General features: G+C 39.0%; 2 protein-coding genes across 4 annotated transcripts; one reads left to right on the forward strand and one right to left on the reverse strand.

Moving 5' to 3' along the window:
- Positions 1–277: 277 nt before the first annotated feature.
- Positions 278–20,934, reverse strand: btbd16 (BTB (POZ) domain containing 16). Of its 2 annotated transcripts, none has more exons than XM_041267407.1 (17): positions 20,071–20,934; positions 18,380–18,440; positions 17,955–18,114; positions 16,728–16,833; positions 16,064–16,146; positions 15,698–15,826; positions 15,354–15,524; positions 14,654–14,768; positions 14,216–14,285; positions 13,600–13,730; positions 12,891–13,010; positions 11,012–11,103; positions 9,355–9,437; positions 8,465–8,542; positions 5,381–5,482; positions 3,362–3,550; positions 278–2,410 (listed from the first exon to the last, which is right to left on the reverse strand). In XM_041267407.1, the coding sequence occupies exons 1-17, from the start codon at positions 20,106–20,108 to the stop codon at positions 2,342–2,344; spliced, it is 1,797 nt and encodes a 598-aa protein (XP_041123341.1). In that variant the 5' UTR covers positions 20,109–20,934; the 3' UTR covers positions 278–2,341. The 2 variants fall into 2 exon arrangements, with proteins under 2 accessions (XP_041123341.1, XP_041123340.1); XM_041267406.1 differs by lacking the exon at positions 20,071–20,934 and adding an exon at positions 19,378–20,062.
- Positions 20,935–21,172: 238 nt separating this feature from the next.
- Positions 21,173–53,254, forward strand: waplb (WAPL cohesin release factor b). Of its 2 annotated transcripts, XM_041267982.1 has the most exons (20): positions 21,173–21,466; positions 23,817–24,337; positions 33,368–34,082; positions 34,684–35,033; positions 35,329–35,450; positions 40,053–40,148; positions 40,589–40,744; positions 41,307–41,443; positions 41,879–41,990; positions 43,091–43,318; positions 44,381–44,492; positions 44,934–45,031; positions 45,591–45,667; positions 47,977–48,152; positions 48,242–48,357; positions 48,582–48,743; positions 48,970–49,189; positions 49,342–49,430; positions 49,969–50,064; positions 50,268–53,254. In XM_041267982.1, exons 2-20 carry the CDS (start codon positions 23,839–23,841, stop codon positions 50,331–50,333), a joined length of 3,627 nt encoding a protein of 1,208 aa, XP_041123916.1. In that variant the 5' UTR covers positions 21,173–21,466; positions 23,817–23,838; the 3' UTR covers positions 50,334–53,254. The 2 variants fall into 2 exon arrangements, with proteins under 2 accessions (XP_041123916.1, XP_041123917.1); XM_041267983.1 differs by lacking the exon at positions 23,817–24,337 and having other exon boundaries at positions 21,174–21,466.
- Positions 53,255–56,643: the final 3,389 nt, after the last annotated feature.

The following is a 56,643-nucleotide window of genomic DNA, read 5'->3' on the forward strand; positions in this document are numbered from 1 at the left end:
AGAGCTATGGGGACAGGTTAGAAGAATTAACTCTCTGTGGTCTAGAAACTTTGTAGACCAGAGTTCTGACGGTTTTCTCCCTGAACATTCAGCCACAGATATTTCAAATTGTGGTAATCAGTAAAGAGGTGAAGAGCAAGCATATCATATGAACTGGAACTTTTACCATTCCAGGATGTACAGATGCTCTAAAAATTAACAGAAATGAAGGGGCTCTCTAAAAGAGTGTACACTTAACCACACAACTCACACGTCAATTTCAATCATGACTGCTTGTTTTATTTATTTGTTCCCCCAAAGCAACATAACTAGTTGGGATTCAAGCTTCCTACCTGGCACTGTGCCCAGGTGAAAATACTGAAATGTGTGAGAACTTGAGATTTCACTGCTTCCTCTAACCCTAATTAGTACCCAAAAGAAAAAGAAAAAAACAAAGCAATGGAAATTAAAACATAACATGTTACATGGAATAAGTAAATCCAAGTATACTAGCCTTGATAAACTACTATATTGTTAGTTCAATTACTGTATAAGCATATTTAGTACATGCAAAGGTAGGATAGAAGGTGCTGTAGATGGTTTCTATGTCCAAAGCTGCACAGATTATTGACGTTTCACAAGGAGCTGTTTCAAAGTGATGATTCTCTAGAACATCCCTGAAGGAATTAAGCCCAGCACACATGAGGAAATATGTTTCTTTATAAACTGTCAAGGAAACATTGTCGGGAAACTTTCAAGCAGCACGTGGCCATTCCTACTGCATACTTCAAAGTGAATGAAAGCCTTACTGCACTGAGTAGTGCTGCACTTATAATTGCATTGAAACTTCGTAGAAGGTGCGGCTGGTTCAAAAGAAAAAGACGGTTTTAATAATAACCAAACGTAAACCAACAGCACCGGACTCATCAGCCTCTGCTTAAAAGTTTTTCAAAACTTAATTTCACTTAATCGCCTTAAAATCCCTGTCTACATCATCGCTTCTGTTAAATAGTTATAAACATTAATCTGGAGCACGTTCTTTGAGAAGTGCTTACATAAATATTAATGCATGCTCCTCTCAACTGGCTAACAGCAGTAGTGTTATCTTATTTTGATATGCTAATTATTATGAATGTTTCAGTTAAATAAATGTGTGACAGGTAAATACAGCACGAATGAAATGTATCATTAAGTATAAATTAAATATTTTAAATAAACTACACTTTTTATGTTACATAACATGATGTTAACTACTGCTCGGCTAAACAGAAATTACTACACCGTAAACATTGCACTAATGTAGGCATCGGTAGACTGAAGAAATCTGTAACAGTCGCCATCTTGCAAAGTCACATGACCGATGAATTCACGCTCACAGAGTCTCTCCTGATTGGTCAAAGGTCAAATGTTTCCTAAAAATGTTTCTCAAAATAGGACCCTAGGTCTACTCCGGGAAACATGTTTCCTGGTTTCTGGGCACACGAGGAAATATTGCATCTGGAAACATGTTTCCTCGTGTATGGCTTTAGAGGCACTGGCCATTCACAAATGGTCACATCCAATTTAATTAACTTTTTAGCAATAAGTAAAAAAAAAAAAAAAAAAAAAAACAATTAGAAGTTAACCAATTAGAATTCTGAGCAATGCTTAATTTAATTTAATTAGCACAGTTCACAGACTGCAGTTATATTTCAGCATGTCCAAAATTTAGCAGCACTGCAATTACATTGCAACAGCAGTCAATCTCATATACTTCACCCCTTTACAGTTCACTTTAGTAACCACAAGATGTACCAAATAGGATTTGTGTCTTCACAATGTATTGTCTTTTTGAGCTCTTAGTCATTTCTAGATTAGTTTTATAACCAAAAGTGGCATATGGCAGAGAAAAACTGCAGATAATTTAATTGTGCTGTGCAGCTGGACTGTTAGAATGTGCAGGTTTAGTGATATCTAGTTGCAATTACAATATGCAGCAAAAAGTGGTTTAAATGGTCACCAGAAAGTCTAACAACAAAGTATAAATCTACTGGCTGCTCACTGGAAGGCTTCTCAAAAATAGGGAAAGCAACTATAGTATAAAGGCATACTAATATATGCTGATCATTCACCAAATCAGGACACAACCATGAGCTCACTGCATTGCAAATGGAGTTTTCACCCCTTCTATCAGCCACTTGTTTTCTGTGCAGGAAGCAGACCTGCATTCAAATGCAGTAAACGCTACAAAGGTGTTTGTCACATGACACAATGGTTTAATGAGGTGAAAGTCCAAGAGTCTATCTTCAGCTCTCCCCTTGATGTAAAAGGTCTGTTTGTTCAGAGTCTGTCTCCCACCAGCACACCTACTCCCGTCGAGTCTTCAGAATGATGGGAACACAAGTCCAAAACTGACATAGATGGGAAGGCTCAGTCCCTTTACTATAAAAATCTGAGGATTGCATGAGAAAGAGAAAACAATTATCCAGCTTTGTAACTAGACTAGATCCAATAGCATTTACTCATTCCTAATGCTACTACTAGTAACAACAAAAATAATAATAATAATAATAATAATAATAATAATAATAATAATAATAATAATATAATAATAATAATAAAGACCTAAAAAATAAAGACATTCTCTCAGGTTAAAGTGGTAAACCAAGAGCTCTTCACTGTGGCTACAGCATTTCCTCAGCACTCCCCTCTTCCATAAAAATTTAAATATAAGCATTTTAAAAACAGCAGGTGCCACCGAGTCTGAATTTGTCGGAGCCAGAGCTGCCATTCCACATTCACAGTATTTAATTCGGCCTCTCTCTGTATGCACTCTTAATTAGTATGTGCAGGCCCTGCCTTCGACAGAAACCTGACGTGACAAGCTTCCTTAGAGATGCCAGGATCTACCAGCTGCTCTCCCATCGTGCTGTCCATTAGCCTGTGCTACTGAGGACAGATAATCCAGTTCAGAAGCACCAGGGAATTGGACAAAGGATTTACAAATGCAAGAGAAAGCAAAGCCACCAGACACTGTTTGCAGAAAGCCTCTCTCTGCAGTTTAAAACCTCTCTGGGTTTAACACTTCCCTTCTTCAGCAGTCCTTTACGAAACATAACTGTGGCATACTTTTACCAAGCTGGTGCCTGACTAAAGAAACTGCAGTTTCATTAAACAGGATTTTCCCATCAGACACAACCAGTCATATATTAATTTTCTTTACACTTCAAATCACAGTCATGTTTTAGCAAGTCTTTATCATTTTTGAAGTACACACCAATTCTAGTTTGTTGTAGTAACCCATGGTTATGGCAAACTATGGCAAATGCATAGTATCTGCCTGCCTAATTGCAGTATAACCTTGCTGGGGTGGTAAATGCTTTCTTTGACTATTCCCCCTTACCTGGCTTTTGGCAGACTTCTTGGTGACACCAAATTCCTTGCTCAACACCCCAGTGCTAAATATCTGCCACTTTCCATCCACCGTGGACTGGACCTTGATCTCGTATCGTATCTCCCGGCCTTGAAGCAGACTGAAGGGGTGCCTCTCACAGGCTCGAAATGACAAAGCAGGGTCATTGTACTTTAGCCTCTGTGTAATGGGAGTCAAATACAGAACATAAGAACATAAGAAAATGTCATGATAGGCTGGTTCCTAGTAGCTGATTGATCAGGTTGGGTCTTAAAGGATTCCAATGACTCAGCATCATCATCATGACTACCCATTCCATACCCTGACCACTGTCTGGGTGTGAAGGATTGTCTCCGACCCTCTGTCCAATGTCTGACGCAGGATCATCAACATTTGTAGGGTGTGGATACTGTAGTTTAATTGAACTAGCTGGTTATAGCATGGTGTTATGTTAAACTACAGTTGAAATCAACATCTGCTAATATATCTTCAGTCTAATTATCCATCTTAGCCATTTGTCCTCACGTGCCATGGTAAAACAGGTATAGCATGCAGGGAAGGCTTAGTCTACAGAGGCAAGAAGTGGACTGCATCATTTGACTTGAGAGGAAACATAACTTAGATGTCATTTTTAGCCAGCTACTAACGTGAATCACCATATACACATCTGAGGACCTCTAAAATGTATGGAGAAACAAACAATCTGCTGAAGGGTTACAATAGACAGACTGAATACATGTACAGTCTTAGCATGCAAAGCACTAAAGGGTTTAAACAATTTGCAGACGATTCACCTGCCCTGTGCATGCAGCAATGTATTGCAACTCCAGTTAGCTAATGCACTGCCATCTGATGCTGAAATAAGAAATAGCAGTTAAAGTATGTGTAGGGTCATGGTTTATTCTAGACTTTAATTAACTCCAGTTTTTTAAAAGAGAAAAGTACCTATTGAATTTTCAAAGCTACAATCAGTAATATAATTGAAGGTCTCTTAAGTACTCTAAAAGTTTTTTTTTGTTTTTCAGTTTAGTACATTACTGTTGAATTTTCACCTTTCAAAAAATAAGAATTCATTAAAGACTGGATAAATGCTCTGAAAATATGGCCTGCAATGTGATATGATCTAATGTATATTTCAGGGAGGGGGGGGGTCAAATCTCATCCACATTCATTCCCTCAATAGTTACTCCTGAAGAATGTAAGGTAAAATGGCCACATGCACTGAAACGCAATAGATATTGACACTTATTTGTAGGGGCAAGTTGGAATACAAATCTAGACTGGAATGGACACAATGACAAATTTGGCCGTTCCTGTTCTTCATCAGACTTATAGCAAATTGCTACAGTTATAGCAGTTACCATACAGTTATAGTAGTTACCATACAGTTATAGCAGTTACCATACAGTTATAGTAGTTACCATACAGTTCAAAGGCAAACACCTAATTTCAACCTAATTTGCCTTTTTGCTTTATTACTGCTTTTTCCATGTGAACAAGGGTTGAATGACCAATACAATGCTTTACACAGAGTGGGGACATACCGAACACACTGACAACTGCGGTCACTTAATGTAAATGACTGGTAATACATAGGATATGATAGATACATAAATAGGCAGACAGACACACACACAGGTACAGTTATCTATCTAGATAGGAAGTATCAATAATGTAACTTTACATTACAAGACTTGATAGGAGGCTGTGTGGTCCAGTGGTTAAAGAAACAGGCTTATAACCAGGAGGTCCCCAGTTTAAGTCCCAGCTCAGCCACTGACTCACTGTGTGACCCTGAGCAAGTCACTTAACCTCCTTGTGCTCCGTCTTTCACGTGAGACATTCTTATAAGTGACGATGATGCATAGTTCACATACCCCACAAGACTGGTGGTCCACTATGAAAGGCGTTTTATTAATATTAAATTATTATAGTTCAGGACACTATTTACTCTGTTAAAGACCTCAGCTGCCAATTACCAGCACCTGGCAGCTTACACTCTTACTGCACCTTCATGGAGAAGCTGTAGGTGGTGCTCTCCCCATGTCTTGCAGCTTTCAGCTCGAAGAAGAACCCGTACAGTGAAATGGTCTCTGTGCGATACTGCGGCTCCTGTGAGGCAAAGACAGTGAGGACAGGGTGCCAAACTGAGCTCCCACACAGACCAGTACCTGATATACACAGCAGTTCTTTGGGGTGGCCACACAACAGATAGTAGAACAATCCAGGGCACTATTCATAACATTAAGGACTGCTTTAAGGAATGTTTTTTGTTGTTGTTTTGGTTTTTTTTAAAGATAATTTTCATTATAAATCAAGTTTGCAGTTCAGGAACTCTTTTCTAGGCTGTCTGATAGAGGGTTAGAAGGTAAAAAGCACCGTTTAATCTAAGAGAATGTTTTAAACACTTTTTAAAAAAGTCCTTAAAATAGTACCTACATTTATATCATTAGAGCCCCACCTCACTTCAGCACTAATAGGTTCGCAGTTCATCTTTTCTGCTTTTTTTCATGCTTCTTTTGGTTTATTTTTGAGACGCTGGGGAGAGGTGGTGTGGCAGAGCAAAGCTCTGCCCTTTAAATTGGCAGAGATGGGGTTAACTTCCCCTACCTGCCTGGGTTTATTATGTTCAGGTGGCTGGGGTTGATTAGTTGATTAGGTTGATTAACGATCAATCAGCACCCAGCCACCTGATATAAAAGGAGGCCTCTGCTTCTCATTTGGGGAGAGGGAGCTGAGGAAGCAGGTTGTTTTTTTTTTTTTGGGTTGTTTAGAAAGTTTGAATCCAGCGAAGGCATCGCCCAGCCTGGAAACTGTTATTTTTGTAAGTTTTGCTTTTTATCTTTTTTGTGTTTAAATTGCTTTGTTTTGGCCCTTGTGCCCTTTCATTTTGTGTTTATTTATAATAAAATAGTTATTTTTTTGAACTGCAGTCTGTCTCTGGGCCTCTATCCACTCGCCAGCCTGCCACATTTGGTGTCAGAAGTGGGATAGCGCCACCTAGAGGCTCAGAGCAGTATTTTTGTTTTGTTTTGTGGAATTTTTGGGATAATTTTTTTTTTTTTTTTTTTTTTTAAAAATGGGAAAGAGCAGACAGCGACAAAAGCAGGAAAAAGCAGCAGCAGCTGAAGAAATGTAAGCTGCTGCAGCCACCGCTGGAGGACCCGGCCAGCCTCTTCCCCTGGTGTTCCTGGTGTGGGAAGGAGGACCATCGTTGGCGGTCCTGCCCAGACGTGCCACCGGCAAACTGGTGTGGCCGGTGTGAGGAGGACGGCCACAACTGGGCAGGATGCCCCTACAACCAGGCCCAGGAAGAGGTGCAGTGTTCACCCCGGGCATCAGGGGCCACCCCACTACCTCCAGCACCACCACCTTCACCACCGTCCCAGGAGATCTGGGACTGGTTGATGCACCCTGAGGCAGACCTCGTCCACGATCTCCCCATAGTTATCAACACGCTGTGGCGTCGAGATGGGGAGAGGTGGGAACAGTGGGAGGAACAACACCACCCGGCCTCCTTCCCAGAGGTTGCCCTCATGGTGGTTAATTACCTGGCTGTAGACATGGGAGATGCCCCGGTCACTCCAATAAAGAGGGGTGAGCCGCCTTCCCGAGAGCCAGAGAGGGGTGAGCCGCCTTCGCGAGAGCCAGAGAGGGGTGAGCCGCCGTCGCTCCCAGAGCCAGAGAGGGAGTGAGGAGCCGCCGTCGCTCCCAGAGCCAGAGAGGGGTGAGGAGCCGCCGTCGCTCCCCAGAGCCAGAGAGGGGTGAGGAGCCGCCGTCGTCCCCAGAGCCAGAGAGGGGTGAGGAGCCAGGAGGTCGTCCCCAGAGCCAGAGAGGGAGGAGCCGCCGTCGTCCCCAGAGCCAGAGAGGGGTGAGGAGCCGCCGTCGTCCCCAGAGCCAGAGAGGGGTGAGGAGCCGCCGTCGCTCCCAGAGCCAGAGAGGGGGGAGGAGCCGCCGTCGCTCTCAGAGCCAGAGAGGGGGAGGAGCCGCCGCCGCTCCCAGAGAGAGAGGGAGGAGCCGCCGCCTCCGCCGAGAGGGGTGAGAGGTCGGTCCCAGAGCCGGGCCGCCGCCTCCGCCACCAGAGGGAGCCGGGCCGCCGCCGCCGCCACCAGAGGGAGCCGGGCCGGGCCGCCTCCGCCACCGCCGCCGCCTCCGCCACCAGAGGGAGCCGGGCCGCCGCCTCCGCCACCAGAGGGAGCCGGGCCGCGCCGCCTCCGCCACCAGAGGGAGCCGGGCCGCCGTCGCCGCCTCCGCCACCAGAGGGAGCCGGGCCGCCGTCGCCGTGCTACCTTGGAGATTCGGGGCCCCCTCAACCAAAGAAGGCTTGGGGGCTCCGACATCAACCCCGCCCACCACCACCCACCATAACAGCCCACCCAAGGGACATAATTGGACTCTTGGGGGGGGGGGGGGGGGGGGTGGGGGGAAGGGGGGAGTTGGCCGATTGCGGCCAGTGTACATTGTACATGGGGGGAGGTGTGTGGCAGAGCAAAGCTCTGCCCTTTAAATTGGCAGAGATGGGGTTAACTTCCCCTACCTGCCTGGGTTTATTATGTTCAGGTGGCTGGGGTTGATTAGTTGATTAGGTTGATTAACGATCAATCAGCACCCAGCCACCTGATATAAAAGGAGGCCTCTGCTTCTCATTTGGGGAGAGGGAGCTGAGGAAGCAGGTTGGTTTTTTTTTGGGTTGTTTAGAAAGTTTGAATCCAGTGAAGGCATCGCCCAGCCTGGAAACTGTTATTTTTGTAAGTTTTGCTTTTTATCTTTTTTGTGTTTAAATTGCTTTGTTTTGGCCCTTGTGCCCTTTCATTTTGTGTTTATTTATAATAAAATAGTTATTTTTTTGAACTGCAGTCTGTCTCTGGGCCTCTATCCACTCGCCAGCCTGCCACAGGTGGGTTATTTGTTTCCCTTGGCATGGTATATTATGGTGCTTCCAGCCTCTTATGGTGAGGACTAAGGCAGATTGCTAGCTTTTTGACCATTGGTTTATAGTTACATTTCTAGAGAAACCTTACTAGAATAAAAGGGCAGTTATAAAAAGAAAACAGAAGTCTTGTTCCCCAGGTGTGGGTTAACGTGTTTACATACCCGGTCAACTAGCAGGCCAAACCGCATTGCCTGAGTGGAGAAATCGGTGAAGTAAGGCACATCCCCTCCACTCTGTAACTAAAACATTGAAGAGGAAACTGTCAAAACACTGGAGTTAACTCTGCTTCACCTCGGCGCACAGCCTTGCTCTTTTTAAATCATTTAGACACTTAACTAAGTGAGGCGCCTTTCCTTTTCTATTTTCACTTTTTTTTAGCAGCAGCAGTTAATGTAATTTATTTCACTGGCCTCAAATGCTTTTTAAATAGTAGCAGATGAAGACTTTTGAGAGTGAGACTGATTTAATAGCTCACGCTCTGCACATCACTTATATCATTATTCTTTCCAGGAAATATTTTGAACCGGAATGTTAATGGCAGTAGAAAACAACATAATAATGTAGTGAACACTGATCCACACGTGAGTACGTACAATGGATGTGCTGTTGTGACCAATGCTCTTTTCATTTTAAGTTTTTTCCTGTTTACCTTTGATTCTAAGTTTGTTTTTTGTTTTTTTTGTAATTATGACTTGTCACCACCTGGTGGACAAATGATGTTATGCTGCACGTAGTAAAAAAAAAAAAATATATATATATATATATATATATATATATATATATATATATATATACGTGAAATATATAATATGACATTTTACGAGAAGGTGAAGAAAGGTAGATCTTAGTCCTGTCTAAAAATGCACAATCCTGTTTTGTTTCGTGGAGTTCATTGCACTGTGTGTGTTAAGTGATGTTAATAAAGGGCTCAATAAAAACAGAATATAACGTTAAAGGACGTCAGTATTTAGATCCATCCCTCTTCAGGTCAGTTCTATAGAACGCAGTGCTGTGTGAACAGTACTAATCATTTTGAATGCTGCTGACTCACTGCGTAGTAATGCTTTGTGAAGAGGTGCAGTAGCCTGGCTTGGGGCAGTAAGTTGATCTGCTGTATCTCCTCCAGATGTTTGTCTGAAACACACAAACACGAGTGAATCCACTACACAAAATGGAGGTGGTAACTGCATGTTATTTAGTAGCCTCCATGTTATTCGGCTCTTAAGGAATTATCCTGTATAATCTTAATAGCTTTAGCTTGATGGCCATTCATCATCCATACAGCTACTTCAGTGTACAGTAAATGTGCCACTCTGTTCATGAAAAGCACGTGGGTTCTTTTTTTCTTACACAGCACTTAGCAGCCCTATGCTGAGGATGTCCCTCACATTTGTCATTTCCCAGTGTCGGTTTTCAACAGAGTAATAGCGCCACATTATAGGATATCTCCCCCATAATACATTCTTTCTAAATGAATTCATCTGCGGTCGGTTGTGACACAGAACTCAATTTATACTTTGAATTTGTTTGCAACTGGCTGCTGAAATGGCTATTGGCAGATGAAAAACTTATTTTTTTTTTTAAATTTCAACTTGTGGACCACAGTGAAACGTGTCTATTTAGTTTGCTGTGGCACAGCTCAATGTCAATTACCATTATAAGACATATGACTGTAAGAATGTTTAAAGTACCCAAAGACAAAAACATCTGAGTATCTTTGTATATACTTTCTCTGTATGTAGCGACACTTAAACAAACATTTCAATTCTTTATCAATGTCTTCAATCTCATTTCTCCCTAAGAAATCTCATTTCTCAATAGCTTTCCGCATCGTGATGATACTTTGTTTCTGTAGCAGGAACAAGCTTTTTTCACTCAAGCAGTTTTTCAAAACTTTTCTACAGTTAAACCACCTTTCCGGGATATAAACAAACTGGACGGTCAACAATGGCAGAAAACTGTCCAGTGTAGTTCACCGAAGGCTAAACTATGGAAGAATGTATTCAATTTGATTGTGGAGCCCTGCAGATTTAAAAGGGGGGGGGGGGGCTATTCCACATTCCAGAATGATAGCACTGCATTAAAATAAAACTGGGCTATAATAATATGGTCAAAGCCCAGCCGCTCCAAAGTCAGCATTTTAAATAAAGTGGGGTCATTCCATATCCATGTACAGAAAAAAGGCTGCAATAAACTGTGCTGTCAAGGAGTAAAAATGCAGTTTTCCAATTTAATTTTCGCTGGCTGGAGAAATAATTGTGGAATGTATCCAGTATAACTGTTTGTTAAAAAAAATAAAAAATAATTGCATATCAATTTAAATGAAAAATTTGACCCCACAAAACTATTTTACAACTGCTAGTTTTGAAATGTTTTTTTTTTTTTGATTGCTTTAAATTTTACTATTACTAATTATTACAGTAATACACTGTTCAAAGCTAAAAGGTACTGAATCAGAAATCAGCACAGAAATTGCAGTTAGCTTTGAAAGTCTGTTTGAAAAGTCAAATTCATGAACGCCATGTAACAGAATTGCAGTATAATGAGGCAAGAAGCGCAAAGGGGTGGGTATATTTTCTTTTGTTAACCCTCTTGCCATATCTGTAAGGTGACTGCTGTCAGCTGAGAGGCTGCACTCAATGAATATAGCGGCTGGGTCTGAGAGTAAGGGGCAAATGATCAAGGGTAGACTGCAGCCCGCCACTTACTAGCTGTGATCCCGTGAAGGCGCAAGGACTGGAAGAGAGCCAAGTACTTCTGTCCCACATCTCTCTCGAGCAAGGCGCTTTTCTTGGGTAAGCTGTGGAAGACAAAGGGGGTTCTTTTGACAGCAGAGAGCTATGCACTCAAACAACTTCCACTGGCCATGCTGCAAATCCAAAGCAGTGGGTCTATTCTAATGATCTAAGCAGTGACAGATCAAAACACTCTTTTATATTGATCATGCAGAGATTTTCCACCAGGGGGGATATACTGACCCCCTTGTTAACGTTATGAAGGACAACAGAAAAACAGTAGAATAAAGTCAAAAGGTTGGCTTTAAACATTTTAGTGTGTTGTGTGCCACTAAAACGATCCCACTATAAAAAAAAGCGTTATACCTGCAATTAGAATGTACATAGACTCACTGATCTGAATTAATGTTTACAAAAGCAGCTGACAGCAATGCAGAAAAAAAAAAAAAGTTTTGAAACATTGGGCCATATTCACAAAAACTTTAAGGACTGTTTTAAGAATGTCTTTTTTTAAGGATTGTTTTTTGAAGTGTTTATAAATTAGAATAAACTAACAATCCCTCTCTAAAACAGCTGAAGGTTTCATGAACTACAAACTTGATTTAAATAATCAAAATGATCTTTGAAATAAAAATAAAGAAATCTTTAAAAATGTTTTGCTAATAGATCCCATTTATATAACATTATTTCAATTTAGAAAAAAAAAATAGCTGAGTAAAATGAAGTTGAAAATGTTTTGTTTAACTTTTTGGTGACTAACAAGAAGTATCATGAGTTTCTCATTTCCCCCCTGAGGATGTCCAAAGTAGTTAGTGAAATGAATCAGCCCCCATCCCTGCTCATTTCCCATCACTGCAGATTCCAGGGTCTGTCAGATTCACTTCATGTGGTGTGCTGACTCACACTATGCCCTTTCCCCTCATCATTGCAAAAACAACACACCATCTGTTAAAGGGCTGTACACAAACCCAGTTCAAATCCCGGCTCACTCACTTGTGACTTTGAGCAAGTGCTCAGTCTTTCAGGTTAGACGTTGTTGTAAGTGACTCTGCAGCTGATGCATAGTTCACACAACCTAGTCTCTGTAAACTGTCTTGGATAAAGGCATATGCTAAATAAACAAATAAAAATAATCTATCAGCTTATATTTGATTTAGCAAAGTATTGTAATTTAGGTAACCATGAATAATTAATTTGTTGCCAAGCAGGTTTTCAAACACTTCACATATGTAAGAAGTAGTGGCACAGTGGAAAGAGTTAAGGACTGGGATTCTGAAGACATTGCATAGTTACTAATTCATTGAGTAAACAGCAGTTAAACTGCAGGCAAAGTGCTGTAAATAGGAGGTAACAATGTAGTAAGGTAGAAGTGGGTATGCTTGACTTAGTTTCTATCTAGTTTTACCTTAGAATTCCAATTGATAATTGTGTTATGGATGATGCACAAGGTAGTCCAGCAGCAGTTTATTTGTAATTGTAACTTGAGTAAAAAAGGAGTAGGGATGTCACTAGACAGTTAAAAATGCAGTTTCAGTTCTTCTTTACTGGTGATTGTACAGGTGTATTGAATCTCTGCTGCAGAAGTTTTTCATATTGCCTCCCTAATGCACTGTCTCCACACATAAAGATACACCTTACATAGAAATTATACTTTGTATATGCAATTTAAAGGCAGCACACTGGCTCTGAGATAACAGTCAGTTTAGGTATGGGATGCATTGTTCTGAAATAGACAAGTGTAGAGAGCTATACTAATCTGTTTACAGACTTCAAGAATCCAACTTGATTTAAAGGCAAATGCTAATTGTTTAATATCCTGCCTAACTTCACATATGAGTAGCAGCATCTGTACCTGATGAAGTATGTTAAGATGGAGCTGTGTGATGGCATGATCTGGACTGTGGGGTTCAGCTGCAGGAAGACCCAGTACAGCACAGTTCTGTAGAGATGGTATTCACTGAACGTGAACAGTCTGCAGGGGGAAAGGATCAGTTAAGAACCGTGGATTACACCTCTATGCAAGTGAAATTGGGGTAGTTTCAATAATGCCACCATTACTGCCGTTTAACAAGAAGCAAGTAAGAACTACTAATGCTATTTCTTCCACTTTGTGCCACCCCCAAGATTTCAGCATTACCACCATGGGTCCTCTAGGCTAGGTACCTGTAGCACAAGTAAGTGATGTTGCATGACCTGCCTAAAGAAGCAACCACTCTTCACAAAGACGCCTTTTATCAATGAGATAACAGGGACACACCCCACTTCTATGATGGATGACAACAGACTTTTCCATGGCAGCAGCACACACATGCCAAGCAAATTTATATAACCAGCATGTGCAATAGATTGTCAAAATACTTCCACAGCACGGTGCGTAATAACAAGTGTGTACAAGCAGTGTATAAAACTGCAGTCTATCATACAGTCCAATTACTGTACATGTTAGTTACAGTTGAAGGGGTTGACATTGGTGGCTTATCATTAAATCAGGCCACTTTATATTCTCCAGACACAGCCTTAAAATACTGTATTGCGTATATAAACCAAAAAGCATGAAAGACCGGGTAGATTTGAGCAGTTTCTGCAGCAGGTCGTGTGGTAGGTTTCGCAGGTGTATTCCTGATTGGAGCTGTGGAACAAGGTTCAGCTCCAGCCACCTCTCACAGGCAGTCAACAGCGCCTCCTCCCTGTACTGAAGAGAAATACAGTCGAGAAGCATTGGTACTGTCATTACTTGATTGTTGCATGTTCTGTAGGACTGTATGAGAATAAGATCAGAACGCAAAAGGTAAGCAAGCAAAATGTATCAGTCAACAAACAAACAGCCCAGGTATGCAAGTAATAATAATAATCATAATAACAATGATCAAGGGAAAGAACACCATGTGCTTCATTCCACATAGTGAATCACACACAGACAAAGTGGGATTAAGTTTTTGATTGGTTGACCATAGTCTTAGTGTGCAGCTAAATCAATGTGCTTTGTTCTAAATAAAAAAAAAAAAAAAAACAGGAAGACTCCCTCTACTGTTCCAATAGCAAAAGTGTTTTTTTCTTTTCTCTTCCTTCATTGCAGTGCACATGTATCAGTTTCTGTTTCCCCTGGAAATTGAGTCCTGTGTCTGATGCTGTGTACTCACAGGGGGCTGTCTCAGTGTTCACATCCAGTGATCTTACCTTACAAGCCATGTAGTGAAACTGACACACCGTGGATGCACTGATGCTGCTCATCATTAGAGATATGCACCTATCAAAACAGACCACTGTGAATAAAGCTTTGGCTTTTTTGTGTGTACTTATTTTATTAAATATTTTCTTTCTCCCAGAATACAGACAAGTAAAAATAGTAACACTTCAGTTTAAGGTTCCATTTTGTTTTGTATTAAATATTTTGACAGTTATTAACAAGGACTAGTCATTTTTTTACATTACCTGCATCAAACTTTATGTCATTTTATACAGTAATCATAAGGATTCTTACAAATGCCCAAGTTACATAATCTTATCCAACAGTATTGCTAGCTTGTTATTATTAATCAAAAGGTAGAGCTTTAACATTATTTACCGCTACACTTCCTATGCTGAACAAGGTACAGCAGATGGGCAGTGGCTTACCCCTGGAAAAGCGCTTGAAAGGCCAGCTCGGCTGCGGCAGCTAAGACCCCTGCCGCCTCCCTCACCTCCACCTCAGGCTTGGAGAAGTACAGGTTCTGCAAGGCCACTGCCAGCGCTGAGGAACAGCAGAGCATTACAGGTGTCAGAGGCACATTGCCAGTGGGATAGCAAGCCTTTCATTGTTTTGTCATCCAAGTGGTTCAGCAGGGGTGTAAAATCATCAACACTGGGGGAAGCTATGAGAATTCAGTCCCTGCAGCTTTGCTTTTATCCTTTGTTATACTGACCTCCAGCATACTGAATATTTGGTTTTACATGAGCTGAATGTTTATTCTGAATACTGACTATGTCAAATGTTAGTGAGCAAAGAGTTCGGGCAGAGATAGAGACATTGAGACAGACGGACAGATGGTTTTGCTGCTTAATTGGGCTGTGTGTTCTTATGTTTCTGTTTTATCCTCTAAAATACATAAGCATCATATGTTGCACATACAAGATCAAACTCATTTCTAAAGATCAAACTACGGTGTACTGTAAGAAGATACACCCATCACCACTTAACTCTGGAGCTTGCTATTGGTCTTATATTGATCAGTGTAAAATACATACCATTTTGTTTAGAACACTGGGGGTATCAAACAAACAAAAAATAAGGAAATCATTTCACAAGGCACCAGTAAGTTAGAGCGGGTGTGTTTACCATCTCTGGTAATGTCCGGGTCCTGGATATTGAGTTTCAGCACGACGGGTCTCCTGGGCTGGTGCAGCTGCCTGTCTGAGTTGGTTCTGTACCTCCCCCTAGAGGAACGCTGAGATAGGGGACTGGCACACTTTCTGTGGGGTTTGTCACTGCTGCTGAAACAGTGGTAATCTGCAAGGACACCCATCGATAAAAATAGAGAGAGAGAGAGAGATAGAGAGAGAGAGACACACACACACTTACACACACATGCACACATACACACACACACTCATGTACACACACACATGCACGCATACATACACTAACACATACATACATACAGACATATATAGAGTACTTACCTGGGCTGTTACTGACGGTTTTTCCTGTTTGTTTGTTGGCTGATGTGAACAGTTCAGTCAGTACTCTGGATTTTGTTAAATAAGGGCTATGCAGTTCCCAAAAACTGCCCAGACATTCAAGTACCACATCTGTAATGAATTATTATTATTATTATTATTATTATTATTATTATTATTATTAGTAGTAGTAGTAGTAGTAGTAGTAGTAGTAACATTTATCAGTTCAGTAAATAAAAGCAAAATGTTTGCAAGGAAACTTGTTTTTTCCCCAGGTTAGTCCTGTGTGATTGCTGTGCTTGTATTTACAAAGCCACTCTTTGACTGTGATTGCTGTGCTTGTATTTACAAAGCCACTCTTTGACTGACCTATTTTTTGTGCCACTCCTCTGGAGTGATAGTGGAAAAGGTCTTCCGGAGTTACGGGTCTTGCCGAGCCAGGCAGTCTCACACTAACAGAGAACACAAAAGTCACTAGGAGTAGGAGATAATATGCTCCAGAAAAGAATTTCAATCTGTATAACTTGGTAAAAACACTGTCAAAATATAACACTGTTGTAAATGAATGGTATACACATATTAAAAGCACTTTTGGAGTATATGGGATGTTAATCACATTGGTTCCATTCTGTAATCAAATCTAGTTTTTGAAAAATAAATGTATTTGACTAGATGATCAAAAATAAAGTCTGGATAACTTTAGCAATAATAAAATACCTGATTTTAAAAAGCTTCTCCAGGAATGGAACTCCCTTTGCATAGAAGTTTGATCCATTCCTGATTTTACTATGAGTTTAATAAGCGTGTTACCTATACACTGGGACTAACCAAGCTTGTATTAAAACTTGGAATGGGTGAAACTGCTATGCAATAGTAGTCTTGTTTTTTTCTTGTTAACCCTTTATGACCTCCATTTCAAGAAGTTTAATTCTATCCTTTATGTTTAATGTCAATCAGTCATTTACAATTCGCTGCATAATGTTTTTAGCATTGTATAGGTGTAGCGTTTAACACGGTAATGCTGTTGCCGTACCATCGTTTGGTGCTCGTGGGTGCAGTGCTTCCACAAGATGACGTTGCAAGGTGAGGCACAGGGTCACAGAACACCTCCACCTCATGCACATACAAGGGGAAGTCAGCTGGAAGGTAAAAGAGGAGAGGATACAGCTTCTAAACATAACCTGAGCCTAGAGATGCCCAGAAAATTGTGTCAGTCCATTCAGACTGGGCGTGAGTTAATTGTCATTCTTCTCGTGACAATACAATACACACCATATCTCCTGCGGGACTGTGAACAGAGCTGCTCTGACAGTCATTCCTTACCGCCTTTGACTGTGTTAGTATAATTTCTTATGGTACAGCCCTGGGCTTATAGAATGCCCTTAGCAGTTTAACTTTGCTGTTCAGTGTCACCAGTGCTTGAGATTAATTTGTTTAAGTTGGAATTAAATATTTGGATGCATAGTAAATGTTTGGAATTATTTTTTTGTTGTACTGTTGTTATAATTTATTGAGTATATAATATTTAGGTCTCTCTTTGTATTAGTGATAAATAAACTAATAAACTAAACTAAACTAACTTACACCAAAAATAAACACCATCTCTCTTGCTAGACTGCCAAATGTCTTTTTTGTTCTAACTTTTGACAACGGCATAAGGAATATAAACTTGCTGACATCCATTAATATTCGTTTGAATGATGTTCTACCAACTTTAAAATGGACATGCTCAAACGCTTATGCTGCCCTTATTGAATGATCTTATTGAGGAGGCCAATAATAGATAGTGGTCATTTTAGATCATTAAATGTCAGTTACTTGAAAGACCAGAACATTCCATACAGCTAAGGTCTGTCTATACAAACTATTTTTCTGAAAGTCTACATACTACTGATTTGGTCAGTTTCTCCTATAGAGTGTCTTACTGGAGATGCTTGTTGGCAGATACGCCAGAGTCATATCCCTAATAGCATGTCTCGCTTGTCACTTTTCTACGTGCAGATTTCGCTGGCACTGTCTTAGCATAACACTCTTATGACAAAGACAAGTGTTGGCAGCGGATCAGCAGAATTGAGACTGTCGCAGTGTGCAAGTAAGCACATAGCTTCACGGTACAGATATCTGATGGCAGAGAGGTTCAACAGTACGACACAATCCTTCTGGATAATAAAGACCCCCCCCCCATTTCTTTGCTTTCAAGGATGTGTGTCAAAACATTTTGTAATGGTGAAGAACAATCTTAAACAGTTGTGTTGCATACCTGTCATAATTCTCTTCAAAGAGTCATTAACTACTCCGGCCCTCACTGCTTTAAACGCCTGGGACTTTCCTAGAAAGTCACTGCCCAGTTGGTCTGGCAACTGCCAGCGGTTGGTGAGGCCTGCTTGCTTTCGTAGGCGGCACCTTCGAGAGCACGGGACCTGAAAATGAACGGATTGGTTTCAGAAACCATGAATTATCTACCATTGCATTATTATTATTATTATTGTTATTATTATTATTATTATTATTATTATTATTATTATTTATTGTACTGTCTACACATGTCACCCCTCATGGCACAAGAACCACAGAGCTTTTTGATCATTTGCATGCTGTGCTGAGATGCTGGGTGAAATGTCTTGCCTATGTAGTGCTTATTCTACAGGCAAGAAAAGTTTAACCTCATCTAGTTATTTAACTTACTTTGACTTCCTCTTGAATAGCACTATTTTCAATTGCTATATAGGGTGCTTTCATCAAATATCTGCAAGACAGGGGAAACAATGTTTTTTTTTTTATTACAGTTTGTGTCAGGATTCACAAAGCTTTAATTTCAAAATTCCTGTTTTGAATTTTTACAATACAGTTTAATATATTGAGATACTGAAAGGGAAGAAAACTGCTTGGGATCAAAGTGAACGACTGCCTTGACACGGCTATAGTGTGCTGTTCTTGTTGGAATTCTGTAAAAAGGGTATATTAAACTCATTGGACTATCGCACAATTTCCGTAAAACAGGATGGCTTTCCCTGGTTATTTTAAACATCTCAATGAAAGCACAAGGGACTCTTAACCAGTGGCTTGCCTGTTCTGTAGCATTGTATCTTCACAGATATTTAGCAGAGAAATCAAAAGTGTACAATGAGGCACAAAAGTGTAGGTACATGGATTCACTTGTGAAAGTGGTGGTTTGTAAAACTGATGCTGCAAGAGGTAGTGTTTATGGACAATATGCATGTAATATATGTATATATATATAGCCTAATTATTCTTATTTATTTAATATACAGTATAGTGCAATAATACAGTATTATCACTAACATTTGTATTAATGGGAACAACAACATAATAATACTAACATTAATACAGTACTACTAGTACAGGAGTATTAGACATATTAATTAATGTTAACCCTTTAAGGTAGAAGGGACATATGTGTCCCTCAAATAAAATTATGCTAACTTTCTTATTTTTGCTGAGGCACATGAAACGGGGCTTAAAATGTGCTGGCAGGTTGGATCTGGTCATCCAAATTGTCAGTTTCCTCCTGATATTGAGTAACTCTCAAATGTGCTTTAAGAAGAAACCGTTTGAACAACCGCTCAGTTACTTGTTGACCTAAGGGGTAGGCATGTAAATAAGAACAAAAACAAAAATATTAATAATTAATTAATTGAACAACAAACTGATAAAATACTTACCTAGGGTAGGTAGATGGTGATCTAAGATATCTCAGAGGTGGCACATGCGAAATATTTGGAATGAATGGTTCAGTGTTTGCACTCCTACCAATGGACAAAACCTGTGCCATGGTCGACTTCAACCCAATAAACTCTTTGATCAAGTCAGAATTGCTGAAGTAGTTTCCTTTTGTTTCTAAAGAAAAATATCCTCCTAGATATGTTTGTGTTAGCAAGCTGAAATTCAGAAATTGGCATAACTGGCTTGTTGCGCGGTGTGTTTACTTCATAGATTACTTTTCTGAGAGTTAATCAATGTCATTCTTCCTGCTCTGTTCTGTCATCCCCCGCGGACTCTCGCTTTCTGTTACCCGGGAGACCAGGACTCGGTAGCCATGGAAACGTGAACGTTGACAGAGGACAGGGGGTACTTTGCGAACTTCAGAACTGTCTTTGTTTAATACAAATGAACCTTTTGTCTCCTTGAAAATCTAACCCCATGCAAAAATAAATAAGGACCCGTACACAAATAAACAGAACACGCAGTTGAATGTTGACAATATTAAACGTACTGTGAATATTACGGATTCCGTTACTGTAAAAGTCTGTATACGTCCTTATTCTGTTTAAATCCAGTATATAACACGAGTTTACACATTGGAATTATACAAGTTAACATAAGATGTTCAAAACTGTCAACTCTCTCGTACTCACTGGGAGTCTCCTGTATTTTGGATCCTTCTCCCGGACATTTGATCCCGTATTCTACTGTTAAACTCCCTTTTGCAAAGCTTTCATGTCTTCAAAGAGAGTGGTTGGTCTGCATTCAGTGCGCGAGGCGAATTCACATACTTAGCCACGCGCGTGCATCCTCCCCCCGCCCTTCTCGATTTCTGCATTTTCAAAAGTTGACAGGTATTAGAGTTAAGTTTATTAAAGCTCCCGTATTTTGAAAACACAAATGTTGACAGGTTGGTATGGATGTTATGCTTCCTTTCTGACCTATATAAACAGATCTATATGCGGTAATTCCAAAAACTTACGCAAGGCGGCAGCGCAGACCAGTTTTTAACAAAATGAATTCAATTTTGTTTACTTGATTTTAGATGTGGTTCAGCAGCAAATTAGAGCTGCCGTTTAAAATGTGAATTACACATTTTGTCCCGTACATAGGGTTATTCTTGATCTTGTACAGAGCAGGACGAGCGTAAAGCGTGCTGGGAAAGTTTAAATCCGTCAGTCGGCGTGTGACTCAAATACTGCACAAGCAATGCCAGAAAATTTAGAATGAAATAAATATATTAACTATACCGCAAACAGGTCGTTGATTTGTTATTTAGTGATATCAATGATGTATTTGGGCCGTATGCTTTAAATTGCTTTAGATTTAGACTATGGTATGTTGTCTGATAAATTCAAATCAATATATCCAAGATTTAGCAATTACTTAATATTACTGAATTTAGTCTTCATTGTGTTCTAAGTTGACTGCAGTGTGAGCTGTCCTTCTGTAATAAATATCTTAACGCTACTGCCAGAGCATTGCATCTGTAGGAAAAATACAAATCCCAGAACACTTTGTGGCTACGTGATGACGTCTATTCCAGGACGCGTATCTCCCCTCGACCCCCTCCCGCTCTTCCACCCCTCCCCCTCCCTTTCTTTTTCATTTTCAACCTCAAACTCAAACCGTTTCCTTTCTCCTACTACCAATCCCCTGGTCGCTTTCTACTTCTCCTCAGTGGCGGCAGGGGGGCCACTTCCTAACATAGTGCGGCGCGATTGGACGACTGGGGTTTGCAGCGACGTGACGACGCTTTTGGCTGCAAAACCTAGGGAGGGGGGAACTCGAATGGAAGACAGCGGCGCAGCCAAAACGAGTCAGCCGAGTTTGAAATAAATAAATAAAAATAGCCAGAACAGAACTTTGAAAACAAACTTTATATCTTATTGGAGGCATAGTTCTCGTCGTAGTCAGCGAAAGGATTACCGCCGCCGCCGTCGCTGGAAATAGTTCCCGGTTTGTTTATATTGTGGGAGGAAGCCGAGAGTGAAGGAGGCCCCGTCGGGTGCGATTGTAGAGAAGCGGCCGTCTCGGAGTGTGAGTGAGGTGAGTACCCGGCTGAGAGGCTTCCCAACACTGCCTGGGGAAGTGGAAGCAATACGGCGCGGTCCTATTTCCTTCGGTGCCGAGTCCCTGGTTTCTTGCCTGTAAATATATACTGAATAATTTCCGCCTCTATAGACCTACAACTAGAAACAGCGGAGGTTGATGGGAAAGCCGACTATCACTCTCTGGGAACGGGGACGTCTGCAAGTAACGGTGACAAGAGAAGCAGCCGTGTCAGGCCTGAGAAAAGAACAGACTTAAAAACACCAAGGCTATTTTATATTGTTTCGTAAACATCCAGATGTCTTTGCTTCACGTGTCCCGATCACGCTGCAGTGACACACGCACACACACACACACACACACACACACACATTATATATAATATAGTATTATTTGTCTGAAATAGCGATGTGTGAAGCACGACTTGCACTGTTTACTGTAGCTGGATGGTGGAAAAGGGTCAAATGTTATCCTGACGTTTATAAAAACATGTCTGTTTTAATAAATTCAAAATGTAACAAATCGTGCGAATTGTAGCTGATCGATTTTCTGATACCATCATTTGAGTTCTTTTTTAAGCGTTTGACTAGTCTTTATGGATACCATTTTAAACCTTTTTAAGGAATTAAACGGTAATATTGTATTCTGTTAAGTAGTTCAGGCATATGGTGATTTGATGACGCAGTCTTTATATACTTGTTTTCTGTAGTCGTAGTCAGTAGGGTAAATACAGTACATACATTGGTTACCAGATTTGTCTGAATTCATGCACTAACACACTAATAGCAGTTTGCTGGAAACAAAGACTGCAAAACAGGTCTGCGTCAGAAAGTGTGTTTAACAAAGTGTAAACAGTGCTTTGCTCCTGAAGCAAAATTACTATTTTAGGAGCGCAAGTTACATATTCTCGCATTTTGTGTGAATTACGCATGTAGTTGTGTTATTTACATTTACTTGGATGAGCATACATTCATTTTATATGAAGAATAAAGGTGTATTACAGTTGTTAGGATAAACGGTGAAGTAGGTCACTTGGGTAGGCTATTGCATTAAATGTGTGTGAGTCCTTTTACTAAACTGTATGTAATCCGGTATCGCAATCTCGAAATTGTCATTCTGTTTTTCGATTATTAAATACTGCACAAATAAAGTTGTTTTAAACCGCATTGGCAACGTGATGCTATCGGTGATATTAATTACTACTAGTTAATTTACTATTGGTTGCATTTTGATTTAAATTGTTAATTTGTCAAGCATTTGTATATTGTTATACAGTAAATATCTATTTTTTAAAAAAAAATGTTGCATTCTGGAAAGCCTGCATAATAAAAGGTCAGTTAGTGTTGAGTTTGTCTTCTAGCAACTTTTTTAATAACTTGAAAGTGTTTCACAAAAACAGCCCAATAACAAAGTCTATGCCCTGCCATGTAAAGAGCAGAGATGTGAAAATATCACCAGTAACAAAAATAATAAATTACCTGAAGCAGTTTGCCATGAGATCAATTACAGAAAATGTAGTGAGTGGGATGAAATAACATACTGTATGATTATGGGATTTGTATAGCAACTGCTAGGCATACTGCTTTTCAATTACAATACACAGCTTGCTGTCCAGTTTTAAATTAATTAAACAATTATCAGCAGTGGCATTCATTTTGTAGCAAAAAGCATCAGCTTCTCTAAGTGATTGCTACTCTTTACAGATCATTCTAAAGGCTTGTTCACACTAGGCATACGATTCATACAAACCAACCCAGGCTGTAGTTCACATTCAGTGATCTTCTCCCTGCTTTAATTCATTCTGATTGGTCACCATTTGGATTTAAAGGCTTTCGCAATAGCCTGCCAGGAATTTCTTTTGTAATGTTGTTTTCATAATGTGGCCTTCATGTATCATACAGCCATGGACCACAATGTACTTGCTCAATTAGCATTTAGTCATTCATTATCTATTGTTAAATTGTTATTTTTAAATTAAAGTCATTACACCATTTGAACTTGCAAGCAGTTTGAACTTGAACTCCAATGTGATTGGTTGAACGCGAGTGACGTCACAAACTTAGCATAGAGAAGATGAGATCTGGCAACAGGTCCTTTTGAACACAAGGTGATGCGTTCGTATGAATCGTATGCCCAATGTGAACCGGCCTTAACTGTCCAATACAGTTATGAAATATAAATCAGAAAGCAGGAATATGAGTAAACTATGTTTGCTACAAGACTCTTGGATACATCTGATGAGAGCAAAAACAAAATGTGCAGGTGTACATATATTTTCCCCTTGCTTTACATAAATGGAAACAATGTTAGGTCTTTCTTCTCCTTCATCTTTCCTTCTGTTTCACAGAGAATATGATACACACATCATAATGACATCAAGATTTGGTAAAACCTACAGCCGGAAGGGTGGGAACGGCAGCTCGAAGTTTGATGAGGTCGTCTCCAACAAAAGAGCCACTCTCAGTACCAAGTGGGGGGAGACAACCTTCAAGGCACAGGTGGGATCGAAGCGGCCCAACTTCAAACCGGAGGTGACTGAGGTCCCCAAACGGGTAAAGTACACTGAGCCAGAGACATCTGAAGATCCATTTGGCTTTGACAGTGATGAGGATTCCAAGCCTGTCACCTCCCGCAGTATTGCACAGGCCAAGGCACCATCCGGTAAGCAGGCTGCAGAGACTGTGACGTCTGAGAACTTTACCTCCGTCTTGGAGGCCAATAGCAGGATTAGTCAGCCTATCGGCACAGATGCCATTGCCACCGGTAGGATATCTGCTTTTGACACCGCTGTGCACGGGATCAAGGAGAAGAGTTCAAACAAGATTCCAGAGGAAGGAAACAGTGTCTTCAGCAGCTACACCACTGCAGGTAAGGCATTTAATCTGGTGGATCTGTTAGATCTGTACGCCAGTCTCAAAACATAAGGGTTCTTAATTCAACCAAGCAAAAAAAAAAGTACTTGTTCAAGTATTCATAAGACATTAACTCCTACATGAGACTTAGACCCTGTTCACACTTGTTGTTTAGGCCGGCCCAGGGCCGCCTTATCTTGTGTGAACGCTTGAAAAATGAAAAGGCGGCCCTGGGCCGGGTGAAATTTAGACCAGCTTTTTGATGCGGCCTAAAGTATGCAATGCCGCCTCGGCCGGCCTATCTGTATGCGTGAACCCAATGCAGGCCCTGGGCCGGCCTTATCGTGTCAATGTGGTGACGTAGCTCAAACCACTCCCCTACTAGGTCGAGCGTAGTAGATTAAACAATGTCGGTTTTAAGAGGTAGCAACTGGGACGACGCAGAAATTAACCCTTAGCGATCCATTTATTCAGCGCTTGTCAGGCATGTCAGGTCCAATTTATTTTCACACGTGCTGTTTGTTTTACATGTGCTGTTTTTTTTTTTTTTTTTTTTTTAAAAAGAGTAAAAGGTTTAAAAGTCAATGATTCACAAAAGTACACTCGGTACTGTATCTCCAGCCAAGCCCCACCCCTTGTTCGCTGTATTTTTCACATATCTCTTTATAGACGTGCGTGCTGATAAATCCTCTCCTGATCACTCGTTTTATCACCAAACGCCTCAGTAATGTGATCCAAGTCATCATTTTATTACTGTAACATCTCAAAAAGCTCTGCAAATGTCTGTGATATTCTTTGAGCACTGGGTGCAGAAGCAGCTATCTCCTTTATGCCTGTGTTATCTCTGTGGTGCAAGGGACTATCACATACGCTGTTTTGAGTGGAGTTCAGAGAAAAACCTGCAAGTTTTTCAGAGAACTCTGAAATACTGAGCAGCAGGCCAGAGATAAACCAACCACGGATCTTGGATTCTATGGGACCTACGGCGATCTCCAGCCCGGAAAATGGCTATGGGGAATGCACTGAATACACAGACACTTTTGACGATGATGATGGGTCAGTCATGAATGGTAAAGTATTTCTTCATCATACAGCTTTCATTAAAACGATAAAACTTACTATATATATATATATGTGTGTGTGTATATATATATATATGTATATATATATATATATATATGTGTGTGTGTGTGTGTGTGTATATATATATATATGCATACACACACACACATTTCAGATTATAGCTAAGATTGTAAATCTCAATATTGATAAATAATGCATACGCCGTTGCATAGTTAGTCACCATTAATATAATAATCTGTATTGTGATTAATGTAAACGTCCTTGTTTGCTGCATTTACACATGATCCAACACAATCGCTTCTTTCCACAGTAACCGACTGCACTGTCAACATACGCCTTTATCGTATCTTATCCAATAAGTACAGTACAAACAGTGTTGCAAAAAGTAAGATGGCCATATTTACGTTTGCAAATTTCCAAGCTCAATCTCTTATGTTGACTTCCGAGAATGCAGTGTTTACGTCACTGTTTACATTCTCGACAAGCGCTTAGTCGCAATTTAAGCTTCCTTTTCAGCCACATGTGAACGCACTTAGGGCCCCTAAAACCTCAACTGTGAATGGAAATTTGAGCCGGCCCAGAGATGGCCCAAGGCCGGCTCAGTAAGTGTGAACGGGGTCAGAGTTAAAAAGAAATAACACATTGGAGAAAAACTGCAGTGACTTTCTAGAACCAAGCCTTTGGGGAAAATCTGGGCTCACAACTATTCCACTTGTTGAAATTAAATCATTGTTTAGCTACAAACACCAACAGAAATTGGAAGTATTTTAATAAATGGATTAGGAGAAATAGGCAGTGAAGGCTTTTATATAGCTGTAGGAACAGTGTTGGTTCTAGATACGTCAGACAATACAAAAATGGTTAAAGCACAAACTTCAGTTCTGTACAACCAGTTATTCCTTTTTTTTTTTTTCCTGGATGATCGTTCGAAAGGTAAGTGTTACCTACTACCTAGGGACTCTATTTTTGTGGAATTTATGGTTACTTGAAGTATTTAAAACCTTTCCATTTCAATTTGAGGCGTTCTCCTGGTTTTTATATTTTTTTGTGAATGTTGACAAAAACCTTAGTGTTGACATCACCTGTTGCCACTTACATCTGGATTGCTGGTTTGCAAAGTGTTGCACAGATGCATCATTGCGTCAAAGGAACTTAAAACTTAAGCCTCACTTCAGGTGTGGCCTACATTTAATCACTGACTTGATTGTTTCATCTTAGTCATGTTTGTGAGGCACAAAAACAATTTTTTTTTTTTAAATTCACCTGCGTTTTACAAACTGCACACAACAAGTTTATCAAAGAAACCAAAAAAGAACCCATGGTAGGGAGGGTGTGGAAGCAACCACTGAAAGACGGGAAGAGCCGCTGGCTGCTATCACCAATTCATAGTATTCGCTAGGCTGACAATCCACTACATATAAAACATAGGAAAACAGAAATACAAAATAGCTAAATAAACACTGTGAAAATTAACTAAAAACAAAAGATGTTGTGAACAGGGGGGCTTGCTGCTCCTACTATAATAGGTCCTTTTGACACTGCTTCTTTTTATGTTTGTTGGGATCTAAAAATCCCTAAACTAATCTCTGTCCCTACAAGAAAACTATGAAACACTGACCCTTATTCCACACGCTGTGGTCAGTTTTATGCCCTGATTCAGCCACAGTGGGAAGTTCATTTATTACAACCTAATTTTTCTGGACAATTTCGCCACTCATCAGCGATCTAATGAATAACTGGATGTACAGAATGTTGACCCACTTGCCATAAGTGTTCATAGCTTGCATACTTGTCTACATTGCTATAGTCCTCAAACCTGTTTGAAAGTTAATCACAAAGAAATTAATCCAAATAGCTGCTTGGGCTTAAACAGGATAGTCAGTATAATGATTGCAAGAATTTGGCCTGGAAGTGTAAGCCATTGGCAGATATCTTAAACATGCAAATACAAATTTAAAAAAAAAAGATTGTGTGGTTTTCCGTATCGAGGGTGGAGGTAAATCAGTGGTGCACTCATGGGAAGAAAATCTCATTATGATCATGTTGCCAGATGGGCAGTGTTTCCCATCCTTTTTTTTCAATTGTCAAAATTAAATTAAAACGGAAGTGGGCCATTAGCATGTCTCCAGCATCAGTGTTACAGTTTTAGCATTAAAACAATGACAACTTCTGTTTTTTGTATTTGTTTTTAACAATTTTCAATGCTATTAACTATAACTTTGCTCCTGAGCTAGAGACTCCAAAGCGCTTTCTTTATCTAGCAATCCCTTTTAGTTTTAAATAAATGGATTAATTTTAAATCCATGCATGGATATTAACTGGGGTGCCATCATAATGCTTAATGACTGTTTTATCAAAATACTGCAATAATTCAAACTACAAATGCTTTTAACATAGGCCTACTTATCTCAAGAGTGCTTGGTTTAATCCTGTTGGACCACAATCCTTCATATCACTTGGGCCCCAAGACATCAGGAGCAAGATACAGAAAACTTAATTTCATGTTCTAACCTTGAGATTGAGGGCATTAGATATGACTTGCTCAGCCCCAGTACTCCTGCAGCAGCATCTCATCTATATGTGATAAGGTAGGGCCGGGACGATGGATCAATGCATCAAATCGATCAAGTATCCATCGATGGGTCAAAACAGAATTTAATAACTTGAAACCACGTGTCGTTTCATTAATCAATTTTATTAGGACAAAGTTAATTTATGTAAAACTTTACTCTAGTTCCCTGCCTTTGCTTCCTTTGTTTAGCCATTTCTTTCAACCTCCTCCCAAGACACATACACACGCGCGTTTCTAGAATTAACCTACCCGGGAACTCAAGAGTATGAACAGAACGAACCCAGTGAAATGCCAGATAGCCGCTACAGGATTAAAGTTTCTCGGTTAAATTATTAACAATGCCATCGGACATTTGGAAGTTTTTTTTCTAAAGCTCAAAATGGAAATGTAAAATGGAACATTGTGAAACTGTGCTGCGCTTCTACGGCAATACCACAAACCTTTGGGACCATTTAGTGAGGCTCCACCCAACAAAATACCACGGTGTGAATACTGAAAAAAAAAAAAAGAACTGCCTACAGTGGCATTGTATTTTAGAAAGAAAATCGAGCCAAAGTACCCTGTCAAAAGACAGTTTTGAAATGGATTGATCTGAATCACGAACGTGTAAAAGAAAAGCTTAGATTTATCTGAGGAGTGGGATTCATTGTCCATCACTACAAGTGTATGGCCAAGCATGGCACAGGAATCCTTTTTAACAGTGACCTGCCATTACATGACTCTGAACTTGAATCAAAAGTACTAGCAACAAGAAAATTGAATGACTGGCACACAGCTGTGAATTTAGCAGAAAGACCGATCGAATCAACACAGAATTTGGCTTAGAAGAGAATAGCTTGTATCCATGACAGTGCTGTAAACATTTGCAGAGCAATGTCTTTACTTACTCATGCAAGTGATCATACTGGGGCACCTTTTGATGGCGTGGCAAGTGAGCTGTGCAGGGCACAATGTAAACGTATGCATTCAGAACAGTTTGGAGGATGTTTAATCACTACACACATAAGTGGCAACAGCAAGACTGGTTGGTTGCATGTGTTTTTAAAAAAATAAAAAAATAAAAAAAGTGAGCTGGCAACAAGTGCTTTAAATAGAAAACAAACAGAAATGCTGAACACAGAAAAGGCACTGCTAAAGTTAATACAGGATGTGCTAACAAGGTTGAACATGGTATGTTGTATGTTTTGAACGTCTGCTTGCTCAGCAAGGCCAGGATGATAGCTAACAAACTCTGTTCTTTGAAACTGGAGAATGTGGATACTATCCATTTCTCAACCAAAACAAAAAGTAAGTTATTCCGGAACCTGGACTTTGTAAAATAAGTTGGGCTTGTGAATAGTTTAAAGTTTAGTTGATTAGTGTTCCCTCTTCATTTTTTTGTATTTCGATTTTTCTGACCCGTTGTTGTCAGTCGAGACATCTTAAGGTAAGAGTCATTTTAACCATTTGTGAAAAACTCGTTGGGCATCGTTGGATTTATATTAGAAAATAGGAAATGTAAGGTTTATTTTACTCTGAAATTAGACAGTTTAGCTGCAGAAACATTTCATTTTCGTGCTTACATCAGATAACTGAAAACATGTGTTTTGTTATTCTCTGCATTATTGTTTTCATTTGTTTTACGAAAAAAATAGATGTATGGTCTCTTTTAGAAAACCATGCATCGATTTGGTAGAAAAATCACCATTGTCCCAGCCCTAGATAAAGGATTGTATATAAGGTGCATCGGCAAGATTAAGAGAAAAATCTGTCCTCTTTGTCAAGGTGTCTAGCTGAAATCTGCTAGTTGAGGTTCCCCAGCTGCTAAAAAATTCCAGGTGAATACTTTGAATTGTGCAATTTTATATCATCCCTTCACTGACAAATTGTATAGCTACAGGTCGTACGTTTCTTGTGTTGGGACCGCTGCAAGCTCACTTATGACCAGTGGCAAGCTATGCAGTTGGGAGTGAAGAGTGTGCTCAGCCAACAAGTAGCAAAAATAAATTGGATTATAAAATACAATGTGAAAACCAAAAATAAATTCAACAGATCGCTACCAGTTTATAAAACTCGTGACATGGGCATATATCTGATGAGCGCACAGAACTCCAGTAACTTGTATCTCACTACAGATGCTCTCTTGCACAGAGCATGTCTGGCAATGTGTTTCTTTTTGTTGTGTATAAATGTAGTGCTCTGTGGCCCCTCTGCCCTTTTTGGTTAGTAGGGAAGTTAATTGTTGCCAGCAATCTGGTTAATTTTTAAGTAGTTAGGATTAATGCTTTCATGTTCTTTCCAAATCCAGATGAATAGCTGAATATTTTGCAATGTTACTTAAAACATAACTAAACCATTTTAAAAAGCAATGGGTCCCTCCTTTTTATATCTAGAGGATACACCACGTACATTCATGGAGTACTGTGTTTATTCTACAAATGAGGATGGCCTAGCAATGCATGGTTGTTTTATGAACATCTTCAAATAAAATAATTACTTAGCAATTGCGTGGAATTTCAGAGAACGTACTTTCAGTTATTCTCTTAATATTTGGTACACAACTGTATTCTAGGTCTTAAGTTCAATTACTGGTGTTGTCCAGGAAAAATGAACCTGTTCCCTGCTACATTATTTCAACCCCATATCAAGGATACAGTTGCACACTTTAAAGTAGTGTTTTTACAGTTGATTTATGGGGTTCCACTTACATGTTGGAGGAAGTTCTTGACTTCTGACCCCTGCAGATGGTTTCAATTCTGCACCATCTTCAGTCTTGCAGTGGCCTTGACAATTTCAATTAAATAAACTGTTTAGTTTTGTAAGTATGTTCACCTTATTTGATAAAAACTTGAACTTGATGAAATGTTGGCTGCAGTTTTGTTTTGGAAGTGTGTGTGATTTTAGTGAAAGTGCTGACAGTATTCACAATGTTTCAGTTGCGGTGTGGCTTTTGCTGTCATGTTGCTCAAATGTTTTTCTGTATACATCTATTGTCAGACCTTAATGCAGTTTATAGTCCATCGATGAAAAAGCTTTCATGACCACCTTATGAATGGCCTCCTAAAAAGTAACAAGCCTTGTAATCAATTAACCAGACATGAGTTCGCAGGCAATGAAAAGTTATAATATTTCCATTTAGGTTGATCAGACAATGTGTTGCCCACTGAACTGTGAAAAGGTAAAGATTGCACATAAGGAACTAGCTACACAATTATGTAATAGGAGAATGATTGTATGGGGGGGAGGAAAAACAGATAAATCCCCACCCCCCCACCCCAAAAAATGAAAAAAATCAAATCTAAGTTGCATTGTCAATTTGAAGCAGTGTTTCTTGTCCAGTATTGATAATTAAGTGTTGTACGTGAACTGCATCACCCACTTCTTTTCATTGTTTTTCTTGGAATTAGTATTTTATTAAGCATCCCTGTGAGGGAAGCTTATTCAGTATGATTTTGCAAATCTGATACCTCCTACTACTGTAAATATCTCATAAACCATTTTCGCTGGTTGGAAAAAAACTCTTCTAGCAGAATCTAAGAGCGCCCTTCACTTATGACCTACGATAGCGATCGTATTGGGGTCTTGTAACTTTGGGTTCCGGATGATAAAAGACTAATGCTTTGAGATACATTTTTTAGCTAAATATTAAAATGGCGTAATTGCAAAGTTTCACACACAGACACACATTTCTGTGTTCTTGAATGTCCTAGATTAGGTAGAGCATCCTATTTGTGTAAACCATTATTGTATTTTAATGATGAATACATACAAATTACTGTATTAGATTTTGCTGTCTTAGTCAATGAAGTTCATCTGTAAAGACCCTCCACCTTGTGTAAAGGTGTATTACTGCAAATGCAAACAAAGCACTGTTTGAGTTAATGCCAAAAAAAACACTTTGAACTGTAAATTAAAAGTCCAGATTGGGCTGTTCCGTACGCACTGTATTTAATTTAATTGATGGTTTCTGTTTCTTTTTTTTTCTTTTTTGACTGTAGTTACTTCATGTCTGACTTGAACCTTAATTTAAAGGGGGGAGGGGGTTTCTGATATTAACTAACTTTAGTTACAAGGTATGTACTGCAAATCCATAAACATAATACGATTGTTTATTGACAACAGTATTTTATTTACATCAACTGTCCAATCATAAACAAACAGAGGCTGTTCATAGTATTCTGCATGAAAATTGAAGGCATTCGTGAGCAGAGGCGGGTGTTAATATGCCGGGTAAGCACTGAATTTCGCAGATTGTTATTGAGCAAAATAATAGATTTCAGTATTTAGAAGTAATTTTCTATCTCCTTTTTTTATTTCACTAGACAAGGGAAACACTAGTATATTTAGTTACGAATCCACTTTCTCTGAATAATTGTACTGGAGATGAGCGATCTTTAAAACAGTAGTGTTGACAAATCTGTCAAATTGAAACAAAGCGAGACGGTATCTACACTTTGATTCACGGTTATCTGTGTAAACATGATATTTACAAATATTTGCATTGCATATTTTATATAAATTATTTAAAGAATAAGCGCAACTCGCACAATTACTCACTGAGACAGAGTGAGCCAAGAATAACCCCACTAAAAAACTATATATATATATATATATATATATATATATATATATATATATATATATATATATATATATATATATATTATTCATTTATTGTATATGTCGCAAGAAGGCAGTGTGTAAGACAAGAACCTAAGCAATAGTTAGCGTGCACGCATACAGCCAAGTAAGATCAATTTATGCCCAAATTACTTTGAGGACCACTGATCTGGAATGAAAACACTTAACTCTGAATGCATTTTAGATCCAAGTCAAAACTTACAAATTAATCCTTTTAGCTATCTAGTATTAATTCATTTCTTAATGTCTTTCTTCTAATGTTCTTCTATGGTAGTAGTGCATGTAAGGCTAATTGTTAGATCAGGATATTCTGGTTTATTCCCATAGCAGTATGAGACTAATGGAGGCTTTGTTTATCCCTGGTGCACACAGTGCAATAGGTCAGATTGCATGGATTTACTGTATACCAGTATTCATGTGGCTTTTATTTATTTATTTATTTTTTTAAACTGATGCTACAGCCAGTAGCAATAAACAGCTTGGTTCAGTGCAAGTACATTTGAAAAACAAATAGTTATGTTACTGGCAAATGTACTTAGTCATTTTACTCCAAGTATAATAGACTAATCATTTTAAATGAACCTGCTATGACTGTTAGAGCCTTTTACTGCCAAACATTTACTCCATTTTATAATTTCCTAATCCATTAGAAAGTGTTATTTGGGGAAACTGTTAAACCAGTGGAAATGTTATAGTAAAACCAATTACCTGTCTGCAAAAGCATTAAGTTCATATTATCTTATGTTTCTATTTTTTCTTTTTGTGTTTTAGAGAAGACTCCACAGAACTGGTCAAATGAAAGCGCTGAAAAGAACAGCTCCTCCTGGTACAAGAACGCAACAGAGAGTGACAAAAACCCCAGTGGTCAAACAGCAACACTGAAGATGGAGACTAAGGACTCTTTCGATAGTTGGCAGTCGAGTGCAGGTTTTAGGTCGGACTCCCCCGACCCTGAGACCTGCAAAAGCAAAGAGTCCACATGGACTGGTAGCACAAAGCAAGGGACAGAGGCAAACTATGAGAACAAAGTGGAGAAGCCTGTCTCCCACCTTGACAGTGACTTTCCTCTGAAGTCTCAAAGTGATCAGGCTGGTGGTGGAGATATTGATATCCCCAGGGAGCCAACCGAAGCAGAAGTCGTCTCCCAATCCGTTCTTAGGCCATCCAACTGCAGGACGTACCGCCGGCCCAACAAGGGCAAACAGTCTTCCCCTGTAGACAACTCTGATAATAAACTAGGTGACAGCACAGGCCAGTCATCGGCAAAGACTAACAGTGTGGCCGTCAAACCAGCTAACACAGGAAGAGGGAGGACTAGAGACTACACAGTTTTGCACCCGTCATGTCTGTCTGTATGCAATGTCACCATCCAGGACACCATTGAGCGGAGCATGGACGAGTTTACCACAGCCCCCCCGGCCGATCTAGGGGAGGCTGGGCGACTGAGGAAGAAAACTGAGATCGCCGCTGCAGCCAAACCAGCCAGGTTCCTAATTTAAAACAATAAGAAATGTAGATTTATGTACAGCCTAAAAGTGACCCAAGTCAGATTCTGTAAGATGAAAAAAAACAGCAAAAGTAGTTTTTTATCCTGTTGAAGATAGTACAGTAATATGCAATTTGACATAGTCTAATTGCATACCTTTTGTTGATAGATGTGCTGCTACCTAAAAAGAAAATGTACTTTTAAAAAGTGTACCAGATCAAAAAACATGCAGTTTATTTCTGAAGGAGATCTTAAACGTGCAACTGTTTTAATCCAGCGAATCGGTTCTGACCATGTACAATTTTATTGAGAATTATAAATATAAATACAGTGGGTTGCAGAAGAGCAGGTTCCTTGATTTTAAGGATAGGAGCAGTTTAGGTTTGTTTTGTTGGTATTGGTATTCCTTGTACAATGATGGCCTGTGTTTGACATCTCTGGAGATGAAGGGATAGATTCTGGCCAGCCATTGTTGAAATTGTAACGTTTGTCAGATTTACCTAGGATCTTTGTTCTAACAGCAAGCTAAACCTTTGCTCTGTAGTTTCAGATATGAGATTCCTGTTTTATCTTTTGTATTAATCTTGTACTACAATTCTAGATTCCGGCCCACCCAAAACAAGTCGAAAAAAGCTGCAAAACTGGAGTTTTTTGGGTTTGATGAAGAGCATGGAGGCCAAGCAATTGAGGGGGACCCCACAGCCTCAGGCAGTGCAAATTACAAAATCAAATACTTTGGCTTTGATGATGTGAGTGAAAGTGACAGTGATGAAGAGGAAGGGTCCCAGGCATCTGAAAAGAGGAAGGCGAAGAAGAAAAAGGCGGCAGCAGCAGCAGCAGCCGCCGCCGCCGCCAGCGCGGCCGCTGCAGCCTCCATGACTTCGTCCAGCTTGCAACTGTCCTGCATGGGGGAGAGCGATTCTCAAGATAGCCAGACCAGCACTAATACAGGTAAGGGTGTTGGAGGTTTCAATTATAGAATTAGTAGATTAGAAGAGAACTAAAACAATTACATCTGTATTCCCTACCATGGATATTTGGGCCTATATCTAGACATATTGCCATATAATTGTGATCCAACTTGTGTTGATATATTGTATTGCAAAAATGTTTAAATCCTCTCAATAAGGAAGACTAAAAATGGAATTATGTTTTAGAGTGGTAAAGCTTTTTTAAAAAAAAAAAAAAAAAAAAAAAAAAAACGAAAATGTATTTGTGTGACTATAGAATTTCTTTTGCGTTTTAGACATTCTAGATTTCCAAGATGATTCCTTTCCAACAGTATCTGAAGCGACAAAGAGGCCAGCGAGTCAACAGTCGGACAAGGCCAAGGAGAGCACCAGGAAGATCTTCAGTGGTCCCAAGCGAGTAAGCAGTTTAAATTCGGGATCTTGGATTTGTACAAATTAACGGGGGGGGGGTAAGAATAGACCACAAGACCAAGCTACTTTAAGACACTAAAGTTATTTTAATATATTGTTTTTATATGTGGATTGTGCCACAGTTTCACAAATTTAAAAGCATATAATGTGGATATGTACAATGTCACCAGGTTTATCTCTGACCTGTGACTCGTAATAATATATATACTTGCCAAATGCGTAAGTCTGATTACAGCCATACACATTTCAAACATTGCTTGAGCAGGAAAATGTGTTTTTCAAAGAGTATCTGAAAAGTGCAATCAGAAAAGGGGCAAGTAAACTACAATGTCCCCCTGAACCATATCAAACATGATTGGGCAGCATTTGTCAAGGCTGTAGATAGTTTGCACATTTGGCTTAATCTATTTGTTGTTTTTTGAGACTTCACAACAAAAAAACCTGTAAAAACAATATTTGTCTGGTACCTTGGAAACTGTTGAAATTCATAGATGAAGCACTGTGCACTACTTGGGTTTAACAGTTGTTTCCAAAGCCACAGGCATGCTTAAGATTTAGTGCTCCATTTATAGGTAGCTGTCAAAAAATGCTGACCGCTCTTACAGTTGGCAGAGCTGATGCAGCCAGTGCAGCCTTTTTCCAAAGGGTGGCTGTTTATTGAAACTGTCATTAGGTCTTTGTGCTGGTTAATGATGGGCACTGGCAGAAGGCCAGGCTTTTCTAAGCCCATGGAGAAATGGAACAGCATTGTATATTGAAAAGGCTACACTCTGTTTAAGTTTACTTCTTCCAAGGGTCGTGGGCAACATGTGCATTTCTTTATTTTGTATTTATTTACAGTTAAGGTTAGGTTATTGGATTTTATAGTGTAGGGCTCCTGGATTTGGTATTTGCAAATCAGATTTAGCAACCCTTAACATATATGGATATTTGGCACCATTTTCCACTTGGTACAGTGATGATGTCATTATGTGATGTCTCCCTATAAAATATTTATACAAAAAAATGAATATTGGATCTATAAGTTTTTTTATTAAAAAAAAAAAAAAAAAAAAGAGCAGACCTTGTTGGACCTATAACTTGAAAAATGTTAACACAAGAAATAATTGTACCTACGGGATTGTTACAGATGTTCTCATGATTAAATTGGTGCACAACATGACCCAGTAAATGGCAAGATTATCACTGTGCTCATTTTGCAGAACACTTGTTAAATCCTCAGAGATTCTTATTAGTAAGTCCACAAGGAGTCCTCAATGGAACAAGACCTTAAATGGGACATTTGGAAAAAATAAACTCTAAAATGTGCATATTTCCTGAAAATACTAAATTGCAGTAGACTGTAACTGGTGGTGTTCCTGCTTTGATAACTGACCTGAAACTAAGTGTTCTCTACCCTTCTTTCCCCATCTCACCCAGTATCAAACCCTTTAAAGTAGTTCCATGGAAAGTAGAGTACAACTTGCCTTCAGTCTCTAAAATATAGTGTTGTAAGAAACCCATGTGCCAGTAAAATGTATGTCCTTAATGATCATAGTAATAATGTTTCTAAGTTTTGTTTGTGTATTTTATTTAATGCACTGGTTAAGTGGCATGCAGTTGCATTAGTTTATTACTGTACATGTAATCTGACCACATTTGTGTTCATAATTAACAGCTGGCCTTAAGCTTTAGCAATGCGAAAGATGCTGTTGCAGTACATCTGCCTCAATTTACTGATCGCACATGGCTAGTTCTGAATAAATTATCTATTTATGTATGTTTCTGTAATTTTCACTTTTAAAACTTATTTTAATAAATTGGAAGAGTTTTACCTTAAGACATTAGATAGGTATTTGCAGCTTTTGTGACTGGTCTTCCAGGTGCTCATTGACACTGGAGTACCCTAAGGTAATTAAGTCATAGTAATAAAAAAATAAATAAATAAAAAGTTATACGATTGCTGTTGATGCACTACCTGTACCTGTACCTCACTCCATAAGGTTAGATTTTAAAATAAATAAATCAATAAAAAAAAATATAATAAATAATAATACATCAGCCTTTTTTGGTTTTGTTTTTTCTATGGATTGAAACTTCTTGGTAGAAGTCTTCTGTATTTCTTTCGAGGCCAGCTTTCAGAGTCTTTAGAATTGTTTCGGATTTTAAAGTCACCAAAGACATCGGAGCAGAGACATCGCAGAGGCAGATTTTTAACTAACCGCACATCGATGCTGCATTTGAACAATAATTTGACTGGTTAAAACTATTTTCTTACGAACAATAAATTCCACTGTATAACAGTTTTGTCAGCCTGAAAAGCATTACTTAGGGTGAATGTTAGTCTGGTAGCTGTATAGGCTACATGTACTCAACTAGTACTACTACGACTACTATTACAAATCAATAATAATAACTATCAATGTTATTTAGGATTCAACTTTTTTTTTTTTTAAGCATCAGAATAATCTACTTGCAGTTCATCATTTGATTTAATGTAGCATCAAGTCTGTTCTGCACACAGCTCGCTATCCTATTGCTGTCTTCAGATATCTAAAAAACAAAACCCAAACACTGCTCTTTTCAGACTTGTTTACTGCATTTTGATCGCACGTTACACAGTACTGAGAAAATGAGTATCGGTGTTCTTGTGGCATTTTTACTAAGTGTGCCTGACCAAACATTAAATTATGTGCTGGAAGAAATTCAAGTATGAATATCGGTGTACATTATCGGCTAAAATAACAAAAACTACCGATAGCCGATTGTGTTTTTTTCCCCTTCTGTCGGTGCCATGCCGATAAGCTACTGATTATCGGTGCATTGAATTGAATTTATTTGGTATAAGTCCACATACAATATCAATCAAAATAAACAACAAAACACTTATTTAATCTTAGATAAAAAGCAGTTCATATATAAAATAAATGAATAGTATGTTCACTTAATATCCAGGATAACCCAGAAAGTCAACAATATGGACTTGGAATTCGTGGTTTCATTAACATCCTTTTATTTTTTTGTAATTTATTTGTGGAGCTGCTACTGTAACCACTGTGCAACATCAGAGAGAGATTTCTATCACATTTTTTTTTTTTTCTTTGAAATAACAAAGCGTTGGAGATTAAACATGACCCAATACTTCACACTGTTTTAAAGAACGCTCATTTCAAGTGCTGGAATGAAGTGTGATCTTTTGGATGGGATTTTGATGTCTCACACCTGGGGTGAGACTGGATGTGTCATCCTTATTTTATAGCCTCAGCAGCAGGAAAACAAACACAGGGGGCTGTTCACCACCCCGTTAAGAGTAACGGCTGGTTAATAGGAGCAAATCAAAATGTGAAATACTTTATTCAACGCAACCTACAGAGTCTCTGTGCCAGGTTAAGTGTGTGTTTTTTTGTTTGTTTTTTTCTATCATCCCAGCAACAGGCATAGCCAGTGAGATTGCAGAGTGCTTTTCAGCAGAGGACATCTGAGCCAAAAACAAAATTTTGGCTTCATCTCTGATAAGTCCTGCTGTTAATGCTACTGTGACTTGGCTTTTGTGTATTGTGCATTCATTTAAACTTGGGTTAGTTTTCTGCTGTGATCTGGCTCTATAAAAAACACCTTCTAGAACCAAATCATGAAGGTTCTTAAGTGCTAAAGAAATGTCAGAGTCCAAGGTATAATTTTTAAATGTCCTTATAATTGAATTCGGTGCTCAATATTGCTATGTCTCCAAGACATAGTTAAATGTTAGGAAACTGTACTGCAGTAGATTTGAATGACTGCTAGCAAAATAATTTGCTGTGTCTTTCGCCCATTGTAAATTAAGCTGTACTTGACAGTAGCAGTTGCCATCTGAAATCTACAGTATATACTCTTTGTGCCAGTTAAACTAACACATAGACATACTTTAACAATTAAAGAATGTTCCACTTGTTTTACATTTTCCTGATTTTGAATTTGTCATGTATTTAATTTGGTTCATTTATTATTGTTTTACTGGTATTATTTATACAGTTGTGTATTCATGTTTAACTGACTTTTCTCTTGTGGAAATCCTGTCTTCTGTGATTTTTGATTGTTAATTTTTTATCCCAAGGATTATCTACTGTGCCCTTTTAAGAACAAGTGCTGTTCCTAATAGTCCTGTTGCACATTGCTGCCCCTGTAATTTTTCATGTCTCAGTGATGCTTTAGCGTGTCCTTAGAGAACCTTTTCCAAACCTCCCAGCCATCAATGTTTGCATTATTGTAGTCAATGTAAAAGTCACCAGCTTAAACATGCATTTACATGAATAGTAAATCTATTGTACATCTAATGCAGTGTCCACTCCTGTCTGTAATATTATAAATGAAACCAGAAAAGTGATAAGGATTTGGTCCACTGTTATGGTGAAAACCTGATATATTTTTTTTTAATTATTCAACGTAAGAGATTTTTTTCTACTTTTTCTACTTTTTTTTCTACGCTTTTTCATGTGGATGGTGAGAAATAGTGGGGCACATTACTAAGTGCGAACTTGTGTCTGAATAGCAGACTCGAATAGTGAAGTATAAACAAGTTTGTGTGTTAAAGATGCCCTTTTTGATGTGTGGTTTCTTTCCCTTTTTCCAGTCTCCCACTAAAGCCGTATATAATGCCAGACACTGGAATCGGCCAGAGCCTGAGGAGCTGCCACCTCCCCCGCTGTCGAGATTTCATACTGCTCCGGTGAGTACTGCTGCAATGTGTTACACTGCTGACTGAATGCAGCCCTGATGTAAGAATTACAGTAGAATGCCTCTTTATAAAATAATCCTATTTAACATGTGAAATATACACTGCAGGTCACACTTTAGAATGGTCTGTTCATCTACAGTGTTGATTCCAGAAAGCAGAATATAATATTGTGGAAATGAGAAACTAACATTTGTTATCTAAAATACACTATTTTGGATAAATCCTGAATCTCAACATGTTCTGTTGATTTCTTAAAAATGTAGTGCTGTGTCTGATTATCAGAAGTCTACCTGTTAAAGATGTATTCTAGCGTAGTGGGTATGCTGTTCTACAAAGAAAAAAAAACTTGTTTGTTTCTAATGTATCCATGAATCACCATCCTAGGACACAAAGCTTGTGTGCTTGTAGATACATAGTTGTTGGTTTTGCAGGCCAGTATATCAACAAAGGAGACAACTGCCCATAAAGATGATGGGTTATTTAAGGCTCCCCCACCACCTCCCAGAGTGATCAAGTCTGTGACAATGCCCACCCAGCCCTACCAATACATTGTTACTGCACTGAAATGTAGGAAAGAAGACAAAGAGGTAAGCAATGGGATTTTTTTCTGTTTTAATCTTTGTGAAGCTAAATGCCTGCCCCACTACCCACCCACCTAATATATAATTAGGTTATTGGTTATATCAATGCTTGTGTGCTATCATTGGTCATCGTTGGCTTACGTCGGCATATTTAACCATTAGGTCTCGGCTGAAGGTTGTATTGACGCTGAAATTAGTTTTATTTAATTTGGAGCCTGTCCAAGAGGATTTGTTTCATAGCTTGGTGGAAGCTTTCCAGAAATCGGTACCATTCCTTTAATGCTAACTTTGACAGTACACCAAAGAATAGGGTTATAAACAGTCTCACAGAGGAGCAGTATTTTTTTTTTTTTTTTAATCTCTGCCTCTGCCAGCAGGAATTGTTGGAATAAACCTTCTGTTGGGAAAAACCTATTTGAAATCAAATATGGAAAAATAGACTGGATGCCTCAGGCTTCTGTAAACTTAGTGGCCAAGTGTTACCCTTTCTAAAGCATTCTATTGGACAATTGGCTACTGATGTAAGCAAAACTATGTAAATTATTTTCTTTTTAATATTTCATTTCAGTTATACACTGTTGTCCAGCATGTAAAGCACTTTAATGATGTGGTGGAGTTTGGAGAAAACCAGGAGTTTACGGATGATTTTGAGTACCTACAGACAGGTTTGAAGAGCAGTCAGCCCCTCAACACACGTTGCCTTAGGTAAGCCTTTTTTGTGCCCTTTTAAGCTTGCTTAACCCACACTTCACGTGACATTCCCGTGGAAATCTCAGTAAACAGACTTGCAAAGGGAAGACCATTTGTATGCTCATTTGAGAAGAATTTCAAAATCTTGGGAGACTGGTTAACCAGTGCTTGTGTGTCTGGTCAGTAGTGCATGTGGTGGTTGTGGTGTGTTGTTTTGGGGCAGTTTGTGTTTTTTCTTTTTGCTGATACTAGAAGAATGTTAACTGGTTTTTAGTTACAGTACAATCAAGCAATGCTGGTGACAATCACTACATCTGTTTAGAATAATATATAGCATACACAGTCAACACATCTTACTCTGAATGTAAACAATGTATAGTACATTGTAAACTAATCTAATGTTGTATGTAATCTAATAGACTGTTGCATGTTTTGATTTTGTGTTTTCAGTATTATCAGCCTGGCTTCAAAGTGTGCCATGCCTAGTTTCCGAATGCACCTAAGAGCCCATGGGATGGTAGCTCAGGTCTTCAAAACGCTAAACGATGCCCCTCAACACCCGGTAGGTCAAATTGTTCTTATTTAAATGAAAAGTGAGTCGCCTTGCTCATGTAAAGCGCCTTAAGACTTTGCCTTGCGATTTTTAAATATTATGTGGTTTTTAGCAGGGATATGAAACTTGGGTGAGCAAATACACAGGAGAGAATCAAAAACGAACTGTTGGGGGCTCCCGAGTTGCGAATCCAGTAAAAGTGCTCTGCATGAGTGCAGGATGTGCCCTATAGCTTGGACGTCGCCAGTTCGAGTCTGGGCTATTCCACAGCCGACCGTGGACGGCAGTCTCCAGAGGCGGCACTCAATTGGCTGAGTGTCGCCGGGAGCGGGGAGGGTCTAGGTCGGCCAGGGTGTCTTCGGCTCACCGCGCACCAGCGATCCCTGTAGTCTGGCCGGGCGCCTGCGGGCTTGCCTGTTAGCTGCCCTGGAGCTGCGTTGTCCTCCCACGCTGTAGCTCCTGGGTGGCTGCATGATGAATCCGCAGTGTGTAAAGAAGCGATCGGCTGACGGTACATGTTTCGGAGGACAGCATGTGTTCGTCTTCGCCACTCCTGATTCAGCGCAGGAGCTGGTAATGGTGAGCTGAGCCTAAATTAATAATTGGCCATTTCAAATTGGGAGAAAATTAAAAATAATTGGCAATGACTAAATTTAAAAAAAAAAAAAAAGAAAAAAAAGGAACTGTTACCTTTTGAAATGTCATTTTATCGAAGCTCTTAGACCTGTAGACAGGGTAAATGTGTTTTCAGAGACTGTCTTATAGGAATCCCATCATCCAAACATCCTTCAAACACAATACTTACTTTCTCCAAATTACACCATAAACTAAAGAAATTAATACTTGTTCCTAGTTTTTCAGTTTTTGCACTGATTTTATATTTTTGGTTTATATGTAAATGTATCTCCTTGTGTGGTTGCTTCTGCAGGGGACACAGAAATTTTAGGCATGCTGCTAAAGCTCTGTACTCAACCCTCCTATAAAACTAATATAATAATTCCTGCATTGCTAATTTTAAGAATCCAAGAGTTACAATAACATTTTATCATGGAACCATTCCTCCTATCCATGCCTATGCATTTCTAATTGTGTAATTGCCCTTTACTTAGAATCTGGCATTGTGTACTGCTTCGCTGATGTACATCCTGAGCAGGGACCGTCTGAACATGGATCTGGACCGAGCCAGCCTGGACCTGATGATTCGACTCCTGGAGCTGGAACAGGACTCCTCTGTAGCAGTTCAACTCAATGAAAAGGAGATCAATAAAGTTAAAGAGAAGATCCGTAAGCTCTGTGAAACAGTACACAACAAGCATCTAGATCTAGAGAACATTACGGTGAGACAATTTTCTGTTTTTGGAAATTAACTAAAAGTCATAGAGAACAAACAAATCTTGGCACTCCTGAAGGAAATTATTAATTTGAAAGAACAGACCAGCTCTGCCAAATCATGTGTGTGCAATCAAAATTAGAGGTGTTTCAACTACTGGACTGACTTTCTCTGCTTGCCTGTACTAGAAACATCAACCAGTTATTTAGTGCTAAATCTGATAATGTTCATCTTAAACAAATAAGCAGGGTTTCACATCTGTGTGCTATTGTTGCATGCATAATATATTTGCGTGAAATGTGGGTAATGACTAACAAAAGCAGTTTTATATTTAAAAGCAACTGTGAATCTCATCTGCTGTAGCTTTTGAACAAATGTTGATTTTCCTGCTCCCTCTGCTGGTTGTCCTTTTTAATTTTGTATCATTGCTTTTAAATTCAAACCATGTGACTTTCTGATCCCTCAGCAAAAGCTGATTGGTTGAAAATGCTGACTGTTGGGGTTCCTTAAAACTAGAGTACTATTTTAAATGTAAAGTTACTGTTTTTAATAACATTAAAGCTATTGTGAAATGTTTTTTTTAAATGTCTTAAAGGAGTAGGTAGTCATTTGAAGCCCATATAGAAAAACGTGGGCTATAGCCAGGGGGTTCACATAACGTTCCTCCTCTGACAGTTCAAACTATTGGGATGGCAGTGTCAGAGACCACAACAATAGTTTATAATTGTTTAGTAGGAGTCCGGATTGCTGGTTGTTACAATTTAACAAATCATCATGCATTCTCTATTTATTTCAATAGCCTACCACCATATTGCCACCCTGGGTATTCAAAAGCAAAAACCCAAACACTTTGTCTATCATTCATTTTTTTTTTTTTATAAAAACTTGAAGCAGCCAATGGTAGTGGTAGCAGGGAGGGACTGAGCATAGTTAAATTGTTAAACCTCAGTAAAGAAACATGTGAGCCATTTTGCAGTATTGGTGACCACTCCTGGCTTGTTTGATTTGAACTGATACAACATGCACCAAGGCTGGGGTTTGGCTAACATTTTACCTTTTCTACTTTCAGTCAGGACATTTAGCCATGGAAACACTGTTATCTTTGACCTCCAAAAGAGCAGGGGACTGGTTCAAAGAGGAGCTGCGGTTACTCGGTGGTCTGGATCACATTGTAGATAAAGGTAGAGGAAATATCCATGGCCAATGTATTGTTGTCCTAAATTTATAAAAGCTGTCCTGTATGAAAATAACATTGAACTGTAATATGCATGTGTTAAGTTGTGTAAATATACATCTAGATAGTAGTATATAATCAGAAAATAAACTGCCTGGCTATTACACACAACTGGTTAATTTACTAGGGTAGTTGGGTTTGGCAGTGGTTTGTGCTCTGTGGCTGCTTATCAGTAGCAGCAAGTGCTGGATTTCTTGGAAGAAAGTTGTTCTTACCAGCAGTGACTTTAAATCATGCCTGACAAGCTTTGACTTTGACAAAATGAACACCAGCTACCAAGTCACAGCATGGTCAAAATCGACTGGGTTGGAGAAACCAGTGGTTATGCAAACTGCACGTGTGTGTGTGTCTCAAGGGAGCTGATCTCTATTTTGTGTCCTCCCTGCAGTAAAAGAATGTGTAGAAAACCTGAGCCATGAGGATGATGAGGAGAATTTGGTTGCTTCCCTTAGGGGAGCGGAGAGGTGTTTACGGGTTCTGGAGAGTGTAAGTAACTAACCATTTCATACAAAGACATTTAGCCATAAACTGGAATTAGTGTGTGCAGACTTTTGGCTTGTATCAGACTGCAACACATAGTCAGTATTGCAGTATTAACTAGAAATTCCCCCAATGTGAAAGTGAATTGTTTCACAAAAGGTTCTTTGGCCAGTAGACTGGGGCTACAGTAGGTGTGTTTTTTTATTTTTTATTTTGATGACTTTTTTTTTTAACAGTACATTGCTAACTCTCTCTAATAGAAATGTGTACAGCTCCAAGTGATCAGCTTATAAAGTCCTTTTGGTGCGCAGTTTGTTGTCCTTAATTCCTTTCATTTAAAACAAAATAGTCTTAGCTTGAGGGACAGGCAATAAGCAACAGCGATTTTGAGGTTGTTAATGGCATTTGAATCTTGTATCCTAGAAGATAAGTTGTCGGTTACTATGGTAATTTAACCTGGATTTCTCTCCTTAATTGTGGTTATCTTTATAACATGCGTAAGCCTGCTTTAAATAATTCTTTAATCTGCATTTAATGAAAAGCTGGCTGTTTCTGTGTAATACAGGTGACTGTTCACAACCCAGAGAACCAGAGCTACCTGATTGCCTACAAAGATTCCCAACTCATAGTCTCCTCAGCAAGGTGAGTTGAAATACTTGCATTGAGTTTACACACAATCCTGGTACATCTGGTGCTTGTAAATTTTTTATTTATTCAATAACAATCTACTGAGACTGCATCTCATTTACAGTGCAGGGGCATTCAGTCAAGAGGAAAACCAGAAGCAGCAAAAATACTTGTTACAAATACAACAAATGTTAAAATCGATAGCACTTTAAAAAACAATTAGACTAAAACAGCAACAGCACAATACACATGGATACTATGTGAGCCCTTAGTGGTATTGAAATGCTGATGTGTCTTCATAAACAGAATTTATGTTGGAGTAATCCAGTAGCGGGCTGCTGGAGCCTTATTAGCCATAAACCTTTATTTATATATATTTCATCACAAGTAAGGGCTGCAAAGGACTTGAAAGTTTATTCGGGGCCTGACAGTATAAGACAGACTGGGTAAATAGGCCTGGAGTAGTATTTCTTTGGATTCTATAGTTAGAGACTTTAGCTCCCCCCCCCCAGATTGGTTTTATTGGTATTCTATTGGCAATGGAGCATTTCTTCTTAATTTGTTAGAAAAATGAAAAGGCATCTGCTTTTATTCCTTTACATTTTTAGGCCGTTGTACTTGTCGCTACAGATAGCCAACAGAAAAAGTGAATACATTAAATAGGTTCAGAGCTGATCACTACCTCTATTTAAGTGTGCTATGCAGGCCAATTTTATACAGGTTGAACTCCTTACATTACTTGTAAACCACTCTACAACCTTTTAATCCTCTTTCTCCTTTTGTCTCAAACTTTGTAATCTCTTTTCTCCTTTCTCACAAACTTCTCTGCTTTCATCCTGGACCTGTGTTTCATTTTCCCTGAAGCAACACCTTTTCAATTTAATTTACAAAGGAAATGTTCTCTTTCCTTTACAAGTAAAACATGTCTGTAACTGTACTTCCGCCACTAATAGAATTAGAAAAGGCCTTTGCAGAGCACGAACCAGACCCCTTCCACAGACGTAACTATGCTTGCAGTGTCTGCATTCAGGCAGAGGGAGCAAGGCTAGGTTCATTCAGTTTTTCCATAATTCAGTTTGGAAGAACCAATAGTGGGACACAAGTTAAACCTCCAGTTAATAGCTTATTTGTTTCAAAACGTGTGCCACTCCTGCAAAGCCTGTCACTTGTCAATAATTAATGGCAGCCTACTGGTTCAGGTTTCATTTGCATCATCTGGGCAGAAGCTACAGGATTTTGTTATTGAATCTGTAACCTTAAGAGCTGAAGTCTTCAGTTTTTTTGTTTTATTGGACCCCTTGAACTCTACTGCATGTTTTAGTACTATAACACTTTCAAAATTTGGTAGAAATTTGACTGCACCAATGTTAGGCTTGTTTGATTGCCACTGTGTTATATTTCCATCTTGTATAAAACACAGTTTTAGTAAATGGAAGGCAGATTGAATTTAGTATGCCCAGCTTGATCTGCTATAGTTAGTTGAGCTTGTGTGGGTGCTGAATTCGTTTTTTTTGTGTGTTTTAATTCCTACATAAAAAAAAAAACTGTGTAGGCTAGCTTACTAATTTCTATTTTAACACCCCTCCGCCTCCCAAAATATGTTTGCTTGTTCCTTAGTCAAGCCTAGTACAGTATAATTAGTTTATTTTTATACCATAAAGACTAGTTTCTTTTCAATTACAACACACAGAAAGCAAGGTCACTCTTGCTTTGCTGCCTTGCTGATTTATATTTGAACTGCTTTGAGTTCCCTGGTGAAAGAAAAGACCCCCTTTATTACTGCTGCTGTTACACAGGGTCTTGGCTTGTCATTTAATTTGACTTTTGCAGTAACAGGTTTTATTTTTTACCTTTTTTTAAATTATTATACAATGAAACAGTCTTGTAATCGCATGCTTTGTAAGTTCTGTGAATGAATGTTCTGTTTTGCAAGGAGAAACATAATGTTTTAAACCTTGTTAGTAAAGTTGTTTTATTTGTTTAGATTTTGCAAATGTTTTTTGTTTGGTTGACTTGTTTGGTGGCATTCTTAAGTAACAGTGCATTAAATATGTATTCTGGAGTCCTTTGAAGTTACCAGTCACTCATCTTGCACACATTTAAGATCATTACTATGTATGTAAGATGAGTGACTGCCTATCCAAATAAGGCTTTGTGTCTCTTTATACATGGTTTTTATTATTGATTTATTTAAGTCTGGATGGTTAACATTTAGGTTTTTCGTAGCGCTTATTTTAGCCGACCTGCGTGTAGAGAAATTTAATGCCCCTGGTTTCATCAAGCGAGTGATCTAACACCTTTTGGTGCCTTTTTTCCTCATGCAGAGGGCTGTGGCATTGTGAAGAGATGATCCAGCGGTATAATTATGTGGCCAATAACCTGGCTTCTGCAGATGGCAAATCCCTACCGCACCGTAGCTCCTCGGGGAATGTGGGAAAAGCTGTGGAGGACTGCATGAGAGCCATCATCGGAGTCTTACTCAACCTTACCCATGACAACGGTGAGCAGTGACTCCAGATACTGTGTGTGTTGATTTGTCATGCCTGGTATTCCGTTATTGAAACGTCTCAATGGTCTGTGTGTCTACAGAGTGGGGAAGCACAAAGACGGGTGAACAGGATTCTTTCATCATCACAGCATTGCACTGTGTACTGCGGGTCCCACAATACCTTGCTCAGGAACAGAGATTCGATATCAGAGTGCTGGTAAGCTTACACAATTTGTATGTGTCTGGGTTTTTTTTTTTTTTTTTTTTTTTTCCCTCAAATGCTTGAGGGTATCCTGTACGTGGTCTACTTAAACTTTTGATGGATTCGAATTTCAGATGCTGTTCGTCATGCAGTGGATGTAGCTGTACTTTTTTTTTTAAATGGTACGAATGCTGGTAGTGTGGTTTGCTGACATTGCTTTATTCTTTTGTGCTCTTAAGGGACTTGGCTTGCTGATCAACCTAGTAGAGTACAGTGCCAGGAACAGGCACTGCCTGGTGGAGATGGAGATGGACTGTGAGCCCTTCGAAACGATCTGCGTTGCAGAGGGAGAGGAGCTCAAGACAGAAGGGTCTATGAGTGCCATTGCAGCCTTGGTACAGGTTAGAGCTCTGATTTTGGAGTTTATTTAAGGATGTCTAAAACTTGATTTATAATATATTTTATATTAAATGTAGTCTGTTCAGCCAGACTGAAAGTTTTCTCACTTTGGAAAAATGTTTCACTTAAGTTAAAATCCTGACATACTGGGTGGTTAAAAGTAGATGTATCTTGCCTTGAGGTTTAAGTCCTGCTTTTTCTACATTTTAATTATTTGTGTGGTTTCAGCTGTTCCTTCAGCGGGAACGTGCTGCCGTTCTTGCAGAGACAGAGACAGACGATTTCATTAATGACGCACCGAAGCCTCAGTTGGACCAGAGCGGGGAGTGGCAGGAGACCAGTGGAGAGATCCAGTGGGTCGCATCTGAGAATCATACCAATAGCAATACAAATGACAAGGAGAAGGAGAAGAAAGAGGAAGAGGATGAGGAACTCGACCTGAATAAAGGTACACATCTTATTTCATCATCTGGATTATGTAACTGACTTCACACAAACTGAGAGAACCAGGAAAATAAGGAGTTTATTCAGAAATGTTTCATGAACTTTTACTGGTGATAAACAGTTAAGCAAAATAGTCCTCGTCTTGTATTTCCCCAGCTCTTCAACATGCTGGCAAGCACATGGAGGACTGCATTGTAGCTTCGTATACTGCACTGTTACTGGGCTGTCTTTGCCAAGGGAGTCCTGTAAGTAACTTCTTAATCAGTTATGTCATAGGGTTTGGATGCACTTTTTTGTCTTTTTTTCCTGATGCAAAAAGCTTTTAAACTTTGTACAAGTTGATTCAAACTTCAAAAAGTACTGCATGTGCATTGGATTATAGTGTGGGATATATAAAAGGGTCTGAAGAAACACAATTCTGGCTAGTTTTACACACAGTTGATTCCCCTGTTATTTCTTTGTGGATTCTGTCCAGAAAAATGTAATTCAGTTATGTTCAGTCAGTGGGGTTACAGAAGTGATTTTATAGAGGTAGTGAAACTTGCTTTAAAAATATGGTGTTTGTTAACACTGTTTTATGGAGTGACACTTTCTTGGTACTGACACCTGCAGTGTTTATGAAATGGTGATAGGGTTTGATGTATGCTGAGGTGTTATCTGGATAGTGTAAATGCCAGGACAACTTGCCTGTGTGTTCCACCCGACATGCACAGTTCTCTACAGTAGGACTGTTTTTAGAAATGTAACTCTGGATAAAACTAATGTTTTATTTCCCTCTTGCAGATGAATGTGACTACTGTGAGAGAAATTTTACCTAAAGGAGATTTCTCAATAATGACAGAAATGCTTAAAAAATTCTTAAATTTCATGAATCTTACGGTAAGTGAAACCATGCATTAATGCTGTAAGTTTGTTCGATATTTAAGCATTGAGCACAGATTATTCAGGTGATGGTCTTTCCTTCCAATCTATGCATAAGGAAATTCCTTGTTGCAATAAGTAAATCCTGAATTGGATTCCTTGCTTTCATTTTTAAAGTCTTGCTTGTGTGTAACCTGCAGTCCCTTCCCCTCTTCCTGCAGTGTGCTGTTGGAACGACAGGACAGAAGTCCATCTCTCGAGTGATTGATTATTTGGAGCACTGTTAGAGCACTTGGCTTCAGCTAGATCATGCAGGAATAATTGACCCGACCCAGAGGAGTGCAGTGGGGAAAGAAGCCAAGACACAAACACCAACTGGACCATTTGTCCATACATAAGCATCTCTGCAGCAAACTTAAGCTTTGACATCTGTCAGGCTTGCACTCTGTGTTTTATTTTCATTTGTTTGATTTTAAACTGGCAAGTACAATGGTCTGTGTTAAACAGAAACCTGTGAGGCTGCATATTTTCTGTTATAGTTTTTATAAAAATAAGTGAGCTGTTCTGGCAAGCTATCCCAGCTTCATGAGCATTTTTTAAGTTCTCTTCTTTCATGACTCCTAATCAACCCTTTGCCTCAAGTAATTTTTCTCTAAATTACTGAAACTCCTGTTTTATCGTTTCTATGAACCTTGAAAAAGCTTGTCTCAATGTTGCGCTACAAAAAAAAAAAAAAAAAAATTATAAACATTTTTTTTTTAAAAATGTGAAGGTAGTTTTAGCTAAACTCCCATTTGCTGCTCAGCTGAGGTATGGATCAGTGCTAGATTAGCACTGTCTCTGAAAGCCTTTCACAGCATGAATTGTAATTTGGCTACAAAGCACCTATTTAATTGGGGTGGGATGGGAGGGAGGGATCTTTCCATATTTGTTATGATTTTCACTGAAGTGCCTAAGTATCCTGGGTCTCGGCTAGTTGGCAAATGTGACATCAAAATAAATAAATACCATTTGCAATGGCAAATTGCAACCAAATGTAGAAAGAGAAAAGCTTACAGCCCAACTGTACCAAAGCCATTTGCTTACTTGGTATTGCAGGCTGTTTTTGTTGTTGTGTTTTTTTTTTTTTTTACCCTCAAATAACTTAAATTAAGACATTACAGTATCTAGAATGTTTATAAAAACGACAAGCTTTCTCTACTTTCAGTGGGTGGAAGAGTAAAAAATAGCAGGTGTTTTGTATACAGTTGTAAAAAGGCATATTTCAGTAACGTATGGTTCAACATGCAGCGAACAGCTGTGGTAGGTGTTGACCCACTGAGGATTTTCAGTTGCTTTGGTGGAACAATAAAGCAGTTGATCTAACAGACAGTCGCATTGATTGGAGTTCTTTCTTGGGGGGGGGGGGGGGGGGGGGGTTTCATTATATGGAATGTTTGTCACAACATGGCTATTCCAGTTAAATTCTATGTTCCAACCATGTTCATCATTTTTAAACCTTGGTCGGTCATAAGACTGTAATTAAGAACCTGTTAATACAAGAGACAAAGGTTTTGACAAGAGGTTTTATCAAATGTTTTATACATAATCACACTTGCAGACTTCTTGTTTCCAAAAAGTACCTAATCATTTAATCAAATCTGTTAAACCTACAGTGGAATGACCTTTGGGGCTGGACTTGCGACACCCTACCACAGTAGAATAAAAAAAAAGGTTGGAACTTAAAAATGTCAATCAAATGTGTTTGGGGGGGGCAGAAGACAAGTGTAAAGATGCACAATATCTTAAGCAAGTCTGTGACTCCGTCACAAGAGGTTGAATGGTATTTGTTCATGAAATGTAAAGTAGTACAGATGACTGTATTTTTCCCATTTTAGATTCAGTAGGTAAACCTATGTACCCTGGTTTAATGGAAAATACCTCTTAATTGATGCTGTGGTTTACATCAATGCAGACTGTTTCACTACAGTACAGCAGCCTTCCCAGGCCCAGTGGCCAGCTGCCCTATTTTCAGGCAACATGTACAGGGGTGTAGTAAATTGCGTTTAAGAACTTGGTTTAAAAAAAAAAAAAAAATGAAAAGAAACACAGCAGGACTGGGAAGCCCATGTATTGAACAGGCCTATATTAATAAAGCACTTGCATTTCAAGGGATTGCATTGGTTATGTCCAAATTTTTTCTTTTTAATTAAAACTAAATTGATGTGGGTGATTTCAGATATTGGGGCACTTATCCCAAAATTATTACAATTAGAATAGAGCCAATGTCAAGAGTTACTGGTTATTGACTTTGTCATGCTTTTTATAAACCCATGTAAATCTATAGAGAACTTTTTTGTGCAAAACTGTAGTTTAATCCCCCCCCCCCCCCCCCCCATAATGCCTTTTTATATATCTGCATACAATTTAATTTATCCCCACTCTCCCCCAGCAAATGTAAAATGTTTTTCATATTCTGCTATACCTTAAAGTAGGAGTACAGTAAAGTTGTTTGCATGGTTAGTTGGAGTTTAGAAAAATGCAAATATTAAATGCTCTTTATTAAAGCTGTTTTCAGATACTGCATATCCTAGCATGTTCATTTGTTGTATTCGTGACCTGGTTTTCAGATTGGTCATAGATTAAGGGACGGGAAGAGGGTTCAAATGTACTGGATCTCGAGCGAGTGGACTTAACATTGTTTTTCCCCCTCCCTACTCCTGTGTATTTTTTAACTTGCATTGTTTTTACAATGCCAAGGTATAAATAATTTTGTTTGACGTTCTAGTTAACTAGAAACCCTTTCAAGCTGTTAAACCTCTTGTATTTAAACAATGTAAATTTTGTTTGAAAAACTAAACAAATTATTCCAGCCAAGGTCGTTTTTTTTTTTTTTTGGGTTTTGCAGTCATTGTTATGTTTTACAAAGTATACAAGAGGTAATTTGCAATTCTAAATAAAATAAAAGCATTTGTAAATAGTTCTGTAAATACTGGCTATTGGAAATGGTAGACTACTTTTCTGAATCCAATCCTAATTTTATACAGTATTTCTCAGTTGTGTTCTTTTGAAGTTTAAAAAAAAAAAAAAAAAAAAAAAAAAAAAAAAAGCCAACTACAGGATACATTTTTTTTTTTTTAAATAGTCCAAGTTTGTACCAGTTTCAGGAATTGTCTTTGGTTACCTGTAAATAATTTGAACTCCAATAAAAATTGCTACTTTCAGTAAACTAGCTCTTCCTATTTGTGTATTATTTGCTTCTTAGCTACAGCAGTTGGAGCAACACAATTAGCCCTGTGAGTCATGTCACTGTTACAGCTGCTTTAACCATTTTGAGATGTCAGCTTCATATTTATGGGGTCATGTCACTTGGTTTCCAGAGGATGACATAACACTTTGAGATGTAGACTTAATACAGTACTCTGCGGTATTCTGTGACACAGCACTCCAAATAAAAAAAAAAAAAAAACACACACACAAAGTTAGTTCCTACAGTGATTAACAAAAAATTAAGAGAATGGTGTTGCTGTATAGGATTATGTTTCGCTACCTGTACATTGTGTGTCTTGTCCAATGTTGAAGATTACATGATTTGGACCAGTGCACCACATATGGTTGCTTGTTACAGTACACTGCACCTCAGTCGTTTAATTCATCTGTTTGGTATTGTAATTATCAAATATTGTGGTGCAGGTCAACAGAGTGGTTTGATTAGCAATTTCTTCCGCTCTCTGTACAGAACAGCAAGAGGAAGAACTACAGTTCATACATTTACATATTCTGAAATTATCTCATGGAATTGCTTGATAAGCGATAGATAGATAGAACATTCTGATAGTGTGAATCTTTCTGCAGAAAAGTAGCGACCTAACGGTGCTGTTTTGTTTAAAAAGCTTCGCAACATGTTTTGATCGATTTTATATATATGAATCTGTTCCCGTCTGCTGTTGCCTTCTTTATTAGCAACCTCTTAGTCTGGTTCAGAAACGCGTGTTGTGAGTTCTGGCATTAAATAAGAAATGTTATTAAACGTTCATTGAGTCATATATTGTATTCTTAAAAACAGACTGAAAAAAATGGGTTTAACATACAGAATCCTCTGTTGTATAGTAGGCCTATATACATGGCTTTTATCAAACTTAAGGTACGTTCCAGAGAAAGCATAGTAAACTGCAATCAGTGAAAGATCAATCACATGTTTTTTTTTTTTTTTTTTTGTCCTGTTCATTCTTTAAAATAAACGCAATATTGTGATCAGTTCCACTTTATGTATTTTTTAAGCTATATTGTAATTTAGTGTATATTTGTCTAGTTCCACAGTGATTTTTATTAACATTTTGTTCTCGGCAAAACAGAACACACACAGTACAGCAGTTATAGAAAAATCAGAATAAATTAAATTGACATAACTTTATTACATAATTTACCACAGGCATATTGCAGATATCAAGGATGGTTACAATTTTACCAAATATTAAACGTTTATACAAATACCAACGGATTGGCATAATGCAGTATCCATGCATTACAGCATGTATACCGTTATTACATAGCGGTAATGATATTTTTAAAACACATGACTCGAGACCTTCCGCGTAAAGGAGGTGCACCTCCTGCATGACTGTTGACCAGTCAAGTCAAATTCACAATGATTGTATTGTTTCTCATTAAATTGACCTCGATGTAGGTATTCATTTAGTCCCATTCTGTCGTTCCCAGAGATTAATATAACCCGTTATTTCAGACTGCAAGAATGATTCAACACAGTCGCTGTCTGACCGATCCGAGGAGTCCCGAATACCCTGTGAAACGCACCCTGGAGAATCTCGGGATTGCCCTCTTTTCATTGTTCTATGTCTTGAATCGTGACTAGATGGCAACCTGTCCTCTGAATCGTGACTAGATGGTGACCTGTCCTCTGACTCGTGACTGGGTGGTAACCTGTCCTTTATCTCGCAAGACCCAAGGAGATAGTCAGAGTTCCATCCGCCGGGACAATTTGACCTCTCCTTTTGCGCATCACTTTCTGCGGCACCTCTGCCTCCAAGCAGGTCGCAAAGCTCGGAGATGTATATCTGAGCCATTTGAAGAGTCTCTGATTTTGACAGCTTCTTGTCGCTCTCCAGAGTCGGGATGACACTCCTGAGACGATCGAAAGCTAGATTTAAACCGAGCATACGCCTCCTTTCTCGTGCATTGGCAGCCGCGCGACGTCGTTTCTGAACCGGAGCAAGGTCGCACGGTTCCCTGTCGAGGTAACCGGAGGAATCTGGTACCCGTAGCTCCACAAGAGCGCATGGATTGCGTTCGAGTGACGGAGCTTTCCCTCGATCTGTTGGGCTGCTAAGATCGATCCATTTAGCGTGAACGAGGTTCTGTGCTACCGATTCTGCCCAGACCCTACTGTGGAGAGGACCTGTTCCTTTTCGATCATGATAAATCACACCCGCCTCTGCCTGTTTGTAACTTCCACAACTTGTGCCAGCTGAATAAGAGGTATGGTCAACCAGGCAGCATCTGATATCTAGTTTTTCTTGAAAGTGCTGCATCTTTTCAGGCTGGAAGTTTTTGAAAACCCAGCAAACTCTTATTTATGCTTTGGAAAGTAAAAGTTGTCCTGAACTTTTTGGGGGCAAGGGTTCTTTTATTTAGACAGGGGAGCGTGTGGAGAACCCGAAGGGCGGAGTTACGGTCGTGTGCAGGAAACAAACGGCAGCAATTCAATTTCTTTCATTACAAGAGGAGGGAGTACATTAACTAAGTTCATCAAATTTGGATTAGGTCCGCTTCGAAGATCACTGAGGAAAAAGGGTCTCCTGGGGGGAGTGGTGAAGTGTCACCCGTACTTCCAAGAACACTGCAAGTACAATTCAAGCACTTCAAACAAGAATATATATAAGAGAGAGAGAGAGAGAGAGAGAGAGAGAGAGAGAGAGAGAGAGAGAGAGAGAGAGAGAGAGAGAGGTGCATTGATGAACTGTGCACATCAATATATTTAAAATTGTATTCTAAATAATTATCACAATACTTTAATGTATGTATCTATCGATGTATGCAGGTATGTACCCTTACCCATTAACTAATGATGAACCGTAGGCAGGTCTGCATTTCTTGAGGCTGAGAAATGTACTTTTTTTGGGAAGAGAAAATACGATAACTTTTTATGAAGTATTTATTTCATATGGCTGGTGAGCGAGGCCCTTGTTGACGTGTTGTTCATTATATAGTGGGTACGAGTCCTTGGCAGTCTGGGATTGTGAAGAATGACCTTCTTCACGGGGTATTTTGTTCTGCTTTTCACGGTGCTTGTGTAGAGTAAATGCACCTATGGCAGTATGAGAAGTGATTGATAAAACAGGTCTAGCTGGTTCCACATTTTGAAGAATACGTTATAGCTACAAGTCTTTAAAAAAACTAGCAGCTGAAAAATCACCAGAAAGGACGGGTGCAAAGCTGGATTGAGTAAATGCTGTCATTCTGATCAGTTATAGATGTTTCCTATGGTAATGTTGTGCCCATGTATTTCCTTTGACTATACTATGCATTTACCATGCTTTACCAAACTTTTGCATTTTATCGACTTATAGTATTACACACAATATTTGATGTTTCTCAGGT

This window comes from Polyodon spathula, chromosome 13 (assembly GCF_017654505.1).
Source record: "Polyodon spathula isolate WHYD16114869_AA chromosome 13, ASM1765450v1, whole genome shotgun sequence".
NCBI lineage: Eukaryota > Metazoa > Chordata > Actinopteri > Acipenseriformes > Polyodontidae > Polyodon > Polyodon spathula.

Excerpts from the sequence above, each read along its gene's own strand:
- btbd16 (XM_041267406.1), bottom strand. The coding sequence starts at position 19,487 with ATGGCACAGGTTTTGTCCATTGGTAGGAGTGCAAACACTGAACCATTC. Across the intron at positions 16,834-17,954 it reads TTTGAAGAGAATTATGACAG|CTGACTTCCCCTTGTATGTG; the intron begins GTATGCAACACA and ends TTTACCTTCCAG. Across the intron at positions 2,411-3,361 it reads AGAAGTCTGCCAAAAGCCAG|ATTTTTATAGTAAAGGGACT; the intron begins GTAAGGGGGAAT and ends TGCAATCCTCAG.
- waplb (XM_041267982.1), top strand. The coding sequence starts at position 23,839 with ATGACATCAAGATTTGGTAAAACCTACAGCCGGAAGGGTGGGAACGGC. Across the intron at positions 41,991-43,090 it reads ACGATGCCCCTCAACACCCG|AATCTGGCATTGTGTACTGC; the intron begins GTAGGTCAAATT and ends CCCTTTACTTAG. Across the intron at positions 44,493-44,933 it reads GGATCACATTGTAGATAAAG|TAAAAGAATGTGTAGAAAAC; the intron begins GTAGAGGAAATA and ends TCCTCCCTGCAG.